General features: G+C 35.0%; 1 protein-coding gene and 1 long non-coding RNA gene across 4 annotated transcripts; one reads left to right on the top strand and one right to left on the bottom strand.

Annotated features, from left to right (window-relative positions):
* Window positions 1-12,088: 12,088 nt before the first annotated feature.
* LOC128245064 (uncharacterized) lies at window positions 12,089-25,043 on the bottom strand. 2 transcript variants are annotated; one of them, XR_008263047.1, is made up of 7 exons: window positions 24,734-25,043; window positions 20,085-20,171; window positions 19,227-19,339; window positions 17,370-17,480; window positions 16,277-16,354; window positions 15,261-15,363; window positions 12,089-14,365 (listed from the first exon to the last, which is right to left on the bottom strand). It is a non-coding gene; the product is annotated as an uncharacterized LOC128245064 (long non-coding RNA). The 2 variants fall into 2 exon arrangements; XR_008263046.1 differs by having other exon boundaries at window positions 12,090-14,365; window positions 24,498-25,043.
* A 5,019-nt stretch (window positions 25,044-30,062) lies between these two features.
* On the top strand, window positions 30,063-71,416 carry LOC128244639 (flavin-containing monooxygenase 3-like). Of its 2 annotated transcripts, none has more exons than XM_052962658.1 (4): window positions 30,063-30,436; window positions 66,936-67,100; window positions 68,374-69,061; window positions 69,520-71,416. In XM_052962658.1, exons 1-4 carry the CDS (start codon window positions 30,277-30,279, stop codon window positions 69,866-69,868), a joined length of 1,362 nt encoding a protein of 453 aa, XP_052818618.1. In that variant the 5' UTR covers window positions 30,063-30,276; the 3' UTR covers window positions 69,869-71,416. The 2 variants fall into 2 exon arrangements, with proteins under 2 accessions (XP_052818618.1, XP_052818617.1); XM_052962657.1 differs by lacking the exons at window positions 66,936-67,100; window positions 68,374-69,061; window positions 69,520-71,416 and adding exons at window positions 31,469-31,633; window positions 34,126-34,813; window positions 35,075-35,753.
* The last annotated feature ends 673 nt before the right edge of the window (window positions 71,417-72,089 follow it).

Raw genomic sequence — 72,089 nt, 5'->3', positions numbered from 1 at the left:
CGGCTATAATCGAAGGAGATGCAATGAATTTGTTTAAGACTGAGACCGCAGCCAGACGTGGTATTGACTGTAATGTTGATACAAATGATACTCGTCAGATAAAACTGAGATCGGAAAAATGGTTTTCTGCAAGAAAAGAGGCTAAAGTGACAGGAAGCTCGATTTATAGATCGATTGGGTAAGAAGGACTGAAGCAGGAGAAAGAATACTTTGATAACAAGGCGTGTGGACTCCCTGAAAAAGAACATTCAGAGAAAGTGAAACAATTCATGGAACATGGAACACAAAACAAGCCAAATGCAATGGATACTACTGTAGGAAAAATAGTACCATTGCATTATCCTAACGCAATTGTGAACATGACATGACACCAATTCTGATTGGTTCACCAGACGGTAGCGTGAGAAGAAAAGGGTCAGAAATAGAAAAACAGAAAATAATTGCAGTAATAGAATTAAAATGTCCAGTGCTTGATGTCCATCAGCAGCTACCAGCACGATATCTATAACAGTGTCTAGCAGAAATAGAAGTATTAGAAGTTGATCAACTGATCTATGTTAGCTGGAGATATGATATCAGCACTGTTTTTGTTGTTAAGGGAAACAAACAGTTATTTGAAAAGGCATATGGTATTGCAAAACAATTGTATTTGACAGAAACATCAAAGCGACCAACTAAAGTTCAAGAATGAAGTGAAAGCTCTACAAAATTAAATAAAACAAGCCTGTTTATCCGATAAAGTAGTTGAATTCAAACAATAGTCTGTTGAATGAAACACACTGACAATATAACCGATGAATCTATGACAACTATGGATGAGTTTTGCACTTTACGTCTAGAGCTAATGACAGAAGAGTTGGTTGGTGCGTATATGAAGTTCATCGATCTAACACGGCAACCAGCAACAGAAGCCGTAGTTTTTTCTATGCTGTGACTTGGCATGTTTCTGTAGCTTTTTGCATATATATTGGATCGTGAATGGGATTAACACAGCGTTAGAAGTGCTCCAATATGTTGGTTTCCTAAGGGATACTCGCTAGATACTGAAACAATGCGAAACATAATGGACGCAGTACTCGATTTTTGTAGAGAAAAGGGGCTTCACGTTCCTTCCATTTCATTTGAGGGGTAATGGCATCATATACATGTACGAAACTGTGTGGGAAATCCAATGACACTGTATCGACTGCAACGAGATGTGTGAAAGAAAGTGGAAGGCATGACAAAGACAAGCATTCTTCAAAGTATTAAAGCGCTTAATGCTCAGCCTAAAGTGGACATAGGTGCTGTTGAAGAAGTAAGTGAAATGAACAAGAAAGCTCCTCGAAGCGGGAAAGCCATAATCGCAGAATATGGAGTTCACTTACCATCATTTTCCCCACGGATCTTACAGCGGCGAGAATTAGATAGCCAAAAACAGACAGAGAAGGAAAAGGAAAAGTCGAATGAAGATGATGACATTGATAATGCACCAGAACCGAGGGAAGAAACAAACGCAGAAATAGTTGCCATTAATAAAATAGAGTTGTTAAATGAAATTGACGAAACAATTTCAGAACTCTATATAGAGACAAATGAACGTCTGAATAAAGGTACGGAAACGCTGATATCAATTTCTGACGATGACGCGTCGAAAATTCTTGAAATGTTGAAAGTTGATGACAAAAGTAATAATAAAGCGCGGTGGAACAGTAAAAGATCGACTAATGTATTAAGCCTCATAGCGACTACTGCATCAATAAAGACGTTGAGAGATGTTGAAATTCGAATCATTGTTCGTTATATCAATGGCACAAAGGTTACCCAAGTGATCAAAGAAAGTTCTTCAAAGCAGGCAAAGCTTTCCGTGCTTTATATATGTCTCGGTTTGAATGACAGAAATGCCCCAACGACCGAAAGTCGGAAAAAGAGACCATTGCAAGTCCTATGATTGTCGGAGTTGGCATTTAAACAAATGTCCGAATTGAGCTAAATATTGTTTATGCTGAATATATATGGCCAAATGAAGTGCAGCTTTGGAGACAGAACCTATCTAGATTCGAAGAAGAGCAAGGCAGTGACCAATATCTTCCTGTAGAGTTTTGGTTTTACTACCCTTGTGAACGTGCGAGCAGGAAACAGCTCGAAGTAAGCTGTATTGATTCGTCCCACCTGTAGCAGAAGTGATCTCGAACGATTATCAAACTCTGCCTGGAGAAAAGTTACAAAATCCGGTCGAACCTCTCTATCGTTAGGCATGGTTGATGCAGTTCTTGAGCCAATGTCAGTGTCTGTTACCGTCTCACACACGGAAGAGGTGGAATACGAAATGAGGCGGAATGGCGATGTGCAATCAGCAGATCTATGTCATGATATTAGGCATTGGCGGACAATCCGGGAATACCTACATATACTAGAATCACAATGAGAGCTGCGTTAAGAAACATATTACTCAATTATACCAATTTTGACCATTTCCCGCCACTGCTTATGTACATGAATGGGTTGCCGTCCCAGTTTTGGGAAGCGCTTCTGGCAAATTTTGATTCCAAAATGCTTCTGTATGCACTCAGTCACAGTAACACATACAACGTGAGATACTTTAGCAGTATGATGAGCGAAACATTCACTTAGCAGTTCCTTTTCTTCTCAATGTCTGATTACAATATTCACAGGGTGATTGAATGTACATCCACTGAAGTGTCTGAGGTTTTGACAGTACATTAGAGACACATTTTCTCTCAATGGAACTTCTTCATAACTTTATACGTTTTGCAGAGTGTTTTCAATCTCTTGTGATGCATGTATGTTTTGATTGGGGCATGTATCATTTCCGTTCCTGTCGTCTTTCCAAACTTAATGTGTGGTAATGATTCAATGAATGTAAATTTTTGTGTCCTGACAGTTGGGCTACTTCAGTTGGTTGGACCCCTTAGTCCAGCAAGTAAGAGATGAATGTTTTTCTTCCTGAATGGTTGGCATGTTTCCTCTCAAAGCCGGCCTTTTCACTCAGGTTTCTTGCGATAGGTCCTAAATAATCTTCACCCATTGGAGTGTTATTAAACCAAATGCCGGTTGAAGTTCAGTACCGTTGTAGGTAAAACCTGTTCTGTGGATCAACACTAGGCCTTAATTCTTTGTATATCTTGTACATGTTGATTGGACAGTTTGGGTCAAACATTATATAAGTGTACTGTAGGCGAGGGTTCAAAGGTAAAAGGTGCCAACATCAATTTTGGTCAAATATGACATTTTGTGTTTTTTCAAGCATACACGGTACCTTTTATATGTGGGTAAATTTTCTAGTTCAAGTTCATTCCTTATATGGGCAAAATTGATAGAATTATATTGAGCTAACTACTTTCAGGGAAAATTTGTTCAGGTAAAAGGTTCCAAGTAGAGTTGGTACCTTCATTCCAACAAAATGTAAACTATGTACAGTGGAAAAAGGTGCTAACTTTACTTGTCACCTTATACCAATAAAATTAGGCTGTATTTATTCGAGAACAGAGGTGCTACAATCTCCTTTTCCCAGGAACTTTTCTGGCTAATTGTTTGTCTTACCGGTCAAGCTAGGGTTAACTACTAGAAAATGAATGATAATTATCATTAAAATTGTCTTCATGTTTATGAATGTTGGGATGCTTGATTTGACTACTAAGATGAAAAAATATTTTTTCGTTATGGTATTAACTTAGTTAATATTCAAACGTCTATTTTATTTAACCTCTCTATATTACTAAAACAAATGTTGTAGTGGGCTCATATTTTATAATCATAGTCATTAATATCGCAACAGCATTTAAAAGATCATTTATCATTTATTAGATTTAAGGTATCGTTTATTATATAATACAAATGCAGAAAAAGGCTACTAATTACATTAAAAAAAATGAATAATGAAGTTGTAACACAGGGTTAAAATTGTTCTTTACATGCATCGATCGTTGATTATCTCAATTGTGTTGTTATCATTTTAATATTCAAAGGCAATAATAATCTATATAAAGTTATACCAGTACTTATGTGTTTATTGGCATACTCCTGATCTTTAAATATTTGATAAGAATTGTTTTATAATTATTTCGTGATTAGAAATGATATACTTATTGGTCTCAAAAAAAATGTGTTTTGTCTTAAAACTATGTTCTTAACAGTGCACGTCTCTAAACATTTTTCAAAACAAATCAAATATCTTTAAATTGTGTAGATGGAAGGAACGAGTGGTCTCACTGGTCAGTCAGAATTACTGAAGAATAAATTGACACTATGTCATAACTCATGGTTACATCAATGCCCTTTCATTCAATATGTTTTATGCAATAAACATAAACTTATTGAAATAATCGTTAAGTGTTTTATGCTGTAAACAAATAATCGTAATATGAAAAATATCACATCGATTCTGAAACGAGTACCAAAACTGACCAATATTGTAATAGTGCCTTCGAACGGGGTTTATATTTTATAACATTAAGAAATTGATTACGAGGTGTTCTATGCATATTCGATTGAAGGTGTTACAAAACCAATGTACAAGACGAAACGCCGACAGGGGTTTAAAGCCTCAAATTAACACCGATATGGACTAGGTTACAAGTCATAGTTTCGATGACCTTAATGATAAGCCATTAGTAGTAAGAATGGATCCATAAAATTGTGAGAGCAATGTATTAAAAGGTTTTTTTTTATTGAGGAACAGAATAGTTCTTAAACAATTGAGCTGTTTCATTGGTCAATGGAATGTAGGTGTGCAAATGTAAGTGAGTTTTGTGTCACATCAAATATTTCTGCAGAATTTCTTGTTGATCAAAGTACGAAAACCGGGTACAAGGATGGAAACGACGAGGAAAACATATTAAGAGATTATGAGCAGTAGATATGAAACGGACAAAAAAGGAGATGTGAACATTGCGAAACGGTGGAGAAAAAGCACATTCTTTCCAATGGAAATTGTTTATTGGGAAACAGCATATCTGTTCAATTGTGTACATCATTATTACTGTATGATATGCACTTTATCATTGTCTAACAAAAGATAAGAGGCACAGGTGATGTTTTGATTACCAATACATATCCAGTATTGATTACTATCTGATATTAAGTCATCAATTTTTCAATATTTAAGTTAATCTGCGTACAATGTAAAACTTCCAAGTTTTACAGACACTACAAAGAAAAATGTAAAAAACTTTACTGTTGAAATATACCTCATTTCTTATTTTTACAAAATGCATTAATCGTCTAAACAACGGGACCGCACGAATATATTGGTTGTTATTTGTATAATAATATTTATGATGAGCATTACAGTAATTTACCTGGTTTTCCTGAATTGTTTAAAAGATTTAACTGCATTTGGCCCCTTATGCTTCTAGAAATACTCAAATTGATGAAATATTATAGTGGCAAAAGGTGCTATCTGCACTTGGCACCGTTTACTTCTTGCAGAAATGAATTTGAACAGTGCCAACTACATTTAGCACCTTTTACCCCTACACATTTATATCTAATAGCATTTGTCTCTTCACAAAAATGCAAAAACAATGTGTTATACAGTATACCTTGTCTTCTAATGTTCACAACATGACAAGCAATAGTCATTTTAGTTAGACTAGGCAAAAAAAGACCATAGACTTGACGGAAAACGAAGGAATTTCAATATTTTCGTTTTTTTCGTTTTTCTCCAAATGTTAAATTGGAAGTTGGCACCTTTTACCTTTGAACCCTCGAATTATTATGCATGCTGAAATGAATTATTATCAGTTTTACCTTTCATTGTATTATTAATATGAAATTCATTATACAATTTACTTTAATACTGTATTTTTAAAACTAATAATATAATTTAAGATGCAATTTGGTTGGCTTTTGATATATTTCCAAAAAAGGCATACCCCTTGCTTCCCATATTCTGGGCTTGAAGGCTCTAGGATCATCGTTGAGACATTTTCTCGTCTTCGTTGCCCTCTCAGTTAATTCGAGGAAGAGCTTTACACTGGCACCATTAGACTTCCAAAACTCCAGATCTCCCCAAAGCTTGGCAACATGTTTTTGCCGACACCTCAAGCCAAGATGCATAGTGTTATTCAACCATGTTGTGCCTTTGGACTTTCTGAAAATGAATAATAAAATCGATAAGAACAATTAAAAAACAAATACTTATATGAAAAACTACAGAAACAAGCTCAGTAGCAAAACGTTTGAACATAAACCCGATTTAATGGCACTGGGTAAACGCCAAATACATAGAACGAAACAACAAAAAAATCACAAACAAGAAACATGAAAGAACAGCACAAAACTCCACAAACAGCACAGTGCATACATACTATACATATATATATCAAGGGTTGTTAGGTACCAAAGCCAAATAGTAAACATATTGTCTGGGGGAGGGAAGTCCAGACTAGTAAAACTATCTTGTGCTACCGGTTGCTTTATGGACGTTATAGAAAAATAAAAAACTTTTACACTTATCTCCCTTGGCTTTGTCACTAAGAAACCTAACGGTGTCAATGTAAACAAATAGCTGTCAAACCGTTTACTTATTTTAAACTGTGAAAACAAACTTTTCAACAGAATATTGTCTTTATTTTAATAAATAAATATGATGATATAGTTTTCTTGTTATTTACTGCATAATTTGATGTTTCTCAAGTTTATTATTAACCTTAGGTCGTACGGGGATACACAATGCAGTTTTTGACTTACCGGGTCCAAGAAGTTGCTGAGAATAGAGTTTCTGTATTTCCTCGTCCGTGAATCTGTCAGCCTTGTTGGTCTTATTTCCAAAACCCCTCTCTTTCAAATCTTTGGCCTTGGCCTTCAGCGTTTTCCGCGTGTGGCAGAACATTGATGAGGTTGTCAGATCTTCAGAACAACCCTTTTCCACTAAATGTCGTCGGATCAATGAAATTACTCGTTGTATGGTTGTAGGCTCCAGTTCTTCACCAGTTTTTGTATTTTTAAACCCAAAAGGAAACGGGACAATATAACATCAAGTTGCCGGGATGTTTAATATATTGTTTAATGTAGTAATTGCTTGTACTCAGAGAACGAACGAGCATTTTCTTCTCACACATGTTTTTTGTTTATCATACTCACCAAAACTGTTCAAATATAAACTTACTAGTAGATTCCTTCTCATCTTCATAATAATCATCTTGACATGCATAAACACGGTCAGTGCGTAAAGAGTACACTACAGGTAATGCATAAACAAATGCATATTTTAAACCTCTGATGGTTTTTAAATCTATTACTATTTTAAATCAATTAAATACTTTTCTGAAATCAAATGCAACACGTTATTCACCTATTTGCGTACGGATTTAAAACAACTTTTTGCGTATAATACAACGGAATTTAAAACAACAGGAAAACTAACTATAGGTAACAATGTCGGAGAGGAAGCGCGTGAAGGAAATATGGCACAACCGCTAGTACTGCTGTAACAAAGTCCAAGTTTCATAATTATTATTTTTTATTTTTAAGTGTGTTTGATGTAATGTAAGTGAGAAAACAAGCAAATCAGATTTGATGTTATGTACAGAGTTGTATTTCTTCGTAATTTTAAAATATAATTGCTGTGTGGTCATCTGTGACTATAATCCCTAAATTGACATTTTTGGTGGGAACACTGGATCATTCCGTTCTTTGTTTTCAAGGCGAACACATCATATTTTACTATATCTGTAATTGTTGGAATTGGCGGGAAAATATATTGAAGGTTAGTCTAATAGTTATACTTCTAGAACCTAGTATTTCTAGAATATTATTTAATAAGAAGTGTAATTGTTTTAATTAAATTTGAGCAGTTGTATCTAAGTATTTAGTAAGTTGGAAATATGATAGTTATAATATTTCTAAAAGGTCAAGATAGTGATTCAACCTTGCATGTTAATATTACAAGTAATATTAATAAGACCACTTATTTTAGATTTGCGGCACCAGTTGAATGTATGTGTCGGGGAGAATATAAAGGCAGTTTGGCCTACAGCTGGTGAGTTAGATTATATTTAATGTGATGTGAAATGTGTTTGTACCTGTTTTGTATATGATGTTTGTATTGTTAAATATGATTATATTATGTAATAGTATGGCCGCTAGAAAATATACTGAACTAATTGTTAACTCTTGTGTGATATGCTTAAGTTGATGTTTATATACTTTCAGAGCTGTGGATTTATAATACATGTAATAAAAGCCCCTAAAGACTTTCGACGTTTTAATCAACTACACTGAACCCTAACTGCTGAGTTAGACCGTTAATATAGTTGTGGCCATAAGAAACTACCCTATTACACTGCTAATCAGAACGACACAATCTCTGAAAAGCTTTCATGCACTCAGAATGCAGTTGTCTCTAAAACTCACGCTGAAATCTATACCAGAGAAATGTGCACATTTATTTTTTGTGCTGTTCAAATCTTACAACTTGTGCAGTGATATAATGATTTAATAGTGACAATCATTACTGTAACCTTAAAGCTGCACTCTCACAGATTTATCATTTTTACAACTTCTTTATTTTTTGTCTTGGAAAGAGCAAATTTTTGCGTAAATATCTGCAAACCAATGATAAAAGATTGCTGACAAAAGATGAGATCGCAGATGTTCATATTTCCGTTCGAAAACTATTGTTGTATGGCTTTAGCCGTTCCTAACGGTTTAAGAAAAATGCATTAAACATCAGTTTCGGAACTTGAATATAATAATCTACGATCTAAAAATTTTGTCAGTCTTATATAACTGGTTTCCATGGATTTTCGCAAAAATTGGCTCGTTCCAAGACAAAAAGCAAAATAGTTGTAAAAACGTTCAATCTGTAAGAGTGCAGCTTTAAGACAAATTCACATCAGTGCCGTAGCCAGCGGCATATTTTAACCGAGGCAGAAAATATTCTTGTGTGTGTGTGGGGGGGGAGTCCGAAAATGTGTTGGTTTCTAGATCATCTGTGGTGTGCTCATGGATGTTTTCTGTTTCAGTTTCAGTCAATTATTTTACCAAAATGTTCATTAAATTTTATGATTGACAGTGCCGTAGCAAGTCTTAATAGGTATGCTGAGTAGTGCGTCCTGGCACGGATTTATGGTATAATTGGTCCGTGGTCATGGGCGACACTTTCGGCCATAAAACAAATGATGTTATTGGCACTTATATATAAATAACGAACGAGCGAGAAAAAAACATATTTCGTATATATATATATATATATATATATATATATATATATATATATATATATCTACTTAGGGCATTAAGGTGACCGTATATTTTTTACGGCATTAAGGAGACAATTTGTATATTTTTTGTTTTATACTTTATTTTGCTTTTTTGTTGATAATTTAGTATTGAAATGATCATTTATTATGAGTACAAAATTTAGGCTTCTTAAATTAATTAACAAAAAATATACGTAATTTGCGGTCTCCTTAATAATTTGTAAGTATGTTGCAGGTTTTAAGGGGACAGGTATATATGTAGAAGGGTTTATGGAGACCAGTGTATATATAATATTATTTTTGAGGCATTAAGGGGACCATCCATATTTTATGGCATTAGGGGGACACATTATATATATTTAACTTTTGACAGTATAGGCTCCCGTAACCTTAAGAGACAACTTGGTAATAGTATTTTTTATAATTGTGTATAATAAATCCACAAACAATGACCAGTCGAAACGGGAGGACTGCAAATTTCATAGGATATTCATCGGAAATCTTTTACAGACCATCTCATTCATTAAATGCAAGTCAGATTCAGTCACTTGGTCTCTGTACCGTTTGATAAACAAAATATATAATGACCAGGGGCGGATCCAGGAATTCTCGTTAGAAGGGGGCGTTACTTAGGGGCGTTTGCAGGAGGATTGAGGGTTACTCAATCAAGTAATTTTTAACAATTTGTAGTCGGAAATGATGCATTATGTGTATATTTTATTATTTTCTTCTCATATATTGACACAAAAAGTAAACTTGGACGATTTTAGAGGGAGCGCACGCCAACTGCACCCCTTCTCAATCCGCTAGTGAATGGTGACATAATATTTGATATAGTATGGTTAAATAGAACTTTCAGTTGAATTATATAGAAACTGTAAATGCTAAATACAAGTTCTGTGCTTGTAAAAAACAATAAAAGTTTCGTCTGCACACGAATGTGTCTGTTAACGCTTGAACAGTTATATAGCTCATGATTAAAGAACATTGTTCATTGGGTTCATTGTGACCCATGGAAGTTTTTTTTTATTAAATTCCAACTTCCCCTTAAATTTTACTTGCCTAAAAGTTTAACCTAAGTCAATCAGGGGCCATAACTTGTATTAAGGATATGGAGTTATGTTACCTCATTGGCTTATGGTCCTGAACAATTGTGTGAAGTATTAAGTCAGTTTAATGAAGGGTATAGAACGCCTTAACCAATAGGCTACGGAGACGGTTTTAATGCATGTACTCAATTGCAGATTCAGGGGGTGTTGGGGGGGGGGGGGGGATCGGTCCCAGCGCGCGCGCCGCCCCCACCCCTTTAAATCGTCCGTTTATAATACGTTCTCAGTCAACATCGGGAAAAATACAATATTAAGATTAAATTTGCTCTATTTCGGACTATAAATGAGGGGAGTCTAACCCCCACCTGGGTCCAACATTTTAAGCCATTCAATTTCTGTTCTGAGGGAGGGGCGGATGTGGAAAGATTAAGCCCATGAGTTTCACGTACCCCTTCTTAAGTCAATTCCTGGATCTGCCACTGATATCTGTAATCGGATTTTTGTTTTATAATGTTATAGTTCCTTTAAACAGTTTAAACCTTTTATGGCATCAAAATAAACAGACGCATGTTCAGTAAAAACATACTCTGTATACAACGTTCTCGTATATTTTTCCTCGTAATGCATCTGAAAACACTTACATGTATATTTATTTTACTCCTTGGTACTGAAACTGCCGAAATAATAGTAACCAGGTTGATTTTCTTTTATACTTCAATTGCATTTTTAAAAAACCGATTAAAGTATTAAAAATTGATCTTGTTCAAGTTGGGAGCAAGCACATGGGGGTGCAGATAACACATAGAATCAAAAACGGATCGCTTATCCACTCGCCCACAGGGACTCATACTAAGGTGTTGAATATTTTAACCTTAATGGAAGTTATTGGTTTATCACGTGATTATGTCAATCAACTGATTGTGCAACAGCCTTTTGTTGAATCGGGTTAGTAACGCATTTCAAAATTTTGGACTTCAAAGACTATATTTTAGCACATATCAACATTTATTGAAGGGTTTCAGCCATCAATAGCTTGGCTTTAACACTTCGTTTGATTCGCCATACTATATTTCGTAATAACAATCTATAAAATCCAAGTAAAAGATGCATTTTCAAAACACTTAACGCTTCGCTTATATTCACTCAAAAACTCATGTTCGAAAGATTAAAAAAAAGTATGTCATAATCATATCCTCTTTGGCGGCTGAGTTTCTTAATATTTAAATCTCTTATAAATTTGCCAAATAAAATTCAACATGGGTAAACAATTATAACAAATAACGTATTTTATGTATTGCAACATATTTATAAAAAGATAAAGTCAATTGAATCAAATGAACATTTTCAATGTACTTTCTTTCTCGCGGAAAGTGGACATTTCATCTTACTCCAACAAGTGTGGGGTATGGTTGATTCTCTTCGTGACTGAAATCAACTTTTTTAAACACTTGGTGCATTTCAAATCTAGTCCATATAAACAGCCCCTTCAGATTCTTTGACGATTGCATTTCCATGGGAGATCACTGCGTATGATAAACATACAAGTGTTGTTTAGCCACACTGTGGTTTCAATTATGTCAGGGGTGTAGCTACCCCTCTATTCATGTGAATTCATAAATGTGCTGGGGGGTTCAGGGGCGTGCCCCCTCAGAAAATTTTGAAAACCATGGTGCAATCTAGTGCATTCTGGGCGTTCCGATGTGCATTATTTAGTACTGGAAAATAACCAGTTTTATATTCATGTAGTCAAGTTCGCATACTGCAACTTTGGTTGATTTTTTTTGTCAGAATCATGTGGATTCAGCCGCGTATTCACGTATAGGCGGCTACACGCCTGTATGATGTGCATATGAATGTATAATTTGGTTTAAATGATGCATCCTTAATGTAACACCTCCTTGCTGCTACACCAATAGAAACTTCATGTGATGTTAATAGTAAAAGAACTAGCACTGACGTTCCCATTTTTGTCTGAGTCATTTAAATAATAGATAACAAATTACAAGATAAACAAATTTGTTTTCACTTCTTTAATGAATTATATAAAAACATTGTACAAAGATATCATGACACTTTTAAACAATAAGTATGGTTGTCAATTAAACAGTATGCTAGCTTTAAAGATTTAGGCAAACCATTGGAATTTTACAGCGGTCTTAAAAGGTGTATTTAAAGCTGCAATCTCACCGATTGATCGTTTTGACTACTGGTACTCTTTTATTGTTTGTCTATAAATGGAGTATTTTTTGCAGAAATGTCTAGACCCAATTTGAAGTGATATAAGACTGCTGAAAAAAGATCATATTGCAGTTCATCATATTTATGTTAAAAAAATGATGTTTTATGACTAAAAGCATTACGAACAATGACTAAAAGCATTACGAACAATTTAATGTAAATGAACTTTTCGGCAGTTTTACCAAACATGTTTGATTGGTTCTATCGTGAATTATCTAATATGACTGAATTAAAGGAATGATAACCAAATCAGCCGATTTTGAGACAAGTTTGTGTCTAAACTGACAATCTGTAAGAGTGCAGCTTTAAGTGTTGATCTAAAGCTTCATATACACATTGTTATATTGTCAATAACTGTTTAAAAGGTCTCATGTACTAAATAAGATAATAATTTTAATAATATCTAAAATTGATTAAAATAAATAAAGTACCATTATACCTATTTCTTAATAGTGCCGTTTCTCATCTGACAATACCATTCAAAGCCATCATTTCAACTAAGAATTTATTTTTAACTTTCAACTTTTCTATAGCATATGCAACAAAATATACCAAAAATACAAGCCATGAACAATATGATTGTTCAACTTGCATTATCTTTGACCTTTTGATATGACCATTTTCCAGTTTTGTCTATTTGTAAGTTGTGCCCTGAAGAATAAAGTATGACTGTATGAATCAAAAACAAGCAATAAAAACACTAAAAATATGCCCCAATCCCTGTAATTTCTAATACAGTAGTAAAATCAAGCAATTAAACATTTAGAGCTGCACTCTCACAGATATACCGTTTCCACAACTTTTTTTGTCTTGGAATGAGCAAGTTTTGGTGTAATTATCTGCAAACCAATGATAAAAGATTGCTGACAAAAGATCAGATCGCAGATTTCATATTTCCGTTCGAAAATTAATATTTACTAACGGTTTAAGAAAAGTGCATAAAAAACATCAATGTTTTAACTTAAATAGAAAAATCTGGGATTTAATTTTTCGCAAAAATTGGATGGTTCCAATCCAAGACATAAAATGAAAAAGGTTGTCAAAACATCCAAAGTGTGAGAGTGCAGCTTTAACGTTTGAAAGTGTTTGCCTCGTGCCCCTAAACAGGGTTTAATTATATCATATGCCCAGTGGGCTTGTCCCTGTATATTTGATTGTATGATTGCAGTAATGGATACTGGTCTAATTATCTTCTGACAATTTTTCACCAATTTTAAAGAATGAGAAAACACATATTAAGCTCATATAACACTGTACAATTTAATCTCATTCATTAGGTTGAGAAAAATTCCCTAAAAATATTAATTGTGGAGACATATCTTATTTAAATACATACAGGAAATGGCGACATCATTTACCCTTTAGTATGAAAAAGGCAGTTTCCTGATATTTGAATAGCGGTTTTTTATTTAAGCATCTCAATTCATAGTATGTTTACGATTGTTTTCAAAATAGATTCACACTCTTGATAAACTTCTTTTCCTAGTTTCAACTTTTGAGACTTTTTGATGAGCCTGCACCTTCCCCCTCTTATGCAGTGGCTTCAAGCAATAAAGCTACCAGCTCAAGTTGCACAGCTGGTGAACAAGACTGCTGGTAGTCGGCAAACTGCACACTTGATGCCATGATAAATCATGTCCATCGACTTCCAGAATGAAGAAATGACAGCAGCACAGAATTGATTTCAACTGGACCTCTCTGTACTTTCATCACCTTGTTGTAGTCAAAGACTATGTCTTAGTGTGCAGTGCGGGATCTTGAGAAGCTTTCTGCTCGTCTGATGAAGTACGTTTGGCAGATTGTGACACTCCTATCTACTCATATGGCTAGACACCTGTGATCTATGTCTTCTTGTGTGTGCCCAACCATCACCTGAAGAGAATTTAGAGGAAGTTAGTGCTTGATTACAAGTCAATGTGACAAAACAAGGTCTTTCATTTATGCCACCAAGAACTAGTATTCCAAGTTTCATAACTCGTATGTTAACTCAAAGCAATTGAGCAGAAACTGTTTGGTAATTAATTTTAAGTCACTGCTTCCACTTATACTGCAAGTAATATTGAACGTGAACCGCCTGACCCAAATGCAATTCTAAATAATTTTTATGTGCAGAAACCTTAATCCTATTGACATAAAAGTAATCCAATTGTATGTCTTCACAAAACATTCTACAACAATATTTGTCAATTTAACTCAAAGATTGATTATTGTTTTTTAGTCAGACAAACACAGAGATGGCCCTATATCGCTCACTTGAATTGAGAAAGGATTCTAACTTAGTTATTGTTTGGACACTTACTGAACACTTTTGGTCTGACTTTATAATGCAGCTGGTGAAAATATTAAAAGTCCCTTAATAATGGGCTTACAAAAACATAAAAAAAATGTATTTGTTTAAAAATTACAAAGGGCCATAACTCTTACAATATTTAAGTTTGTATTGAGCAGAATAAAAGGCTTTGACTAAAATACAACCTTAAAGCTATATTTACAAGTAAAACAAAAAAATCTACAAATATGTTTTTAGTATCTGGTTTTTGAGAGTGAATGATCAGAAGAAAACATCACACATTCACAATCATATTAAATAATAATTTAGTTTTTTTAAAATTATATTATATTTCAAAAACACTGCAAAAGACAAGACACTTACGTTTCAATTTCTTGATTTAATACAGTGATGATTATCAATTCTTATGAAGGGAGATGGGTCTTTTTTACACTCTAACCAGTGCAACTTGCATGTTCTTAGTTGCTCAGTTATTACCTTTCTTTAAATTCTCCTCTTGATCTGAGCCACGCCAAAATGATGGGAGATGCTTTTGTTTTTCCATCAGAATGTATAGCACCTCTGTGTTTCTGTTTGTCTCCTGAAATAGTAAAAGTTTATTAATAATAATAACAATAATAATAATCAGTGACTTTTATTGAAATTATTTTCACCGATTGTGCCTTGCACATTGGGGAACAAAGTTGACTTCTGAGGAGAAGATTTTTCCATTTAGACATATAGCAAAAAAATAGCTCCGCACCCTGGAGCATTGTTTTTTATGAATCAATATCCAGTGAAGAAAATTCATACAGGGTATTGAAACATATTTTGCTTCAAATGAAGACTTTTACCAAAGTTTGATTGAGAGTTTAGTTTCACATCGACAAGTCTTTACAGGTCTATTAAAGCTGCACTCTCACAGATTGAACATTTTGAAAAAGGTTATATTTTTTATCTTGGAATGAACCAATGTATGCGAAAATGATGACAAAACAATGTCTTTGAATTCCCGTCAAACATGTCCGAACCAAATTCAAACTATGGATAATCACTGTCATTCACAATGAAATTCAGCACTTCTTGCCCAGTATATATACCCTTACTTTAAGCAGAAGGCAAATTAAAACAAACACACTTGTCCGATATTTAATCAAACTTTAAATGGTAGTAGGATTGTCATTTGTTCACGTAATTTTCAAGAATCAGGAAGTGGGGAACATTATAAAGCCATTTAACGATACAAACAAGACGATTTTCTATTGAATGTACAATAGTAGTACCGGGGTAATATGCAAATAGTTATTATCTCAAGAAAAGGACATCAAGACCTGTTCATTTACCAGTAGCATCTGACAGTCAATAATGGTTCTGAGTTTAAAGAGCATAATTTCCATTTTATTGTTTGTTTAATCATTATATATTTAACACCAGTTGTGAAGAAGGAGTTATCATTATATAAGATTATATTATCTGGCAGTGGTTGAAAATGTAAAGTGAGACCAGTTTTTTACCTGTTATTGAACAAACTGTTATGTTGGCAGGACTGTCCTCCTCAGCAATGCAAAGAACAGCAATGACTGGCTGGCACTCTGTAAAATGGCGATTAAAACATTTTGTCCAATTAAAACTGTCCCTTTCTAAACAATCCATCAGCAATATATATAAATGAGCTGCGCCATGTGGAAATGTATCTTGGGAAGTTTCCATTCCATGTAATGATGTCATAAAGATGAGCAGAAGACATTACTTACAATGCAGTAAAAGTTCTTACTTTAACAGTAAAGATATCTTTTTTTGAGAAAATTTATCAAAGTGAGCTCTTTTATGTCATGTTTCTAAGTCTTGTACACATCTATGTTACATATATAAATAATAAACAGGAATAAAATGAGGAGTTGTGTACACACTTATTCCTCTTTATGTACTGTGTAACTCAAGAATAACAATCCATAATACTAGTAAATCTCTAGAATTCCCTTACTTTTCTCGCTGTACAAAAATGAATGAGGAGTTGCAAACAAGCAGGGCCATAAAACTTTTGCAATTTAAACTGTACCGCAACAGCAATTTAAAGACAGTGATACTCATTGATGGAATAGGCACTTAGACAGCTACATTTTCTGAGAAATGGTGATCAGACTAAATTCTCCAGAGATAATTTATAGATTTATTTGAAATAAAGAACATGTTGCAGTGTTTGTGTTAAACTTGTTACTTATCCCTGATTTAACACAATCATTACCTTCAAAATGGTGATAAAATAAAAACAAATATACCTTATTAAACACTGTTTACTATCACATCTGTACCCCCCCCCCCCTTCTTACATACTTAAGCAGCTGTTACCAAGTAAAGAATGAAAGGTCAAGGCCAATTATAAACCATGAACCATGAGAATCCTGTTAACTAATTTGATTTTAAATCACCCAAAAGGCTTTCTACACATAATGGTTCCTTAATTTAAATCTAGTCTCCAAAGGTGTCACAGTTGTGATTTCATTGAAAGACTTGAGATACGTTATTTAAAAAAATGACGAAAGGAAAGCTTAAACGCAGAAGTCTGGCCGGGTATATGAGCCAGGAAATAAATACGCAAAAGCTCACCATGCTGCTAAGGAGTCTTATATAATTCCCGGCCCCAGTTCAGCTGGAGATGTTGATTCCACACGGCTGGAAAACCGGCCCAGTGCACCCAAGCTTCACCATCGGCAGTATCTGCAAAAGGAGGGTGTAAATCTGGGAAAACGCATTTATAATCAATTTGCGAAAGTTCTTATCCGTCATAAGTAGTGAACATGTATGTGGCTTATAGAACATCTGAAATTAAGTTTAATGAAGGAGACAAAGTTCGGTCTGGGATCTAAACCTGGATTTTGATGCTGAAATTGTAAGGGCCGAATTCAGAACATCCACTCTCACTCACACTCCAACCACATTCCCGTAAGGGACACTCAAATGATCACTTGAGTGGAATATGGGGAGTGACACTCAAGTGATCTGTTCGTATTCACACGCCTTGCTAACACTCCACTTCATCAAGTGAGCAATACAGTATATAATTATAATGTATGTTTACATGATCATATCGGATTATCTGTTTGACTATGGTGATGTTTACATTATACATTGTAAACATATGTTTATTTGAGATTTGAGTACCTTATTGTTAGTTATGGCAACAAACAAATGATAATAAGTGTTATTCTGAAACTGAAATTTACATTTTAAAACAATTGGTTAATAAAAATAAACGTTTCGGGTTGTAAATAACTGTTGCAAAATACGTTTAAATGCATGTTTTCTGTTGTCGTTGTTGTTGCTGTTTTAAATATGTAGCCGTTTTCCATTGTATCACGTAATTTAAATATGTATTCATATATAATCTTGCATTGTTTGCATAATCTACAATTATTTTAGCATTGTTTTAGAAGAAAACTCATATAAAAATGCTCTGAAGTAGAAAACAATTTAAGGCCGCTAATGTATGACTAAAAACATTGATTTATCAAACAATTGGTTAATAAAAATAAACGTTTCGGGTTGTAAATAACTGTTGCAAAATACGTTTAAATGCATGTTTTCTGTTGTCGTTGTTGTTGCTGTTTTAAATATGTAGCCGTTTTCCATTGTATCACGTAATTTAAATATGTATTCATATATAATCTTGCATTGTTTGCATAATCTACAATTATTTTAGCATTGTTTTAGAAGAAAACTCATATAAAAATGCTCTGAAGTAGAAAACAATTTAAGGCCGCTAATGTATGACTAAAAACATTGATTTATCATATTTCCCATTTAAACCATTGAACCTTGAAATAGATAACAAATTCAGGCCGCTAGTCTGCCAACCTCACGCCGCTAGGCCGCTAACTTGATGCCGCTAAGATGCTAACTTCACGTACCTTTAGCTGCCTGTCTTTGCAGCCATTGATGAATTGCAAACATCAACATTGCTGGGGGTTCAAGATCATTGCGAAACAAAACAAATATATGATAGGCGCATCCTTTTGAATTTGTTTTGTTTATAGATGGCCACGTTATTGAATGAACATGTACTTCAATGGATTATCCCACTCTCTTAAATATTGTCTGGGAACGAGCATGTCCCTTATTTGTTCCAAATATTTGATATATTTAATCTTTTCTACTTGCCATGTACTGTTTTCACATACACTCATTCAATTCCTATTCAAAACCAATCCTCGAGGGCGGTTCAAGTGGCCTAGCCGAGCACTCACAAATGTCCCACTCACGCAAAACACTTGAGTCTCACTCACACCTGTGAATACGGATATACCTTTCACTCGAAAATATCTCGACCGTTATGTGATTACAGAGGATTAACTCATTGAGTGTGAGTGAGAGTGATTGTTCTGAATTCGGCCCTATGTTTTATTCAAATGATGTATAAACTTACTCGAGTACAGAGATATCTTGAAGTCTAGATTTATCGCTTACCTGAAGTTCGTAGGGCTACAATTGAGAGCTTTTCTGTAAATTGCAGGAACTGTCCCCATTAGGTGATTGGTGGTACCACTCTGCATTTCTTATCCACACAAAACACAGTGTATCTGAAAATGACAGAGAATGGCCATGCACTTATGAAAGCTATGCTAGAAATAAGCCGTTATGAGTGTATCAGATGACATTTCCACACAGAAATTGTGAGGCATCCAATACAGCAGTACTGACATCAATGACGAAAACATATATATCTGTCATGGAGCTATGCTGGTTCTGTGGCGTCAAAACCACTGCAACTGGGCAATTCACTAGAAACATCTTTTCAGAAAAAAGAAACAACCAATACTGGGTAGCCTTTGTCACCCAGTGAACAGCCAGAGCATCTAGTTACTTTGAGCATCTATTTACTTAGAAGTAGCCACATTAAGATCTCAAATTAACAAAAAAGTGTATCCGTAAGCTTTCAAATACTGAACGAAGTGCAACTTTGAGGGGGGCTGCGAGCAAATATTGTCAAGGGCAGAAATCTCGCAGAAGTTTGAAAAAGATTATGCAAAGCTCTAGCTTGATGATTTTGGCCCAATTTCAAATTGTTACTCAGTAACACGCGGCATAAATTTAATCTAACATCAATATAGTTACACAGGAAAATAGGAAATAGCTTTAAACTCTAACATTCATGGCAGAGTGTCTGATGACGGTCCAGTATGCCAACCAGGACGGAGAATATGTGAAGCATGCACATACACACCTTTACAGCCCAACATTTGGTTATGGTTTCACAGTTATTCATTTACACAAACTCACAATCAATCAATCAATCAATCAATCAATCAATCAATGCACACCCACCTGGAAAGGTACAACATCCTTTGGAAGAGATGAATCTTGCAGTCTGGTAGACGGTTGCTGACTTAACTTTATTGTCCCAAGCAGCAACTGCAATTAGATAAACATGTTGATGTTCGCACTAAAACAAAGTTTAGTATTGAGTAAAATTAAACATGCAGCCTGTTGGCTGGGGTAACATATCTAAATCCCCAAATGGATGATCTGATCCCAACAGATCAGCAAAACACAAATTGTATTGTTGCGTGTCCGGGGGGGGGGGGGTTCTCAGTTTGCATGTTGTGTACTGAAAAGTTCCAGCTTTCCATGACACTCGCAATAAACCTATCCATGAATTAATACAAATTAACAAATAACTACCAGGTAATTATGGAAATATAAATGTCATTTTTTACTTGATTGATAAATACAACTTATATTGCAGTCAAACTGGATAAAATATCAGAAAAATGTGTCCTGTTCCAAAAAGTGTGTTTTGAAGTTGCAGACAATAGTCCAAAGACCAAGAATTTAGTGTTTAGACAGGAGCAGGCAAATCTTAAAAAAATGTCAAAATTTTAATAAAACTAAAATTGTACAAACCTAAAATAAATCATGTGTACACTTGAAAATACATACAAGGATACAATGTACACATAATCAAACGCTACCTGAGAGAATCATTTTTTTTCAAGAACTACTTGAAGGGGTACTGTGACCCGCAAGCATTTCGTTGTGGGCGGACACCTTTAAACCTCTTTCCCACACATTAATTAAACACATCTTATGTTTTGTCAGTCCCGGTTTTGATGACCAGTATAAATCTAAAAGCAGTTTTTCTGCCAATATTTACCCAAATGATTTGAATGAATGCTTAACAAGAAAGTGCAGTGTACACAATCAAATAAAGTATTTAGTGTTCCAGAAATAACGAGCAATCTGAAATCTGACCCCTTACATTCCTTAAATATTCACAAAGAGTTAAGTTCAAATTTAAGCAACAAATATCACATTCAAGCAGAATAATTTCAAGCAAAAATGAGCAAGAAAATAGAAACCAACTGAATTGTATTTTCAAATGTTCCATCCGTGTTTGTTTGTTATCTTTTTATGATTCAAATGGTAAAAAATGGTGCAAATGTGAGAAGCTCTGAAGAAGAAAACTGATATTTTAATAGAAATAGTGATGAAATCACTGACATTATGTTTACTTAGCATCTAAAGCAACAGACCAACCAGACCTACCAGTATGCTAATCTATATTTAACTGCTAAATTTTAAAAACCCTAAACATACAGATAAGATCTGTGGCGCTGTTGTTAACATTGTGTGATTAAAATGCATATATTTTTGTTGGTGATTTGTTTAAATCCAAGATTTGTTTTCAGAAGATCAGCAATAATGTTTTTTCTTTGTCTCAATGAAAAATGTAATGTTCATGTTCATAAGCGCTGTTTTATCTGAGAATTTCCCTTGGTGTGAACCGCTTACTGTGTCCAAGTTATCCAAGCTGGATCTAAGACATTACTACAATATGGGCAATTTGCTCTGCCATTTTTATAGATAATTGTGTATTCCAAAGGTATTCTTTTGGTACATTGAACTCACAACAATATTTGAACTCATGACGTCCAGCACCGCTGTCAGATTATCTAATCCAACCACTATGCCATTGCATGCTCTTTACTGAACGAAAGATAAATGAATACTCACAATTTTGAACAGTATTTCTTTGGTCACAGATAGCAACCTTTTAACCCCACTTAAACCTGTCTTCCCTATTTGGCAAACAGAGAATTTTTAGAAAATTTGTTATCTGATGATCCTGTAAATTTTGTGTGGATAGACTAAATACTATTCGAATTTAGTAAATCAAAACTAACATCTTGGGTTTATTCAGTGTAGACCCTAAAATATCAATTTTGATTTATAAGTATGTAGGTTTGTTCAAAAGCTCAGTACAGTTTACTTGTTAAGTTATCCGATTTCTGTAAATAAATGTTACTAAACTTGACTATAAAATACTGTAGGGGGGCGTGTCGTAAAGTTAAGAAAAAATCCAAATAATGCAACAGTCAATTGCAGCATGGGCCCCCAAGGTCCTGCTAATAGCGGGGACTTTGACTTTCGGTCCAGCCAATCCCAGGTAAAATTCCCGCTCTGCACAGACAAACGGCTGGTAAAAGCCTTGTCAAATGAATTATGGTCATTTCGTAACCACTCATTGTTGGTCATTTCGTAACCATTGTGTTAGTCAATTTGTAACCGTTAAGAAATCGAATGGTCATATCTTAACCGTTGACTCCTATAATTATGAGGAATTAATTTAATACCATTTGAATTTACAAAATAAGTTTACTGTAAGTATAAAACATAAAAATAACAACATAAAAAAAGTTAAATCTAGTAGTTGTATTCCTTCTTTATTCCTAATAGTTTAGTGCGATTTGCCAATAAACTCTTGAAACTATGACAAATAGAAACATTCACACTAGCTATTTTTTTATGTTGCGAAGGAAATATTATAAGTAGGCTGAATATTAAATGTAATAATTTTTTAATTCATAGATGTTCTACCATTGAGAGGAATTGTGACCTTAAGCCAATATTTTTTTAAATATATAGACCATATAACTTTAGAATTTCAATTTTTTTTAAATTGCATAGAAGTATTGTAAAATGTAGTGAGTTTGCCGAATGAGAGTATGCGCTTTTTATATGCTTATTGTATTAAAAATGTGCCGATGTGTTTAATTTTGTATCTTGTTATTGGAAATTAATACATTGGAAACTCACTAAACCGGAGTAAGTTTACTCAATATATTAACTGAGTTAACCTTTAAAGGCTTTTGTCCTCTAGGGACAGTTCAATTCTCCGACGTTTAGACGGAGGTTGAGACATGATTAAAGCACTTGCAAAAGTGATAAGCATAATTAAACATTTCTGCGTTTTTATAACCATCTTTTTTCCAAGTCTTGAAATAAAACAACTCTCGTAATTTAATGCTTGTTTAGTATGTTTGATAGTTTAATTAAAGCACCGCTCTAATTTGATTCAATCATAGAAGTCTTTAGATAAAACAACCCTTCAAAATGATCACTAAAAAACCGTTTCTAGTTCTTTATTTTCTGCAACAAACAAATAAATGTTTTAATCAATTTTCTTTTCACAAGTTTGATTATCGTTTGATTATCGCGCGACAGTCAATCCACAGCGCAATCATCATTATCGATTATCGTGTTAACACAACATCACAGGTGTAATATTTAACGACGTACCGGCTGTCAAAACAAAGTGACACACGATTCGCGAATTCCTAATACACAGAATTATTTTGACATGTTTGAACAAAACGTCCGGTTTCGTGAGGTAAAATTACGTTGACAACTAACAAATTTTCTCGATTTTTTTGTCCGGTATCCGGAATTCCGGGGTTCCGGTTTTGTGGAGATCCGGTTTAGTGAATTTCCACTGTACCATAACTAATAATTTTAGGCTGTTTTTTGTCGGTTTCGGATATAAAGTATGCAGAATATGGATCAATTGAGAAAAGAACAGAACAGAATTTTGTTCGTTTTAAACAATTCGAACAAATATTGTCAATGAAATAGGTCAAGAATGATCATTTATGTAAACGTAATTTTACTCAAAAATACATCACGATCAGTCTTAAATTATTGTTTATAAGTAAGCAAAATGTAAGAAAATAATTAACATATTTTGGTAGTATAACAAATCATTTCTAATTTAGCATTGGCTTGTTACTAGTGAGAATTTGAGTAATGTCTCCCAATAAGTGTCTCGGTTACTGTGCCATATACATCCACGTTCGAACAATACACTTAACGAGGTGCTAAGTGTACTATTTATCACCTTGTTAAATGGTGGTTACCATATGAGCAATTGATTTCTTGACGGTTACGAATTGACTAACAAAATGGTTACGAAATAACCAAGATTCAGCAGTTACGAAATGGTAAGGTTACAAATGACCAGATCCCCGTCAAATGCCCCTGGGGACATCCTAGGTTAGGCCCATTCCCAGTTTTCAGCGCAAAAACAATAACACCGCATTCACTCAGCACTGCTGGTCCACCTGGAACGTAAAAACATGGCCCATTTCCCCTGCTATCCCTGGTATAAACAAGACCTGCCTGGGGGCCATGGTTACAATTGACTGGTGCATAAATGTGGCAGAATAAGGGAAATATTTTATTGTTGCATTTATTATCAAATATGAGCATTTAAGACACATGCAAAAAGCCACAATACGAATTGGTGATAGTGTTCGTTCTGTTCTGCTATTCAAAGGTGATGAGAATGACTAATGACATGACATTGACAAACAAAATGTAAGGCATTTGTATCATTTCGTCTTTTATTTATTAAAATCTGAGATGTTAAGGGAGCAAATCCCTTTTTAGATTGGAACATACCAAACAATAATAAGCGACGATGTAGTGGTAAACCAAGTTTGCTAGAAATCAATCGGGTTTCTCCAAAATACCAGCAAAAATTACACCGGATGTTGATACTAGTGATTTAGTTTCGGATGAACAAAATCCGGATAAATCATTTGCTTTTCATCCAAAGGGTGGACGATTTATACTACTGTACAAAAGTCATAAAAATAAACGAAAAAAAACGTTGAATATGTATTTTAAACACTTACCAAGTTACCATTCTCTTTCCGTAAGAGATGAACGCCATACTGCATAATTGCACGGAGATGGTACCACGGAGATACCCGAAAATTTCCGTTATATTCCGGAAAGTTAAATTTCTGTATACTTGAAAATTTGGATGCTGATGGTACACGAAATATCGAATTTCCTTATTTCTGTTTTTTATGGAATGAAACTTCGGGATAATATACAATAGGCTTTAAATAAAGTAAAACAAATAAAAAATGCTTAGTATATAGCTATTTTTGACCAAAATTATGATTTTTTCCCTGGTCGCCTTAATAGCTATTTTTATGGATACACAAATATACACACACAAAAGTTTAAGAATATTTTTTTAGTATTAAAAGATAATAAGATTTAAAACAATGAAATTATCTCGTAAATAAACATTCAAGCTTATCAACTTACTGTCAATGGACATTTTTATTGACATTTGATACATCAAATCTGGACTGAAAATATTAAGGAGACCAATTTTTGTCGCCTTAATCCAGCGGTCCCCGTAATGCCTAGATTAATATATATATGGTCACCTTAATATCTGTAGTAGATATATATATATATATATTAGGATTCAGGGACAAGCTAACCGGAATACAGAGGTCTTACATTAGTTTTAAACGATTTCTTCTTATTGCAAAACATGAAGAAAACATATACAGTTTAAAATTACATCAGATATATTTCAGATATCTGGGACGAATATACATGTTAATTTACTACCAGCAGATATCAATTAAATTTGTTTTCTGAATCGAAAGCCAAAACAATTTTTCTATGTCCGGAAGAATCCCACAATCGCAACATATCCATGCGGTCAATTGGAATGCTTTTATGAATAAACATTTAAACTAAACCATCGAGTCGAGTGTCTATCATGGTTGATTGTGTCCATGATTTGAGTCTTCTTAAAGCACTGAAACTGCGTTCGAACAGGAACCCGCAGGTTAAATTAAAATAACTGAACAATTGCATTCATGTTGGGGAAATAGTTTTCGTCACACATTTAAATTCCTTCTTTAAGAGACACAAGTTTTTTTAATGTTTTCATTTGAGTGTTTCCATCTAATAACTTTGGTTGAAAATTTGCTTATCATAGGAAGATCGTTTGAAAATGTTTGTTTGTTTTTGTCTTTAATTCTACACGTAAGGTGGTCATGTTTTTCAGGTAACAAATATGTTCCCTCTTAAACGTCTTCCAATCGTTCAGGAAATCGAGAAGTAAGGTGTTGAATTTCGTGGTCTAAAAGTGGATAGAAGTGATAAAGCTTATAATGGTCCAACACTTATGTATTTTTACCAGCATTTTTCCTGTGGTTTCGTCTACCAACGATGCGTGGTTTCCCTGGAACAATATTTATTTGTACAGCTATTCTCACTGACCTGTCATCAATCTTTTTAAAATAGTCGGATTTTGCTCGTATACATCTGAGGATATCATCAAGGTTGTAAGCTTCAATGTGAGCCCGTAAAAAGTAACAAGTCGCAGTCGTTGGCTTGCAAGTTAACAGACAGTGGTCTTATAAATGCCAATATATATTGCGTCAAACATGCCACAACAATAAACTCGAAACTTTCCATTGACCTTAAATAACTTAACGCATCAGAAGCTGACTGGCCAGATGATTCCTCAACAATATCACTTATTGCGTCGTATGTATGCTTATAATGAACCAACAGGTTACTAATGGAATCTATTCTCGATAACCATCTCGTATCAGAGAGTGTAGGGAGAGTCTGTTTTTTTGAAGCACATTGAAAGATGACAGCCTCGTTTTCCTCCTCACACTCTGATACACAGGCTAAAACGGTCGGACACTGCACAGGTTACTAATGGAATCTATTCTCGATAACCATCTCGTATCAGAGAGTGTAGGGAGAGTCTGTCTTTTTGAAGCACATTGAAAGATGACAGCCTCGTTTTCCTCCTCACACTCTGATGCACAGGCTAAAACGGTCGGACACTGCACAGGTTACTAATGGAATCTATTCTCGATAACCATCTCGTATCAGAGAGTGTAGGGAGAGTCTGTCTTTTCGAAGCACATTGAAAGATGACAGCCTCGTTTTCCTACTCACACTCTGATGCACAGACTAAAACGGTCGGACACTGCGCTTTACCGGACATATGTCTGTTAAGAATGTGTTTGTTTTTTTTTCCTTTTTGCAGTGTAGTGAAAAAATAGAGTAAGATGTTGAAAGGTGCTCACAAATTGCGAATTGGTGGAGCCTGAGTGCATGATGAGATAACATCGGCTCTTACAATGCGTAAAATGCTTAGCATGTGGAAAACGTTGAGTTATCCGAGCTTGAATGTCACTAACTTTGCTACTCATTGTCAATGCACCATCAAACCCTTTCCATCGCCACTTCGTTAGATCTAAGTTCCATTTTAGTAGGCTTTCAAAAAGGTCGTTTGTAATGGTCTCTGTATTACTCAGTGGCATTTCTACAAAACCAATGATTGCCTTACCAACAATATACCGCACACAAACATGACACTTATAGCAGTCGTTTCATCAGCCATGATGCTTAAAAATGGGGATTTCGACATTACATACAATATTTTCACGTATATAGTCACCAATACATGTAATTATTTCATTTTGGAATTGCGGCGATGTATACTTCGCATTCTTTGGACTACTTTTCAGATGGTAGAAAATGTGTTTCATCATATGTGCTTATCCAGTCGATAAAGAAGTTAAAATTGCCATCTTCGCGGTTTCGATCTTTTGACCACATCATCCCTCTTAGTGGAATTCCTCGTCATGAAAGTTTTATAATAACTTCAATTATGGCCATAAGATCATGTCTGTTTCAGATTATGTTATCGGGATAAGCTGTGCTCAACGTCGCATTTATTGATTCCGTTTTTCCTGTACAAACTTTTTATAAACGTCACACTAGCGGTTATCGCATGAATATGTGTTTTAGAGCAGTTGTGACTTGATACCGCTTTTAGCCCCAACAGCATTTTTCCAATCTTTAAATAGTGTACAAGTAAATTCTGTGTGTCTAGCATCTGTATGTGCAAACACAAACAAGGTGTACAATAAGCACCATCTTCACTATCGGAATACCGTAGCCGGTTAAAGTCCGTCCCAAAGAAATGTTGAACTTTCTCTGTTTAATTGCAGGATATTTGGACAGTTTATTAACATTGCAGTTACGAATGTTGAATTTCTCTTCATCCGACAACTGTCTTCGACGTGAAACCAATGTTGCTAAATCCGGACAAACACTTTACGTATGGAATAAAACATTGGAGCATGCAAAGTAGTAACGACATGAAGTGATAAATACAGGTGGTGTCTGCTTTCGAATTTTAGATGTTTTTGCATCACAACGACTAGTTTTTAGTACAAAGATGTTTTATTTATAGGTCATACTAGTTAAATACAGTTCTTCACAATGAATCGTTGTCGGACCTTAGTGTTACTTTATGCAAGTCGTAATGTAATGATTTTGTAACACTTACGTACATTGACCGTAAATCTTCGCAATGAAGAGGAGCATACCACTCGAGATCATTCGGAACTCCTCGGCCATTTATATCGAAAACAACCTCGGAGGTATGCTGGTACATCATGCAGTTAGTAGTTCGTATTTTTTTTAATTATATTATTAATTAAATGTAGTGTTTAAGAGTTGTATTTATTGATCTAAGTTTAAATTGATTGCCAGTGAAGTGTATTATTGCAAACATAATTAAGATTCCCAAGAGTTAAATCATAAAGTTTAACTGCTAAATAAAATTACTACGCGATCTACTTGCAGCGGACATAACGTACCGCTTTTTGAGTATGTAAACCGTCCAAATACTTCCGAGGTTGTTTTCGATAAAATGGCCGAGGAGTTCCGAATGCACTCGAGATGTGTCCAGGTCCATCACAAACCCAGACGCGATCGAGGAAAAAACGATTCTTGCCCTGTATGTAGCGATGTCTACCATTGTAGGGTAAAATTCATGCGGAATCTTTTGAACAATAGCGCGCGAGCAAAACTCGCTGCCGTACGGTTTTATACATTGAAGAGAGTCCAACAGAGCTCAATAACAGCGAGGATGGTGCCTCAACTTGCCTCAGGGTCTGTTGCTACAGCACTTTGCATAATTAAGTGTACATAGTTCTGTTATATTGTAGTGATGTCTCGAATTCAGATGCAAATTTTATTATTTTTCATTGCGTTTTTATGTATTTTTTTTTGCTCTGCAAATTGTGCCTCAGTGTGGCTACGGCGCTGCACATCATATCATAATATAGTTATTTGGTTTTGAAGTTTTTTCATACCATTCAATCTTCAAGATATTTAAATATCATATGTGCTCGTATTATATTTAAATTTGTGTACATCGTGTTTTTCATATAATTGTTTTGGTGTACATCTATATATTGTATTCGACTGTTTTAATATGTTTACGTTTCAATCTCTCTAGAGTGGAAATAAAGCGTATATATGCACTACTTATCATTCATACGAGCACCGCTTGAATTATGTCGGGGTATAAAAAGGTATAAGGAATAAACCTTTTTAATTAATATCAGATACAACTTCATTACAAAGCAATATGGCAACCCACAATAAATGCCTTACAAACATGTACTTCGACTACAAGAACATTGAGTCAATAATAGTTTTAAATGAAGAAATCTGAGAAAAGGTGCGTGTTTCAGCATTTTTTAATTTATAAAGTAAAATGAGTTTTAGCAACTCGTACAACAATACTCACAACACGACTGGGACAATTAATTGCCATGCATTTAAGCGCAAAATATAGGTTGATGAAACGATTTTATTTAATGCATTCTCGTGCATTAACAAATTAGACTTTAATGATCAAACCAAATATGAATATGATTAAGGTACAGATTAAAAGTATAAGCGATATTTTTGCTCTTTTTTAACTGTGGAATATGCGGAAACCTAGCTATTTATTAAAAAGAACATCTATTAAGTCTTATATTTTTATCTCTATCTCTAAGTCCAATGAGTTAAACATGATGTTGTATTTAAGGCTTTTGCACAAATCCAGTTATGACGTCAGTGTTAACCCCTATTTAGTTTTCCTTTAAAAAAAACAAAAAACAATGGTGCTTATTACATCATTACTGGCGACTTAACCTTGTCCAAGGCCGATTTTCTCTTGTACTCAGGGAATGAGAGAGCATTTTCTTCTCACACACATTTTTTTTTAACATACTCACCAAAACCTGTTCAAATATAAACTTACTAGTAACTTGATCCTTGTCTTAATGATAATACTCTTAACATGCGACATGCATAAACACGGTAAGGGCGTAAAGGGTACACTAAATATCATGCATAGACGTATGCATACCCTATACAACTACTTTAAACCTCTGCTGTTTTTTTAAATATTTTGAATTCTATATTGAAATCAAATACAACACATTATTCACCTGATAGCGTACGGATTTAAAACAACTTTGATACAAAACATTCATTTCATTTGCTTTTTATAGAACGGAATTTAAAATAAAAGGATATCTTTCGTTAGTAAACAATGTCGGAGAGGAAGCGCGTGTGTATTATCGGCGCAGGACCGTGCGGCATGGCGGCACTCTGCCACTTCTCGCAAGCAGCCTCTGACGTCCGACCGGAAGTTGTCTGTTACGAGAAGCAGGCGACATGGGGCGGCCTCTGGAACTTCACGTGGCTCACTGGTGGGATATAATAAAGACAAGTTATATTACATTAAAATATCAAAACCAAAGTAACATTCGTATTCATACCTTAAGTTCGCTATATTATTTACATTTGAATGTACATTTTCTTATATGTATCGTAGTTACATAATAACGTTATTGCTTTTTTCATGTACAGAAAGACGCATGCTCAATTTAACATTCAAGTTTAACCAGTTTAACTCTTAACTCCTATTTGTTCAGAGTCAAGTATCCCTAAGGATTAGTTTTCTTTTTAAGCTTCGATGGGAAACTTGACTTAATCTTGGATATTGAACCTTCAAAAAACCCTGAATGTTTATATATGATAATAGGCTAAAAATCCGGGTTGTGCATGGAAATAAACTTCGTTTAATTTCTGTCTTTATTAAATAAAAAAAGATGCAATTAAAGTTGATTCAGGGCATTAAATCACCTTATGAGATTTATCAAAATTATACCACCTTATGATATTAAATGAAAATGATTACACTCGAGTAGTTTATCGACTAGACTAAAGCGACCTATTTTTTGTACGAGAGCATGGTAGATAGTGCATGTCAGTGTGCACGATACAATGTCGTGTAGTTTTAATGGGACTATATAACAAGGCAAAAACTCTCAATACCTTTCATTTGCTGAGGTAGCTTCCTTTAAATGACTGCATCGTTTTAACAGTTGTTGGTTTTATTCGTTCGTTTGCAGATGATGTCTATATCCAGTCGCTGAGTACTTAAAATTACCTTTTATATATATTATATGTTATATTCACTTCTCTATTGTTTTCAAGTTGATGATAGCCCCGATGCGGCTAATGATTGTTTGTTTTTCTTGATGAATTTCGGGATAAATGTGAGGTTATGTGCATATAGAAGACGCCGCTGACACCAAATTTGGACAAAACCTAAAAAATAAACAGACTAAAAAGTGAATTTGTATGTCAAATTCACTATACATTGCGTCCATTGCATCTGTCTTCTGGATATGCCATTCAGACACTGAATGAACGCTTATGATTCTGTCACATTCCAGGGACAGACGAGTTTGGTGAGCCGTGTCACGGGGGCCAATACAAGCATCTGTGGTCCAACGGCCCCAAGGAATGTCTCGAGTTCCCAGACTACACGTTTGATTACCACTTCCGGTGTCCCATACCCTCCTTTCCGCCTAGAGCCGTCCTTAGGGATTACCTAGAGGGTAAGTTTTGTTAAGCGAAAATCATTTCCGAGTCCTCGACGAGTATAGTTTTTAGTTAGGCCTAAAAAAATAAATTGTTTGGTTAGGGTTACATCCTTTTCAAAAATAGGTAGGGTAGGTAGGCTTTTTATTTTTTTTTTTTTTTTTTTATTAGGCTTTATATTAGAATGTTATTTTCATCATTGGAGAATGGTGTTAAAGTTATCTCCTGTATAAGCATTTAAGGTTTTAAACTACACATTGAAAAGCAATTAAAAAAAAAAGAAAAAATATTTGTTTTTATTATTTATTTTTTTAGTTTTTCATTTTTTTGTTTTCAAACTGACTAAAAAACGGTAGGGTCGGTTCTATTCCGTAGGTAGGGTCGGGTAACCCGAACCAAATGTATTTTTATTTTTTTAGGCCTTAGGTAAAAATGTTTTGTTTCTCAGACACGGCCACATTCATTTGTTAACTCAGCTTTTATATGTTTCACCGAATGAAGTTTCGTTGTATAATTTAGGAACAATTTCGATTCGAATTTTCTGTTTTGAACAGGTGTTGATTTTATGCCCCCAAAGGTGGGCATTTTAAAATCGCACCGTCCGTCAGTCCGTCCGTCCGTGTGTTCGGCACAATAACTCGTGTCCGGGCTGTAACGTTCTCTTGTATGGACATATTTTAAAATAACTTGCCACATGTGTTCGACATACCAAGACGACGTGTCGTGTGCAAGACCCGTGTCCCTACCTCGAAGGTCAAGGTCACACTTAGTGTTAATTCACAATGATATGCTGCAAATAAGTAGATAGAGTAATGTTGTCGTGTCCGGCCTGTACCTTTCCCTTGTATGGACAGATTTTAAAATAACTTGCCACATGTGTTCGACATACCAAGACGACGTATCGCCTGCAAGACCCTTGTCCCTACCTCTAAGGTCAAGGTCACACTTAGTGTTTATTCACAATGGAATGCTGCATATAAGTATATAGAGTATAGGTTCTCGTGTCCGGGCTGTAATTTTCCCTTGTATGGACATATTTTAAAATAACTTGCCACATGTGTTCGACATACCAAGACGACGTGTCGTGTGCAAGACCCGTGTCCCTACCTCTATGGTCAAGGTCACACTTAGTGTTTTATTCACAATGGAATGCTGCATATAAGGACATAGAGTATAGGTTGTCGTGTCCGGGCTGTAACTTTCCCTTGTATGGACAGATTTTAAAATAACTTGGCACATATGTTCGACGTACCAAGACGACGTGTCGTGTGCAAGACCCGTGTCCCTACCTTTAAGGTCAAGGTCACACTAAGTGTTTATTTACAATGGAATGCTGCATATAAGGACACAGAGTATAGGTTGTCGTGTCCGTGCTGTAACTTTCTCTTGTATGGACAGATTTTAAAATAACTTGCCACATGTGTTCGACATACCAAGACGACGTGTCGCGTGCAAGACCCGTGTCCCTCCCTCGACGGTCAATGTCACACTTAGTGTTATTCACAATGGAATGCTGCATTTAAGGACATAGAGTATAGGTTGTCGTGTCCGGCCTGTAACTTTCTCTTATATGAACATATTTTAAAATAACTTGCCACATGTGTTCGACATACCAAGACGACGTTTCGCGTGCAAGACCCGTGTTCCTCCCTCTAAGGTCAAGGTCACACTTAGGTGTTTATTCACAATGGAAACTGCATATAAGGGCATTGAGTTTAGATTGTCTAGTCCGGGCTGTAACTTTCTCTTGTATGGACATATTTTAATATAACTTGCCACATGTGTTCGACATATCAAGACGACGTGTCGTGTGCAAGACCCGTTTCCCTACCTCTAAGGTCAAGGTCACTCTTAGTGTTTATTGACAATGGAATGCTGCATATATCAGGACATAGGGTATAGGTTGTTGTGTCCGGGCTGTAACTTTCTCTTGTATGGACAGATTTTAAAATGACTTGCCAATGTGTTCGACATACCAAGATGACGTGTCGCGTGCAAGACCGATTTCCCTATCACTAAGGTCAAGGTCACACTTAGGTGTTTATTCACAATGGAATGCTGCATATAAGGACATAGAGTATAGGTTGTTGTGTCCGGGCTGTATCTTTCTCTTGTATGGACAGTTTTTAAAATGACTTGCCACATGTGTTTGACATACCAAGACGACGTGTCGCGTGCAAGACCCGTGTCCCAACCTTTAAGGTCAAGATCACACTTAGGTGTCTATTCACAATGGAATGCTGCATATAAGGACATAGAGAATAGATGTCATAACCGGGCTGTAATTGTGTCATGTATATGACAGATTTGCAACAAAAACTTGGCACATGAGATCCACATGCATCAAAGATCAGTGTTTGATCTTTAACTCTTCATGTACTGACAGTGTTCATAGGTAAATGTCACATTCGGGGGCATTCGTCACATACTGTGACAGCTCTTGTTTTATTGTGAACTCCTTTATCCATTTTTATTATTTACATATGCTTTATATTGACTCATCATACAGGCCGATGGACAAATGGAGACGAAGATCTTCGCAAATATATCAAATTCACTACTGTCGTCCGCAGCGTCGTTTATAATGATGCAAGTCAAAACTTTACTGTCGTCTCAACGGACCTTCAAGCCGGCGTGTCTAGCACGGAAGTGTTCACTCACGTTATTGTTGCAGTCGGCATTTTCAACGTTCCAAACAAGCCTAATTTTGATGGTATAGACAAGTTCGAAGGTCGAATCATGCATTCCCATGACTTTCGCGACGCTAAAGAGTTCAAAGGTCAGCGTCTGTTAGTCGTCGGCGCGAGTTATTCCGCGGAGGATTTGGCCTTGCAGTGCCTCAAGTTTGGCGCCAAAAGTGTCATTTGCACGTGGCGCACAAAACCAATGGGCTTCAAATGGCCAATAGGAATAGAAGAGCGCCCACTCTTGCAACATCTGGATAACAATACGGCGTACTTCAAGGATGGCTCATCAGCGGAAGTGGATGCCATTCTCTTGTGTACCGGATACCGGTACGCATTTCCCTTCCTGGAGGACAGGTTGCGGCTGCAGTCTAGGCTAACCATGTACCCGGACAACATGTACAAGGCGACCTTGTGGCTTGGAGGCGGTGGAGGCCGTCTGTTCTATCTGGGTGTCGAAGACCAGTACTTCACATTCACCATGTTTGAAACCGAGGCTCTTTGGTGCTGCAGGTACTTGGAATCATTACACAATGATTTAAGTTTCAATCTGGAATCAAAAAACAGTTCAAGTCGTTTATGATTTAGACCCTTAAGGTAATGCGTTGTTTCGAGTAACGTAGTGATGGCTAGTTGGCTACATGTACTGGAAACTATTTTACTTCAGTAAAATTTTAAACGAGGTTAGTGGTCACCATGTGTAAGTAAAGTATTTATATATGCACAACTTTGTTATCTGTCTTGTCACGTTTTGAATGTTTCACTTGTATTTAGATACATTATGGGCACCATATCAGGCGAACCGAAGAGCGAGGCTGAGATGCGTGGGGACGCGGACAAATGGGTGAGCAGAAGAAACGGGCTGAAATCGCCCAACGATGATATTGACTTCCAGGCGGACTTTATCGCAGACATGAGCAGCGCGGTTGGGTACAACCCTGAAGAGCAGAAAGTGGCAGACATGTTACACAAGTGGAAACGTGACAAGGTCGTGGATATTGTAAGCTATAGGGACAAGAGCTTCAGGTCTGTGTTCTCAGGAATTGAAGCTCCTCTCCTCAAGCACAGGTGGTGGAAAGTCTTCGACGACAGCAAAGATGCGTTTTTGAAGAACACTGAATAGAACGGTCCCTTTTTGCTTATCGTAGTTTCTGCAAGAAAATTAGTATTGTGATGCAGTCCATCAGACGTCTGACTTGGCATTTTAATTCGATGCTTATAATGTAACTAATGTTATCTTCTTTTTGTTTTTCCGAATACTTTTTCATATTTGTTGAATTTGACGTCATTGTTTTGGCAACCACATCATTTGATTTTTTGTTCATTTAGCCATTAGGTTTTATGATAATGTTTTTAATTGACAGCATAGGCAGTAGTTACTGTAATAACGGGCGAGTAGATAAACAGTTGTTATGCTTATAATACTCTTACATATATACACGTATTAATTGGATTGTTGTTTTGAGTTTCACTTGGTTATCACGTTATATGTTGTTGTTGTTTTAAAAATTCCTTTCAATAACCAGGAATTCCGCATGTAAAAGGAAGCCAATATCAATGCTTGTACGTTGTAAACGTCTATCAAAGAGTTAATTTAACAATTAATAAAGCAACGGTGTTGGGTCTTAATACACAAAGAACACTAGGAGTCCTGCAACTGGCAGCAGCAACAAGAACAACAACCAAAACAACAACAACACAATCATCACGACCACCAACAATCTTAAATACAAAAGCGATATAACATCACAACGGCGTGACATAGCACACAGTAACATAAGAATATGAGGGTATCAATTATAGTTATTACATGTAATATTGATGAAAACAGTGTGCTCGGTTTTCGGAGGACGTCGACATCGTGGTTTTGCAATATTTTCGAGATTTTTCTGTTCATTAATTTTGTATGTACACTTGATTCCCATTGGTTTATTGTGCCGTAAAGAGTGAAGAGAAACACGACTACAGTTAACCAAAGTAAATAAACGCTTTTGAAATGGTCTTACATAATGCTCGTCATTCAGTAAGTTCCCTCTTTGTATCCCCCGAGGGCGGCTCTGTGCACAAGGAGGGTATGAGACATCGGAAGTGGTTGTAAAACGTGTAGTGTGGGAACTCGAGGCACCCCTTGGGCCCCTTGGACAGCAAGTGCTTGTATTGGGCTCCGTGGCACGGCTCACCTTAGTGTCTATCCCTGGAATGTGACACAATCATAAGCGTCCACTAAGAGCTAGGAAAGGCACATGCTCACCTATGCTATTAGAGAACTACGTTATGATATAAAGAGTGAATACGATACAATTTTGCAGTTTTAACTATATTAACTATCTATTTTCCGCATAAATAAAACGCGGGGTATTGTCATAGCTTTTGTTTCGTCGGCGTCGTCAGCTTCGTTTATGAAATTGGTTAACGTTGGTCATTTGTTAAATGTATGGCATGTAACAACTATCTGGTAAGCATATTTGTTAAGTTGTTCTGCAAGGCAAAACAAAAAAAGAAATTGCAATACATGGCAGTTAACAAATGACTGAAAACTATCAATCGTCTGATTTACGTCTCAGTAACCAAATGTGCACATTTAAATGCTTAATTTATATTTTGTAAGGCCATTATTTCGCAAAATAAATAAAACTTAAATGCGATCATTTTGATAGATGCATTAAGTGGTAAACTTTAATGGTGCTGTTTATAAAATAACATTCACAAGGAAAACACACACTTATTTTTTATGTTTAGCCGGGAATATTTTTACCATAAAAGTAAGATACAAAATAATACCAAACCGTCCTTTTCCTTCGTTTATGAAAAAACCCATATCCATTCCAATTGCAACAATTACAGAGAGTAAGCAATAACAACAAAGTTATGCTAAGTGTTATGTTCAACGGTTCAACTATTTTGAGATGGATCTGAAGGGCGGATTTAAGAGAAAACATAATTATGCCTAATAAAATACAATGTTAAATATTTTGTCCATAAAGAAATTGATCAGCATATGGGGATTGTATTGGTTCATAGAAATAATTGTCGTTAGTGGGAGTTGGTTGTAGTTTCGAAAGAAAACTAAGAGAAATGTTCCAAATATGACGTTGGTCCTCAATAAACGAACTTGTCAACGACTCGTTACACTTACTACATGAGCCAGCATTTCGGCCACATGACAACTTGATAGAGGGATCACTACATAGAAACCTTGACATTTCTCCACCTTGGAAAAGTCAGTGTACAATGTGTAACGAGGCAAAAGTCCACGAAAGAACAACCAAGGATTCTATACTCGATCATTGAATATGCGCATTTCCCTCTCAAATATTCAATCAGGCAATTCGATGCTCCTTTGGGGTAAAAGTATGTTTGTATTGATATGTTCATAGATTCAGGTATAAAACTATACTCCAGACTGGTGCTTAAAGTTAGATATAACTTTACATTTTAATTAGCATGAATGAAGTTATATAAGACCTAAAGCACATTCTATTAGGCTCTTAATAATACTGACATTGCCTTCTATCAGGAAGACAAAATCCAAAATATTTGCATAATAGATTCTCTATCGGGATACTTTAATGCTCTTTTAAACAAGGTATAAACAATAGGTTATGTAGTACCATTATTTAAAAAGTGTAATCCAAAACTTGTCAGTCAGTTATTCAAAGTATGCACAAGGGAAACTATTGATAAATAACAGATTAAATTCTTTGACAGGAAACCACTTTATTCACACTGAATTTCATATGTATTAAATAAAGAAGACCTACATTTTTTTTTTTAAATTCTCAACATTATATGCATTTTTTTTAAAGTCTCTACATTATATGCATTTTTTTTTAAATTCTCTACATTATATGCATCGCCTGGTAAACCGCCCTGTCACTGTTGGCACATTTTACTCATTTTCAGGTAAATTACGGGTACCATTCCAATCGAACCGAAGAGCAAGGGAAATATGAATAAAGATACTTTATCGCTGACCTGAACGGTACTGTGGGTTACGGTCCGTGGCTCCGTTTCAATTCAGGTCGTATGGCTTTAAACTTCTAGGCGTAACTCCGTTTTGGGCGTAAGCTTCGTTTTCATAAAAAATAGGTCCAACACTCTGTGTTTGATAATCCACAACGTTTACCAAAAAACATAATTTTAGTTTTATAGGTAGTTAAATTAAGTCCCAATGTATTACAATACTCATATAATGTGTCTAAATGATGTTGTAATTATGTGGGTGTTTTACCTACAATGGCCATGTCACCTACCTGCGGAAAACAGTAGCATTAATACTATATCATACAATTGTGAACAACATTCAACTTTATTTGGCAGATACAACTCAAAGTCTTCAACAATTACAGAATAAATAGAGAGGACATTACCTCCCCTTGTCGTAAGTCAACAGCATATTTAAATACTCAGAATAATTAGAACACGAGTTGACACAAGATTTAACTTGTTGGTAAATATCGCGTATGATTCTAAGAAGTTTGCCTTGGATTCCACATGTAAACATTTTAAGCCACAACGCATTTCTATATCGAATCAAAACATTTCATTATATCGACAAATATAACATACAATCGTTCATTGACATCTTAATATTTTTGTACTTATGACATAAGTATAAATATTGCATCAACCGTAGACCTGCTTTTGCGAAATCCTAAGTGTGCATATGATATTTTGACATGTTCATTACAAAAAAAAATCGTTACAGTATTCACAGAAGTTTTTTTTTCTTTTTGGAATCACTAAGAGGTGATCCTTTTATTCATAAAATCATATACAAATCATAAATATGACAAATAATGAACAAGAAAATCACGATATACAACTATTTCATCTTAAAACATTGCATTTTTACTAAACTAATATAACTTTTTTGTTAACAGAATATTCTTAGTTGCTTTTAAATTTCATAATGAACCTATTGAGAAAAGGATAATGAATTCCTTTATTCTTATATAATGTTTGAATAATCAAAAGGTCGGCATTTAATAATGCACATAAGTTAACAAATTTCTGCCTTCTTTCAGATAAAAAGTACGATTTGTAAATACAGTGACCTATTTGAGATTGAATAGTATTGATAATATTATATTCTTTGTATTCAATTTTATATTCAATTATAAGTATTTTGAGGCTTTTCATCTGTTTATGTATATTACAATGTTTAAAGGTGTCATTTATCTTCGACCAAAAATGAGAAAGATACGGGCAATTAATAAGAAAGTGGTCATAGTCTTCGACTTGGTTGCAGTGATTACAAAGAGGACTTGCTGAGATATTCCAGCGGAATAGGTTTAGATTTGTAGTCATGATGTTATGTAGTAGTTTGAACTTGAACTGTTTAACTTTATTTTCTGGAATTATCCAATGTTAAATAAAATACCATGATCGCCAGTTGATTGGTTTGTTGAAAGTTTCTTGCCAGTATTTATGTATGAAGGGTTTTTTAAATACAGCGTTACAAAAAATATGATAAATATCTTTATTGGTGAGAACGTCTAACTGCTTTTGACCGTATTTAAGATTTAAACACGTTTTAACCTTTGTGTTTACAGATTGAGTCGATTTAATTACAATTTTCCAGTCGTTTGGGATAGCTTTTATTACTGTGTTCACCTCTGAAATCCAGTTACATTTCACATTTAAGGTTTGCACAATTCTTCTCACGTCTATCTCACCAGATAATGAAATTATATCGTTTAGAAACATAAATCCAGAGTCAATCCAGTGTTTGAATAGTAGAAATTTATTATTGAATTTAATATATTTATTTCCCCATAAAACTTGAGTTCTAATTGAATAAAAGTCATTCTTGATATTGTTTGACCTTGAAATTGATTTAATTTCTAACCACGTGTTGATCAAGTCTCGGTAGAAAACATAAGTTTAAGTTTTGTCCAGATAGGGATTTAAGTGAGTCTAAATTCATATTGAAGACAAGATAATTTGGTCCGAATTGATCAAGAAAATATGATGCGATTTTTTCCAATTTGCATTTGATTTTGATTTTAAGAAATTTACCCATTTAAGTTTAATACTTTTAGAATAGTATTTTAAGTCAGGAACTTCCTGACCACCTTCGAGTTTATTTCCTATTAAGGTTGTACGCTTAATTTTATCTCTTTTGTCATTCCAAATGAAATTAAGTATTAAAGAGTTAACCGTTTTAATTACATGATTGGGAGTTAAAATATTTTGCACTAGGTTTGTTTAGGCAGCATCAATGATTTTATAACAGTTATTTTGCCAAAAAAGGTTAACTTTTGTTTCTTCCAATTGCTTATTAGCTTTTGACATTGTTCAATTTTTTGGCGCCCAGTTTAAATTAATGCATTCAGTTTTGTTGTTTCCAAAATAAATACCTAAGGATTTTATATATTTTGACGTAAAATTGATATTGTACATTTTATCCATGCCATTGTATTTTGAAGTACCTATCCATAGACCTTGTGTTTTAAGTATGTTGAGGTTCAGCCCGGAAAAATTGCCGAATGTATGATTAATCTCCAGTGCTACTGGGATTTCAGTTTCATTTTTAAAACATAGGGTTGTGTCGTCTGCGAGGTGTGTGATTTTTAAATAAGTGTTTTTTTACATTCACAACTTTAATCGCTTCACATGTTCTTATATAAGTGCAAGGACTTCTACAATTGTTATAAATAAAAGAGCGAACAGGGGACATCCTTGACGAACTCTTCGCATTATGCTTAGCAAGAATGTCGAACATAAAAGGCCATTCAATGGTATCAAACGCCTTTTTAAAATCTAAAAACAAAATGGCTCCTTGCATTTGATATAAATCAGCGAAATCGATGTACCCCTGTTAGTCATTATTAATTATTGTCGGTAAAACAGATTGTAAACGTTTTGCAAGTATTTTCGCGGCAATTTTATAGTCTAAATTAAGTAAGGAGATTGGTCTCCAATTTTCTAGATTATCGGGATCTCCCTTTTTATACAGTAAAGAAAAAACACCTTGTTTTTGAGTTAAGAAAGTCCACCTTTTTCATATCCTTCATTTAGAAAATCAATTACAAGATTGCCAATTAAATACCAAAACCGTTTATAGAACTAGGCTGTAAGACCATCTAACCCGGGGCTTTTATTTAGTTGCATTTCTAGAAGTGCGTTTTTGTCTTCATCATATGTAAACCGAACTTCACAGGTATTTGCCATTTTGTCATCTATTGTTTTTTTCTAAATCAATTTTGTTAACACAATTTAAATAGTTCGCGTTAATCTCTAAGTGTGACGTATAAAGGTCTTTAAAGAATGCCTTTTCTGCTTTTAGAATTTCGTGTATATCGGTAACTCTTGTATTACCAACTCTCAGCGAATTTATAACTTTTCTAGTTTGCCTCGACTTTTCTAATCCTAGGAAATATTTGGTATTGTTTTCACCTTGGAACGAATTCGTGCTCCAATGGTTTTAATTTGATATATATCATTTATCTCTGTTTCCATGTTTTGAATAGGTATCAATAGACTTTCGTCTTGATTTTCATCAAAGGTTTTTTGAAGATGTTTAAGGGGTTTTTCTAATTGATTCAACCGATTATTTCGTTCTCTCCCTATTTTTCTTGAAAATCTATAGTAGTATTTCTTATTTCAATCTTACATAGTTCCCATTTTGTTTGACTTGTTATATTTGATTGAATGATTTTCCTTAAATCATTTTCAATATGTGTTATATATTTTGCATTTTCAAGAAGATAATTGTTAAATTTCCAGTGACCTTGTCCTTAGACGGCGCTTTAAGTTTAAGAGAAATGGCCATGTGGTCTGTAAATTGAATTATTGCTGGCCTTATATCTGTGGTACTAAGTTTTTTTCTATCAACCAAAAATCTATTCTACTTTTATCCGTTTGATTTTTTCGTATCCAAGTAAATTGTGTTTTTTGTTCATTATAGAGCTTCCAAATATCACATGTCATTTTTTGTAGTTCTTATTTGAGATACCGTTTAACACCTATCTGATGGGAAAAAAGTATATATACAATGCAAGCTCGTAATATATAAATCTGCTTACTCGTAATCGAAAAGCAAGTTAGACATATATGTGTACATAAAAGCGCTTTACCTTGCATATAGAACATTTCTAGTACAATTACGGTTAGACTTTTAGTAAAAAAGTACATGTTGTTATGTATAGAAAATGTAACAATACCAAAAATATTTATATAAACATTGAAGCCAGACTTCACACTGTACTAAATAAAATATGTTATGCATGATTACCTTTCCGGTACTGATAAAGGACAAACATATTTTGAAACAGACTATAGCCGTCCCCGCGGCGAACAATGACCGTAATGTTCACGGATAATAACAGTATGCTCATGTAGATTGATAATTTAAAAGCCGTACGATATTTCCTAATACACATGGCAATGCAATATTGTTTAAACACTAACAATGCAATATTTTCTAATACTACAATCTTTTAAAATGTGCAGTGCAATATTGTCTCATTTCTTTTGAAATGAACTATTTTGTAATATCACATAAAACGATGAAATATGTTTAAACACAGTGCAATATTTTTTTCTATTTTTACCAACGTTTAAATTGTGCAATATACAACCATCATTTACGTCTTTGGAAAAGCAATAAAACCGTGCAATATTTCTTAATCTCACATGATAATGTAATATGTTTGACACTGTGCAATATTTTCTAAACAGTACTTATTCTTATATTATATATTTTTCTTTATGATATTATTAATTTATATGTCTTATAATTAGTATCAGCATCAACTATGGTTCTGATATAACCATCACTAATAAGAGTCAGGTTTAGCGTTTCTGCTTCGATTTTTTCTTCGCTGTTGATCGTTCATGCAAGACTTCAACAGGTGTGGGAGGTGACCTGTCTTGTGACGTAATCTTGTCTAATTTTGATGGGGTCACCGCGTTCTCCTGTTAAATAATCCGCTCCATTGACGGTTGTCGGCTATCTACACTCGAGAAAATATGAACTAAGTTATTTCACCAATGGGACCATAAGCAATGCGTAAACATGATGATGTACAAAGCTCTAATAACTTAATACCATGACTATCTTCGCAGTCAGTCATTTTATATTAGGCAGTAAATTTTGGCATGTTTCTCATTGTTCAGGTGTCTCATTGCATAATTACGTTAAAACTATTTACAAGCGCATTTAGTAAAACAAAATGTTTCTTTTATACATTTTCATTGAATGAATAAGTTTGTCTATGTCGAACACTGTTTGGTTTGGCAACAATAATATTCATTTACAACAATGTCACTTTTTTTCGTATGATAATTTCTTATGTATTTCACATACATGTATACAGTTGTGTTACAATACTTTAGAACCAAGGTTTGAAAAGTTTGGTCATTACTGTTTTACTTTTCTGTTTCAATATGATTGATGTTAAACCTGATCTCGCTCAAGTTTATTGAAATATATTTTGAATGGAAATTTCCTATTGTAAATGCAGCCCGCATGTTTTTATCAAAAATATTTTTAAAGTTGACAAATGAACTGTATGTTTTTCAAAATAAAATTTTCACTTTAACTTTACCAGTGAAAAAGTATTTCAATGTTAGTTGCGAGGTTTAAATAAACATATTTATCCACCAACCCACCCATTAATAGCGGGGACTTTTACTTTCGGTTCAGCCAACCCAAGCTAAAATCCCCGCCCTGCAGGGATGATCTGATGGCAAAGTCCCCACCAAATCCCCCCAGCACCCAAGGGACATTAGGTTAAGCCACATCCGCACTGTATTTTCCACGAAGACCCGATACTGCGGGGCCACCTGAAAGGTAAAAACACGGCCCATTTCCCCAGTTTACCCCCGGACGTGGAGGCCCTGGTTACAATTGACTGGTGCATACTGATCCATAGTAATCCAATCTCATGCCAAGACGATTCCTGGTCTGACATCGCCAGGTAAGTTATTCTTAAGCATAAAAAAGCCTGGACAGCATTTGAGAAAGACTGTTGTGAGGTTAAATCTACATTACTTCACTATGCCACAACATTGGGTGATTACTGATTTTCATTCTTGGCTAGGAAACAAAAAGTGAGCACAAAGCGTCTTCAGAAAAAGAACTTTTTGCACCAGTCAAATGTAACCACGCCCGCTCCCACCCTCCTCCTCTAGGTCTGGGGAATACTTGGACTTTCAGTCCAACCAATCCCCTATAAAATCCCTGCCCTACCCTGCGGGAGCGAACTGGTGGTAAAATCCCTGCCAAATAACCTCGCACCCCAAGGATCTTAGGTAAGGGTAATTCCCCGCTATATTTTGCGGGAAGAAAAAACCACCGCAATCATCAGGCACTGCGAGGACACCTGAAAGGTGATAACACTACCCTTGTCCCTAGTATACCCCGAGGGGGGTGGTAACAATTGACTGGTGCATGATAAGAGTAGAAATCAAAAGTGAGCAGGCAAATGCCGATGGTTTATCACACAATGTCATTGAACAAGATGTACTTACACTGAGAATGGCTCCAGGACATTTCTATGCACAAAGGTAAACACTCATCATATTCATAAGCCAGATGCTGTGCGCATATTCATACATTTGGCTTCATATAGAATGAAACTCCATAAATAAGTATGCGCATATTTGATATTTCTTTATCTCCATTTTACAAAATTGAAATCACATGATTTTATCAAACGAACTTGTATTGCTTGAAATTCAACGTGTCAAATTAAACATGCTATCCACGGTAAGATGACAAAAAATCCGTTTGATGGTGGTAATCATTCAATGGCGACTTTATTGATAAATTTCTTCAATATAGCACGTATAAAATTCACATCATCAGCATCCGGAAGTAGTGATAACATGTACATGTGTGAATCATTCGGCCGCTCTGATCAGAGTAAATGAGTCAATACAGTAGACTGGTACCAGAATTTACTTTTCCTCAAAAACACAAGTTATAACGTTATACAGATACGCGGCATATGGTTTTTATTTTACATTAATAGTATTTAAACAGTCAATACCAAAAATCATGCTGTATTTAAAAAGTGCTGAGTGCCATGCAATGATTAGTTAAATAATAAACTTTTTATTTAAAAAGAAAATGTCACGGAAACATGCAAATTATGTCGAAAAAAAGAACAGCCCTGTTAATAAATTACTACCAACATTCTATACAAAGGATAACACTACTTTTTAAAAACAACGACAACAAATATCCTGGTTGTTTACTACTTAGACCGCATGCTTGATTCGGTTTACGGACCCACAAGACATTTCGAATGCGCGACGGGCACCGTGGTTAACTGATACTGGTCGCTTTTCGGATAAAAAAGAAAGCGGCTACCAGTCTATCAATAAAGAGCTTTGAACGGAAAATGTCGATGCGTACTTTTCCAATATGTTCATATTCTTATTGCATTTAATCTGACCGTATGCAAGAACATTCATGTAGTTAACCCGATTAACTCACTCGCTACGTACCCATTTCTTGTGCTTCATTAAAAGAATATACAATTAGCTTGTCTTGTTAGGAGAACTATTGTTATTGGATGTTTTCATTGTAATCAGTTCTGGTACTCCTTTGATTATTCAAATTCGCTAACGGCAATCCAATCAAAATACAGCGTATGATTACATTACGTCAGTGAACCCCCAGATGCGGCTTGAAAATGCAGACATCGCGGTTACGGCTATGAACTAGGCCACAAGTGCCCTAGTCCAAAAACACAGCCCTTTTCCCCGGTTTACCACTGGACCTGGAGGGTCCAAGGTTACAACTGACTGGTGCATTAATGCAATAAATGTGCAGAAAAGTTCATTAATTCCAAAAAAATATATAACAAAAAATATTAAATATATAGTCTTTTGGATGATTTGCAATAACTTTTTTAACAACTCAAAGGTTAATCTTTACTAATCGAGTACTCAGATGCATTTTGAAAGCCTTTAAACTAGACTTTCTAAGAAATCTTTCTTACTTGCACACAATATTCCTTTCTAAAAAATCCTTGCCAAGAACGGGTATGGAATTCCATCACTAGACCATGTTTTGATCAGCATTGGTTCTTGTCCTTGAAAATACCTCTGTGGCTTCAGCAACCAGTGTTTTAATTAGTGTTTTAATTTATTAAAGCTGCACTCTCACAGATTGAATGTTTTGATCAAATTTTATGAAACAATTGTACCGAGATTCGCTACAGAAAATAATATTTTTGGTGCCAATCTGGTGTACCTTTAAGGCATTTTGAGTGTATTTAGGTTTTTTCTTTAATGCATAAAGGGAAAATGTACTTATCTCAATCCCCCTGCTCACTTTTTATTGCTTTTACCATCAGAGTTGAGATGCAATTTTTTTCAATGTATTTATTTCAAGTAAATGAATACATTCATGAATGATTGACAGTATGAATGAATGAAAAGTAGCAATATTTCTTTAGATAGGAATCTCATTGTGTTGCTGTGATTGTTTAAGTAGATGTTTTTCATGATCATAAGCTAAAAATCATATGCACACTAAATGAAACATAATTCTGCATCATGTGTAGTAAGATGTGATACTTGTTTGCAATTAATGCAATGTTTGCTTAAAAGAGCAAACAAAATGTGCGAATAGATGCACAATACAGTCCAAAGACCAATGAAGGTCAGCAGTTTTATTAGAAAATGATATTATCTCAAAGCCGCAACAAAAACGGCATGAAAGAAATTCAATTCGGAAAGAAACACTTCATCAATGAGCTATTGAAATAAACACTGATCATGATGTCATAACAAGCGAATGTTAATATCAAAGAGCAAGAAACATACTGGCAATTTATTTCAGGGAAACCTTGACAAAAGACGGGTTTATTTCCAAACTTATTGCCATACCATGGCAATACCTGCATTGCTGAAAATCTGTCCACAGCAGTAATGTCAAAAACCACGTGGCATGGATGCATTCTGAAATACAAAAAAAGTCTGTAATTTGTGCTAATCTTACATATCCCATTAACAAGTGATTTACACTGTAATCTAAACTATAGTAACACAACTTCTTTATGACCAAACATATTGCTATTGAGCATTAGTACACTGTACGTACATGACTTTTTTATTTTGTATGTCATGTTTCTTTGTCCCAATTTATGGAAATATTTTATAACAGGTTCAAGCTTTTTAAGTCCGTTACGCTCAAGATTTATCGAGAAGCTGGGGTCTTATGCACTAGTCATTGTAACCACGCCCCCCAGGTCCGGGGTATACAGGGGATAGAGGGGGAAATGGGCCGTGTGTTTACCTTTCAGGTGGCCCTCAGTGCCGGGTGAATGCGGTGGTTTTGTCTTCGCTTTAAATATAACGGGTAATGGGCCTTACCTAGGGTCCCTGGGGTGCAGGGGCATTTGGCAGGGATCTTACCATCTGTTAGTCCCCACAGGGCGGGGATTTTAGCCAGGGTTGGCTGGACCAAATGTCAAAGTCCCCACTATTCCTCAGACCTGGGGGGGGGGGGGGGGTTACAATTGTCTGGTGCATTATCGCATGCAGATTTGAGTGAATCGCAGAGAGTGTTTACAGTATTTACTGTCAACAACACAAACTTCTTTAGGCATCTCATTTAGACTTTTTTACTTATTAACAAGCAGAAATTTTGACACAATGGCAATTTTATAACAAACTTGACCATGAAATTGAGTGTTAGCAAGCCAGTACAGTTTGACTTACCATTTGGGTGAAAATTTACTAAACGGCGATGTAAATTGAAAAAAATGGAGTTGCACCTAATTTTTTAAGGTGCAGGTCTAAGAAAAGGCATGACGCTCTAAATATAGAGGTGCAGTTGTATATTAAAGATGTGCACCTCCATCTTAAATATAGAGGTGCAGTTGTATTTATGTAAGAGGTGCACCTCCATTTTAAAGTTTTAATATATATATAGAACATAACGTATGAATAAAGAATTGCACAGCTTGATAACATACAGGTGCACCTGTAAAGTAAGTGTATTTTAGTAACATTGATGATTCTCTCACAAAGCCATGTTGTTTCATTGTAAGGGTATGGCAACTCTCACTCAGTCATGGAGGTTGTTTGGCAAGATGGTTCGCCTTCTCCACACCCTGGACTGACTATTTAGTTATTTCACACGATCTGTGGCCCACAGCAAAACCATCAACCCGCATTTGCCGATTTGTCTTTCAATCACAATCTTGCACTCTTATGGTATCAGCCTTGCTCTCAACATATTCAGTCACAATCTCTAATCTCCCATAGTTTTGCTTGGCACGAGGGGTCACTTTGTACTATTTATTTGCAATCTTTTACACAATCTGTGGATCAAAGCAAAACCATTCATCTATACAGTCACAATAGCTCACAAAGCCATGGTGTTGAACCGCAACCGTCCATTTATCTTTTCAGTCATAATCTTGCGCTCCGCCATGGGGTTTTTTTGGCAGGAGGGGAACCCCTCCCGCACCCTCCCCTTCCAACTTCTTAATTTAATAACATCTGTCATAAAAAAGTGGTGTTGCATTTCAGTTACCTGGTATTTGGACTGCAGTTGTGGCCAGTCGAGCTATCTGATTGGGGCGATTCGGTCCCTTGGGTGATCTCTTGGTCTGAGAATTATAAAAAATGTGTTTGTCACTGTGTACTCTATGATACATATAATTAACAATTAATCCACTTTTGGTCGTATATTTTTACATATTAAATATTTTAATGTTATATACAATCTTTATCATTCACATGGTGTCGGACCGCAACCGTCCATGGATCTTTTCAGTCATAATCTTGCGCTTCGCCATGGTTTCACTTGGCAGGAGGGGATAACCCTCCCGCACCCTCCCCGCCCAACTTCTAAATTTACAAAAAATGGTGTTGCATGGCACAAGAGTTCACCTGTCACACAATTCCTGTATATCTTTTTAGTTTCAATCTCTCAACCAGCGTGTTGGTAATTGAAAGGTGTTCCCATCCTTTGATCTCAGTCAAAACATCTCACTCATCCATTGTTGAGGTTTACAGACGGTACACCCCATCCATCTTTTCAGCGACAATATCTCGTTCAGCCATAGCGATTTCTGAACTGGTCAACCGCATGTCATAAGTTTATGAAATTGGTATCTTCATTGTATGATTTACTGAAAAGTGATTTTACATTTTTACAAAATAATCATACTACTGTACCTGGCTGACGTGACAAGCTCTGCTATGTGTACCGGTATAATCCATGGTCGTAATTAAATCGGTAATCCAACAGGAATTAATTCTTCGCAATTTCTATCCGATCAACAACTGTCAATCATCTAAATAGTATTGATATTGTAAAGCCTAAAATGACAACTACTAACTGTCAAGTGCGACCTTCGTATAGAATGGTAAACAATGCGTATGATTATCTTTAATAAACAAGTGAAAACAAATTATATATCTCAGACAATCTATAGAAATATGTTTTATTTGTGTTTTTGAGTTTACCAAAAGTATTCATAGTAATTGCTTATAAGCATATTTTGAATTATTTTAATAACTAGAAGGGCGCTATTTCGCCGCGTCTCATAGTTTAAATTTCATTCTTCCGTATCGTCACGCTCTGATGACGTTGGTGTCCGGCATGCACGCGCTCATTATAGTTTATGAATAGAAAAAATACTGGTTCCATCACCTTTACGTCTTTTTTTAGGCTGATAGTATGTGCAGCTTTTGAACGAAAGTAGTGCTATGTGTGACCGTAATAGGGCTCTGCCGAGCTTCGCTGGTTGTTTGGCATTGAGGCCAGTCAAAGTTTTAATGAATATCTTTAGGCGTGGGGAGCTGCAATCCAACTGCTAATAAGAAAGTCACACTTCGGGGGCGAATCCAGGATCTGACTTAAGAGGGGGCATAACTTATGGGCGCAATTTTTTTGACATGCGCCCTTCCCTCAGAACCATTTTATTTTGGTTTAAGGTGTTTGCAGGGGTGTTTGCCCCAAGATGATTTTAACAATTTCTAGTCCGAAATGGTGCATTTTTGGTGCATTTTATTACTTTTTTGTCACCGATATTGAAATAAAAAGTTAACTTGGACGATTTATGGGGGGGGGGGGGGTCAACCCCCCCCCCCCTCCGGATTCACTAGTGATGCTGATAACAGATTTCTAGTATACATGCTTTGGCTGTCCTGAAGCCAGTGAAGGCAAATAAATTGAAAATTTTAATGAATGAAACACATGCATAGATTTCTATACATGACAGCCAGGCGTACATATTTTCTTGCGAAGGATAGCACTATACTCATACTTGGATTTTGTTTGATGGCCTCAGAAAATTCAAAACATGCATGTTATCCATCGAAAATTGGTCAAAATCTCACCGCCTAGGAGACAACACATTTCAAAGTCAGGCCGAAACGCAGATTAGAATTTCGATATGTGTCTAACTCAGTACCAAATGAAAACATCCAGGAAAAAAATAATCAGCAGAAAATAGCATCTAGCAGTATTAAATTTTAAGGGTCAGATAATGTCATACATTACCTCTTCTTGATATAATTTTGACAGCTCCTGCACGAAAACTGTTGACTGCTGCCGTAGCAAAAGTCGCGAGAGTGCTCTCCCGTGGTTTAAAAGGGTACCAGCCTTTGGTTTCCATTCCCATTTATTGTTGCTGTCGCAGGATACCAATATTTACTGGTTCCCTTCTAATTCTATTCGTTTAGTTGTGTTCGTCTAGATGCATTCGTCTATCGTCTATATGCTTATTGAAAAATGCATACTGCTATTGATGAATATTAATTTAGCTTTCAATGGTCTTATTACAGTTTATAAATATTATCAGTTATTTAGTATTTATAGATAAGTTGTAGTTTTGTACACAATTTAGTTATTAAGTTATTTAAATGTAAGAACTTGACACATGTCATGTGTCGTTTAGACGTAAACACTAAGCAATAAAGTGAAGGCAACTTAAAGTTGTAAACATAGACAAACGCGTTTGTCAATAACAAATAGGCACAAAGCAATTGCACGAAGGCACCTGCCATTTAGACGAATGCACTTGCAATTTAAAATGAGAAATGCCATTAAGCAGCATGCATTAACTGGCGGATAATCCCTTCCATAGTTTCCATCTTGTTACATTGGTTTCAAATGTGCTTATCATTGGAGGTTCGTTTGAAAATGTTTGTTTGACGGATTTTGTATTCAATGCTTAACGGAAGATGGTCACCCCCAGTAAATTTACATTTTACTGACCGTTCCAAAGCGGTACCTAACAATCCTTGATAAACTGGCATACCTAGTTTTTTATATAGTTTATGTGCACTGTGTTGTTTGTGGGGTTTTATGCTGTTGTTTTTTGTTTCTTGTTTGTGTTGTTTTTTGTTTTTGATTTCTTTGTCTTTGGCGTTTACCCTGTGTCATTAAACGGGGTTTATGTTTAAACCTTTGGCTACTAAGCTTGTTTTTGTAGTTTTTTTCATATAAATAATGATTTCCAGGTAACAAATATGTTCCCTCTTTAGCGTCTTCTAATTGTTCAGGTGAACAAGTAAAGTAAGTAAAGTGCTGTATTAAGTGGTCTAAAATGAATAGAAGTGATTAATATTATTATGGTCCATCACTGATGTATTAACACTGTCATTATCCCTTTGATTTTGTCTGGCATTCCTGACAATATATTTATTTGTATAGCTTTCATAACTGACCTGTCATACATCTCTTTAAAAGAGTCTTATAAATGCAATTATATACCGCTTTCATCAAGTTCATTTAAAGTACCTGTAATGCGATAAATGCATGTTCAAAATGGACAGGGTGCTAATGGAAACTATTCTTGATAACCATATTGTAACCGAGAGAATAAGGAGAGTTTGTCCTTTTGAAGTCCACTAACATATGACATATTCGTTTCCTCCTCATTCTCTGGCGAGTCGCTTCAAATGTCAGACACTGAGCTTTTACATGGCATGTGTATTTTGCGGAGTTGTGAAAAAAAGAAAGAAAGTTGTTAAAATGTGTTCATAAAATTGCAAATCGATGGAAGCTTAGTGCATGATGAATATACTACTTGATTTAAACAATGCATACAATATTTAGCATGTAGATCAGGGTCAGTAATCCTAGGCTAAACGCCAATTACTTGGTCTCTCATTGTCGATGCACTCACTATCAAACACTTTTCCTTGACAATTGTTAGGTCTATGTCCCATTGTTATTGGCTGCAGCGATGTAAACTGCGTGATATTTGGTTTGGAACGTATTTTATCATATTTACTTATCCAGTGCATAAAGAAGTAATTATTTTCCGTTCTTGCGGTTTTAGACTTTTAACCATCTCTCTCTCTGAGAGGAATTCCTTCTGCTGAAGGTTTTATAATAACTTTAATTATATCCCGGTGTTTGCTTATTTTATAACGCGCGTTACAAGCGTGTACAACATGCGTGCTCTACATTTAGCAACTGAAGCTTCTCATTTCAGCTTATATATATATATATTTATTTCCTACATGTAGCCGAGATTTAAGCATCATGTATAAAATGAAACATGTTATAACTCGTTTATAAAATTTGTTTATATTGTCCATGCTATTATAAACATAACATATTTGAAATTCATGCGGAATCAATTGAATAATACGGAGTTCCATTCTATACATAGAGCGTGCCCTCAATTCGCGAGCAAAAAGGCATTACTGTAGGGTTCGATACATTGTACAGAGTTCCGACAGTGCTAAATGACAGCAAAGAAGGTGCCTCGGTTTGCCTCAGTGTTTGTTACTATGGCATTTTTTTCATAATTAAATGTAACATTGTAGTCGTTTCACGAATTCAGAAGTCGATTGTATTAGTTTTCATTACAATAGTTATTTTTATTTATTTGCTCGGCAAATTTTAACCGAGGCGACTGCCTCGGTGTGCCTCAGTGTGGCTACGGCGCTGAATAGAGACAACAAGCTTGTGCCCTACTTAGGTTTGACATATCAAATATACACATGCAGCTGCATTGATGTCGATGATTTTGTATATTTGCTGACGTGCTGCAGAATTGCATCCAACCAATGAGAATACACCACGTCTTTCACGCAGTTGACTATGGCATGTAAAACAACTGTGACACCGAACATATCACTTAGGCCAAAAAAAAAATAGGTCTGTTTCCGGTCGCCCGACCGACCCTCTTATTTCCGCGCCGACCCTATACTTTTTATTGGTGTAAAAGTTAACTGCGCGCATATTTAGTACTTTTCGGTACTTTCTTTCCGTTAATTTTCTTATCTTTGGTGGTCAGCAGTGCTCCAGCTAAGCATAATTAGCGTGGCGGGGCGCCCCGCTGCCCTTTTATGGCGCCCTGCTGCCTTTTCAAACGCCCCGCTGTGCCCTTTTCATTGACAGAGCCGCCTTTGATGATAAATAAAACAAATTTAATCGCCCATTTGTGTCATCAAAGCGACATTGACCTCGCCGAAATTTTAACACATTGTAAATCTGTCAATCAGCGAGTATTTGGCCACTGTCCCATTAGTCAAAACATCGCAATTAGCCATAGGGTAATCCCCTAATCCGATAATTCGGCCGTGTCATCCAATTACCAAAACATCGCCGGTAGGCGGAGCTATTGAAAGTTAACCAATCAGAATGTACATTGAGAAGAACCTGATAATATGATATACGTTCATTAAAATGAGATAGAAAAGGCGACATAATTATGAAAAATCGTGTCAAGCATTGATGAAGTTAAAAAGTAATTGTTATATGTATTGAACAAACAATGCCAGACATTTTAAACATTGATGTTTTTGAAGCAGACGGTCATAGCCATCTCGGGCCATCGGCAAGGTGGCGCTAAGAAAATCAAAAACATGACGTATCACCAAATATTTAATTGGTTTTCGTGAAATGTTCATGATAAAAAATTGATTTGTAAACACAAAAACATATTATTTTTTTTGCTTTATGTAGAGTTTTAATACTACAGTATTTTTCTCCTGTTTACGATGTCAAAAATATCGGCGAGATCGCCATTTTGTCAGAACAATTTTCCGAGTTAATTTCTCAACCTCCCATTATGTATTGGTAAAGTTTTCATCAAGGACAGTGATTTAAAAAATGTCATTTGGTTCTTAAATGTCAGCATATTATTTAGCCAGAGACAAGTAAATAACAGCATAGCTGAATGTGACATTCGTACCCTATCCCGAACGTACCAAAATAAGATTCGTCCCCCTACTATATTGACAGGTCATTTATTAGTCATTTTGATTGTTTCAAATCCTTAGCTGTCTTGGTTTTTGTTTCATTTTTAGATGCTATTTGGAGATAAACTATGTGACATTGACACATACACTTTTGCTGAGCCAAAAATGATACATTTTTTATGAACATTTTATATAGTTATAGCAATCAGTTTGAATGTGAATATAAACTGAGGTGTGTGTTATGGCATAGTTTTTGTATCAGGTGTTACGAAAGTATCACTTCTCCTTAAAGTCTCCCCATTTCTCCCTAAATTGACTGAAGGGAGAAGTCACTTCTCCCAAAGTTTTCAGGAGAGTTTTAGAATTTTAATATTCTATCAAATATAAGAATAGCATTATAGCACAAATGTGAAATTGGTAAATATGAAAAATTGACAAATCTGAGGCACTCTTTTTCGACATCTGTCATACAGACAAACATGTTCAACAATACATGCATTTATATTCTAGAAAATGTATATCTATACATTATAATTAATACACATTATACAGTTCTTAATAAATGAATGGACTTGTATTTACATTTTATGCTTTAGTACCTTTTAAAATTGTCTCATACGCAGTTAATATGGTTGTTTTTGAATAAAAGTCAGCCGCATTCTATTCTAGATCACTTCCCCCCCCCCCCCCCACAAAAAAAAAATAAAAAAAAAAAAAAAAAAAATGCCTACCTACCTACCCTCTTTTTTTTGGGAAGGAGACCGGAAACGAACCTATTTTTTTTTTTGGCCTAAGCATTACATCTTTGATGTACTAGTAGTTTAAAAATCTCATTGACAAGTTTAACTCTCTAAACTAGGCATTTGAGTTATGCTTAAAGATTGAAAACATCAAGTACAGATATTTCTTTCATGCTTTTCGATGAAATATGGGGTTAAACCAGTGAAATAACAACAGTGAAAATATCAATTTGATATTTTCACTGCAAAATAAGGAGTGAAAATATCAACTTTCAGAACTACTTTAAATTCCTTTGTTGTTACATGTACTTGCCTACTGGACTTCAATAAATTATGTCAAAAATGTTAAAAAAATATAAAAGAAATGTTTTATAAATTTAGATAAATATATAATTGGAAATTAACAACTTACCGTTTATTACCGGTTATCCCGTTTATCAAACATTTTACTGATCTTTGAAGCTGAATGTTCGAACATTTGCTTTCATACCAAACAAATTACAGACAAAAACAACTGTTCGAACATAAATAAAATTTTATATCATCGTTCAAATGTATTTTGAACTGTAAACAATTGGTGTACGTGAATTGAGCTTCCTGGAGAATTCACACAACAATTTACAGATAGATCCGATATGTTTTACCCCACCCACACCTCAAAAGGTGTCAACAAACTAGCGTGGCATTTACTCTTTATCTGGAAAACAAACATTTTAAAGCGAAACAGACTGGTCTCTAACAGTAAGATGACTGCCTATTAACTTACTATAAAAACACGCGTACATGCAGTCTTAAACTAAGAAAAATGGTTAAAATCCAATGAGTATCCACATTTGTTTTGCTAACACATTTGACCTTCCAAATTTTCATTCTTTAAATAGCGGCGTAGTAATTTGGTTATGTTTTCATGTCCATCTTGAAATAAAAAAGTGTTTTCATTATTTTTGGATATTTAATAATACTTCATTGTTTACTGTTCATAAAGCTTTGCAATAAAAAACGAGCGAATATTTAGCTATAAGAATGAATAGCAGAGAACTATTTCTCAGCAAACCGAAAGTAGAAAAGTTGACAGCTATAATTATGCATGAGGGGCGCCCCACGGGTAGCGGCGTAAAGCCCACCCCTTTCAAAAAAGAGGGTAATTCAGAAATAAATAAAAAACAAATAAAACTCCGAAAATAAGCATAAAAGAAACAGAAAATTTGTTTATTTCAGTGTAAGATCGTATTTAATTTCACTCGTGATCATAAAAAAACTACATTTTCACTCGTGGCTTCGCCGCTCGTGAAAATATGTTTTTTTATGACACTCGTGAAATAAAATACGATCTTAAATAAACAAATATCCTCTATATCTTTTTATATTTCTTAACTCCGCAACATCTAAATGTATTGAAATAGCGCCTTTAGCTTAGATTGTGTCGATTAATTTATCAAATTCATAACTGTATTGTTGTATAAGAGGCTATTAGGATTTGGCCGGTGTAAGGATGTATTTAAACCCTAATAGAATTACGACCCAGTCATTATTCTTTAGAAAAACATGATTACACGAGAATTTGACTTTAGATTCTCGGTCAATTAGAGGTTAATGTGTAGCTGAAGTTGACTCTCGTGTAGAAATGAAAAACGGAAAAATTGGCTGGTATTTCTTGGCATGTATGCGAACTACAGAAACAAGCTCGGTAGCAAAAAGTTTAAACATAAACCCGGTTTAATGGCACTGGGTAAATGCCAAAAACATAGAACATAAAAACAAAAAAATCACAAACAAGAAACTTGGCAGAGCAGCACAAAACTCCACAAACAGCACAGTGCATACATACTATATATAATCAAAGCACTGAAAGTGCTGATGGACGGTGACATTGTTCGGTCTGCTGCAAGTATAGAACTAAGTGCTTTCTCTTATAAACACTGAAAATCATCGGGACCTAATCTTGAATATAGGAGCATAATTTGAACACTCTTAGGTGAGGACAATTAGACAATGCTTCAAACCAAATATCTAAGCTTGATATTATTTTCCAAACATATTCATTTAATTTCATTTTAATGCTGTAGCTTTGAAAAGTTGATGAAAAGGTCACCTGGCAATATTATCGTTCATGTTTGTTTGCAGAACTACATCATGGTCAAAATTTCATTCCAGTTGCATAACAAATACGCCAAAAGGACACAATCAATATAACCGAACATTAACAGATGTTTTCAAAACAGTAAACATGGTCCAAAGTTCAATGTTGTTCTCAAAATTAAAAACGTAGGCCTTAGTTGAAGCAACTGTGCACAAGATGATCAATTTGCAAGAAAAAGAATTGTCGAAAACTGACATAAACTTGGTATGAATGTGTACAATGCATTGAATCTTACTAACTGAAGTACCACATAGTTTACAATTTATTTTAGCTAAGCAGTTATTTCGTATTTTTCCATTAAAAATATTACTGGGTATGTCTAGGTATATACCTTAAATATACCACCCATTTGGAGAAAGCCTTCGTAGCACAGTGGATACAACACTGGACAGCTATTTTTTTACATTTTGGTTCTTTCTCTATAATTATGAATCAAAGCTTAACACATTCTATTAAATAATTGTCCTGAGTTGCGTTACAGGAAACAAAATTTTGGTGACAATCTGGTGTACAGTCCCTTTAACGTAACCCGAGAACAACAATGATGAATTGTTTTCCAAACATAGCAACATTTTATTGCAGTGGCCACAAAAATAAAAATAAAAATAAGTGAAAATGTCACAATCATGGTTAGCCAAACACAACATTTATAATTATTTTTAAAGCAGTACATTTTGACCAATCTGAAAACAAATGAAAGAGGGTCAAAAGGTCACAGTAAAGGAGATCTGAGGACAACATTGATAATTGTTTTGCAAAACTTACTGAATTCGTTGCAGTACCTTAGAATAGAAAAGATGGTTAAACGGTAATTATCAAGGTTATTCAAGTACAATATTAATATTTGTTTTAAAAGTTATACACATGGTCTAAATTTCTTTGCTGTTGCTTTAAAAACAGAATGTATGTCAAAAAATCATATTCTATGTCATCAAAGCATAACATTGCTTTTTGTTTTGAAAACTGTACTAAAATACTTTCATTGAAGTAGCTTAAAAATAGGAAAGTATGTCGAAAGGACAACGTTATCCAAGCACAATTTTGATTTTTGTTTTCGAATAAATGGTCTTAATTTCATGGCTGAAGCTTCACATTTAAATATGTTTCAAAAAGCCACAATCTAGGTCATCAAAACACAACATTAAATATTGTTTTCAAAACTGTCTTAAATGCTATAGCTCTAAAAAATAATTAGGTCAAAAAGGTCCCAGTCAGAGTCATCCGAGAACGACATATATAAATATATGTTTGTTTTCAAAACAGTACAGATGTCAAATTTTCATTGATTTAGCTTTAAAAAACGTATTCAACAACTTCAGGAAATGTGTAAATAAGTTAGCCTTTGTCGAGCTTACAAACATTTTTCCTTGACGAGTTGTATAATACAGTCTTTTATATGATGACGAGTCTTAGTATCTTTTTATCAAAATATTCTTGAAGTAAAGACAGCAAAAACAACCAACCTGTTTTACTTCTCTAGTAAAAAGCAGGATACCATAAAAGCGATGCTATTCTCTGCACTACATGCATGCATTGCAAAAATGTTGTATTATTAAATTTATTAAATTTCAAACCAGAGAATCATGGGACCATTCTCATACTGTTTGTAAGAAGAATACATATAAATGTGATATCAAGTACAGCAGAAGGAATAACAACAAAAAACTAAACTCTTTCTTTTTAATTGTGACATCATAATGGTCACCGGTAAGATGAAGTCATAGATTACTATGTCTTCATGACGTCATTTCCTATTTAAACCAATATAGTACCCCATTCAGTACCCAACCTGATTGAAAGTTTTTATCAGGAGATAAGATAAATATCACATTTTCCTCTTAAGAATTGGTTGGAAATTTAATTTTACCTTTTTTCATCACAATGAATACAAAATGACAAATTGTCATTTAAAAAAAAATATTCTTGCCAATGAATTTGTTTAAAACATGTGGAAGGATACTATAAGTTCCATGGTCAGTAGGTAACCTGATATGGGATATTCAATGTAAAGGAAACCATATTGCGGTGGAGTGAAGCTCGAACCTTAATATGGATTCTTGCCCCCCCCCCCCCATATATCCAATACTATGTCACCTACTATCCCTGCAATGTAAGTATAACGTTGACAACCTGTTACCCTGTTTAAATGTTTTATTTATTCATTGAAATATTCATCAAATCCGAATAAAGACGCCATTTTGGTGTGATATAAATTTGGAAAATGGAAAAATGTGGTGTCACCGCGTGACCTGTCCTTGACCAACAGCGGTGTTTCATAAATATTGGGGTCGTGATATTTTTTTCTGACCAATAGAAATAGACAAATGTTATATTCATATCCCAATGTGTATTTAGGAGAGAACAAATATGTGATGGCTGTATTTAACTGGATATAAAGAATACAAGAAAATAAAAAAACACAAACAAATTCTTTATGACAAAACATTATTAAGAATGGGTGGAGTGATTGCTGATAATGAGCCCTTCTTAATCATTAAGCTAGTTACTTTAGGTCATTTAACTGACTTAGAATACAACCTCATTGTCTAATTCATTGTCGACGTCAAATCTTATGCAGGGATTGTGCATCAGCTGAGTGACAGAAGGCTGAGGAAAAACCAAACTTGAAGAATGAAATTGTTAATGATTAAGGATAGCACTTCATTTATGCCTATCTGAAATTTCATTTGCTTAAAGGGACTGTCTCACAGATGAATAAATAGCGAAAAAAATAAAATTGTCGAAAAATGACATAAACTTGGCATCGATGTGTACAATGCATTGAAACTTAATTATTGAAGTACCACATAGTTGACAATTTATTTAAGTTTAGCGGTTATTTCGTATTTTTCCATTAAAAAAAAGTTACTAGGTTAGTCTACCGGGGAAATTCATTCCTTATGCGTGATTGCCTAGTCGGCGTTATCACGTGATATTACCGAGGTAGGTTTATAGCTTAATTATGTCACCCTTATTGTGTAAGCCTTGATAGCTCAGTAGGGAATACACCAGTTTACAATTTTGGCGACGCGGGTTCGAACCCGGGCTCCGACACATTTTTTTTTAACATTTTGGTATTCTTTTTTTTACAATTTTGACATCAAAGCGTAACACATTCTATTAGATAATTGTCCTGAGATTCTTTACAAAAAAAACAACTTTTTTTGGTGCCAATCTGTGAGACAGTCCCTTTAATTGTAGGTTTATTCTATTTTTGTTGTTAAAGCTGCACTCTCACAGATTGAAAGTATTGACAACTTCTTTATTTTTTGTCTTGGAACGAGCCATTTTTTGCGAAAATCCATGGAAACCAGTAATATAAGACTGCTGACAAAAAATCAGATCATAGATTCTTATGCTTAAGTTCAAAAATTGATGTTTTATGCATTTTTCTTTAACCGTTAGTATCAGTTTAAGCCATTAAACATCAATTTTTTAATGTAAATATGAAAATCTAAGATCTGTTATTTTGTCAGATATTTTATAGCATTGGTTTGCACACGCAAAAATTCGCTATTTCCAAAACAAAAAAAATAAAAGAAGCTGTTAAAAAAGTCAATCTGTGAGAGTGCAGCTTTAAGGGCTCATTATTTCTTAGTCTTAACAAATTGATGTTAAAATTTAGATTCTTCTTATCCATAAACATCTATTAAAACAAGTTTTTTTTAAAAAAATAGGGTGTTTTGAAAATATCAAAATTGAATTAAGGAAACGAATTTCATATTTGTCAGGTTTGAACTGACATTTCCAAATGCTGTATCCTTTTGAACAGGCCACAAGTCCAAGATATACGCATTACCACAAAATTGACCAAGCACAATTTTGATCACAATTCACACACTGTGCAAGCATGTCAAAACATGGCCATGTTAAAATTGCAAAATTTCCTTCTGATTGAAAAAAAAATCACAGGCTGTCAGACTGAATTACTGACACTCCTTTTCTATAATAGTTCATGCTGTCTTCAGAATTAAATTGAAATAACGAATACGGGCAGTGTAACATTCTGCCAAAGGGGGTAGTGCATTCATAGTATGTGGATGTCCTGGATTAAATATGCAAAATTAACATACCAGGTCTCTGTTTGGAGGGAGAACATATTTATATAAAAGGGTTATGCATGATTTTCTCTGAACAGTTCAGTAATATGGCTTGTTTTTATTGATCTTGTTTAGACATACATGTTTGATGCTTGATAGGCATACCAATGAGAATAATTTGCCCAAATTTGCAACAGAACAATTTTTATTTAATTAATTGCCAAAAAATGTCAAAATCCTGTCTATATTCTAGTATTTTGATAAAAAAAAATTCATTGAATAAGACCTTTTTGGGCTATTTAAACACTGTAAATATCCGTAAAGCTATATACATGTATACAATATTGATATCCCCAGCATGCACAATTAAGTTATGCATTATCTTTTACCATTGTTAATTTTAACATACAAGAAAAATGTGTAGTCAATGATAGAGAATAATAAGTGGCAGATTTCAAATCAAGGCATTTAAGGCTCACCAGGGGCTTAGCACCGTCTAGATAATACAGCCGGGCTAGCTCCGTGTCCTTATGCCAGGATCATTTATAGGAACTTTATCTTGTTGAAAAGTTTAATATTTGACTAGTCCAAATAAACAGCAACTTCAGAGTCTTTGACAAGTTATGTTTTGGCGATTTTTTATGTCCACATTCAACTTTTTCTCCTAGCCAAGAATGACATTTCAAGCACTAAGTTTATTTAGTTCAAATAATTGTACATTGAATGATTTTTTACCATTTTTGATATGGCACGTCACGTAGTGAACACGTCTATAATTTTCGACTTGATGTATATTGAGCTTCAAGATGACGCGCATCAGCTAGATAGTTCCAAAATGGCAATGCTATGTTGACAGAAGCTGATCGGAATTTAAGTGTTTAATGAAACACTTGTGTAATTATACACACTTGTGTGATTAAACAATGATATTGGCTCAAGATAAATTATGTGAAACTTTTGTGTTTCTATTTTGCAATGCAGTGTTTAATATTGAAGTGTTACAGTTGAAGAAAATATTTTACTATGGTATGAATCAGATCAACATGGCATAAAGGGAACCAAATTATGCACTGGTCAGTCAATTGTAACCAGGCCCCCCCCCCCCAGATCTGGGGAATAGTGGGGACTTTGACTTTCAGTACAGCCAACACTGGCTAAATTCCATGCCATAGGGGGACAAACAGTTGGTAAAATCCCCGCCAAGGTCCCTGCACCCCGGGGACCCTAGGTAAGGCCAATTACCCGCTATATTTAAAGCAGACAAAACCACCGCCTTCACCCGGCAATGCGGGGCCACCTGAAAAGCAAAAACACGACCAATTTCACTGGCTATTCCCCGGTATATCCCCGGACCTGGGGTGGCCGTGGTTACAATTGACTTGTGCATTATTTTCACAATTTTAAAGAAATACTAATATATTTTTAATGCAGAAAGATGACAACTGTGACTCAGAATGCAAGTTGTTTCGAGTTATTATCATTATTTTTCACATCAATATTTGCAACAATTATTAACATCTACTATTAGCACGAAGCAAAACGACGTTATTGTTTTTTGGATTTTCACTGAGTTCGTATTTCCATGTTTTACTGCAACTTACTTTTAGCACAGTGATTTGGTGGGAATGAGCTGAATTTTGACCTTTAGAAAATTTAGTGAAATTTAACCTAAAATAACCTAATTTATTTTTTTTCTAAAGGATTTTTATGAATTACTGCACTTTCACAAAGTCAGAAAATCTCGAATTGTCTAAATTTAGACAATTCCGAGATCTTCTGACTTTGAAAAAGTGCAGTAATTCATAGTTATTTTATGCTAGATCGTTGGTAGGAGTGACCCCTTTGATGAATATGAAGAAAAAAAATATGTATTTTAGGTTATTTTAGGTTAAATGTCACTAAATTTTGTAAAGGTCAAAATTCAGCTCATTCCCACCAAATCACTGTGACTTTTAGTAGTGGGTGACCTTTCACCAGATGTATTTCAGTCATTAATTGTATTGCGTTAAATTCAGCCAATATGACCACAAGGTGATGATGTTATTCAATTACTTATTTTTACTTCTCCTTTTTAGCACTAACAATCCATTGTAAAACTCTAGTTTGATGCCTTAAATCCCATTTGACATCGGAAATTCCACGGATATGTGTTGATTCGTCCGCCATCTTGGATAAACCGGGGCATTTTGGGTCATGTCATTAACGCATCATATTTTGATGATTCTACTTAAAGAATCTACAGTATGATATATATTTTAAAATATTTCGATAGTTTAAAGTATTGAATTAATCTGTTTAGCAACAATGTACTTCAGTATTCAGTTCGAAACATTTACGGATTTGTTTTTCATGTCAGCTGATCATTTGGAGCTCCTCGGCCATTTTTTCGATAAAATGGCCGAGGAGTTCCGAATGCAGTTTGGTATTATAGGTATGACGTCACCATTGCGTCATATGTACTTCCGTTGTGTGGAAAATTCTCAATAAAAAATAATGTTTTTATGACTGATAGACATGTTTTCACATGTTCAATACACTGTAAATCAAAAATATCATTATTCCTGAAACTTTTATACCTTGAGTATCTATTATTGCTTGATTTATCATTTAGAATAGAGATTTAAGCATAAACTGCTGCCCTATAGTTGAAAGGTCATTTTGGAAGAACTGTCATGGCGGAGTGTGCAAATTTTAGAGTTTGTTTTTTCAAGTGGAGAGATTTTTCTTAGGAATAACTTGACCCCCCCCCCCTTTTTTATTGGCTTAAAAGGTAATTTAAAGCTTGTACTTTAAGAACATATATGTTTATCATAGCTGCATTCGCTCGAAATGCCTTTAAATGTTGTCTAAAAATAATCATTACACATTGAATGATAGAGGAAATGACAATGGTGGTGTGTAACCTTAAGGTGGAACTATTTCCATGTACAGGTCGATATTGGCGAAATGATTTATCAATATAAATATTTGATTTCAGTATCAATTGTCAATAAGTTATACATGACCTACTTCTCTCACTATTCGCCCAGATATTTAAAAAAAAAACAACTATGTAACAGCCAATTAAAATCAGCTGTGTATTCAAAACAATGATACGAACTATTTAGTGCCATTTGTACGCGCTGATTTTGGCGTGCTTTGGCTGGTAGTTGGGATCGGCTGATGTGCCTACTTAGGACGGGCCCTGAGGGGCACCGTCCAAAAAACTAGGTATGATTATCAAGGCTTGTTAGGTATCGCCTTGGAACGGTCAGTAAAATGTAAATTTACCGTGGGGTTTAAACCAGTTTAAGTGCACAAACCTCACGCTTATCCCAACAATCCTAAATAAATAAAAACGCAAAAGGTAAATCTTATCAAAGTATTCATTAACTTGAGTCATAAAAGTAAATGATGCCACAACGAGAGTTATTGAAATTATACACGAGCGCCTCATCGCGGGTGCATCATTTCAATCACGAGGATAGTAAGGGGCGTAACTGTTTGTACCATGTTATCAAGGACACATTCAAATACTAGCGTGCGGTAAACGTGAAATGCGTTGTAATTTATCTGCACGTTTGTTATTAAACGGTTCAGCTGTTTTCTGTTGACTGGCCCGATATGGGTGGTTTTTTTTTAAACAAAACAAAGGAATCACTCTAAAACATGGTACAGCAAGGCTTCAATAACTAGCAAATTGTTGTCATAAAAGCTTGACTATCGAATTGTTCATTGATACAGTGTCGAGTGATTGTAATAAGGCGAAAAAAATGTTTCATATTTTGTTATTGCCTTGATTGCCTAGAGAAGAGAGGTTTTCCATGCAAGTTCTTTTTCGCTTAATTGTTTACTTGAAATGGACATTTGCATATAATCTGTACCGGCGGTACCATTCATTATTGATGTCTTCGCTCATGCCTCTGTCACTGGGATCTCAGGCCGGATTCCGATTTAACCAATTAGAAAAGCTTTAACGATAACAAATTTCAATTAGGTCCTTCATCGTTTGTTTTAAGTGATTTATTTCGCCATTCACGCAAGCGCGTTTGCTTGAATAAAATCAATCGCTCTGACACCAAGTAAAAAATTATATTATTTTTTGGCATCATATTTTGTATATAAGTACTGTGTTTTTTTGTGAGTTTTGTGCTATTGCTTCATGTTTCTAGTTTTTGATTGTTTGTTTTTGTGTTCTATGTCTTTGGCGTTGACCCCGTGCCATTTTACGGGGTTTATGTTTAAACTTTTGGCTACTCTGCTTGTTGCTGTAGTTTTTCATATTGTGAAGATTCAGCTGTACTGCTTACATATCACTAAAAAATTAATTTGGCAGCCCGGCGCAGCCTGGATAATACTGAATTAGTGGTAAAGAAAACCAAATATATACTTTACTAAGGGTATGATAGCAAAATTTATGTTACCAATTACCTTAAGTGTTAATATTACTGTATGTGTTAGTCCTTAGACAATTCAAAAGTGGCTCACTAGACATCAAATTTGATTACAATTATAACTGGCTGTACCAGTCAGAGATAGTGAGAAAGAGATAGTGAGAAAGATATATATATATATCTTATCAACAGCAATATCTCAATACAGAGTATAACTATACAGTTACAGTTATTTCGTGTTACTTGTTTTGTCGAATTTAAATCAAACGCAAACACTCTTTTTGAATAAGTAAATTAGTCTACTTAAAGCTCAAATACAATCGTGCGAAGATAAAAATGTATTGTTTGATCGCAGATTCCCGAAATAAACAATGTAAATACAGGATTAAATAATTAAATCACATAACGCTGAAATCAAAGTAATCAAACCTACAACGAAAATGTCAGGGACAAGCCATGTTTAGAGGCACAAGATAAAGGCCACCGAGTCTTGCATATTGTACGAAACAATGGCCTTGTGAATGATAAAGTGTGCACATGTGCCATGAAAGTAAGACAATGAGACATGCATCAAAAGTTGATTTATTTACTGCCATATTCTGCAATTTCTTCTTTCAAATGTTCAATCTAAGAATACGATCAATATGATGTAACGCAGAATATTGCAATATTGCATATTTTCCTCGTCCACCATGCGATATGATAGTTATGTGACTTGCTATACGTAAGCCTTATTTCATATAGAACGTGTTTTCTAAGATTCATGCCAATACATTTTATGTCTTTTGAATTCTTTGTCAATACCCCATGTGTTTTCTTTGGAAACACATGACAAAGATAAAGAGTGCCGCGGAGTCAATACAATCACTCGTCTGTTTTTTTATCCTTGGAAAAGGGCATAAATCAACAATTATTAAAAGTAATGGGTTTTGTTGTAGATGTTCGTACTGTCTATGGCAACACAACATCTCATATAAATATTTTGATTGAACTGTGAGCTATCGTCAAGGGTAACGTTTGTGAAAACGGACCCCGAGCACGCCGACTAAGCCGACGACACAACACCTATGACGCTTATCGCACTGTATCTTTGTATGGTATTCAAACTACATATTATATCGCTCATTGTCGTCTTATACATATATTGCATAATTCTAATGTCAATGTGTGCACTTCTAGCACTATGATTGTGTCACATTCCAGGGACAGACGAGTTCGGTGAGCCGTGTCACGGGGGCCAATACAAGCATATGTGGTCCAACGGCCCCAAGGAGTGCCATGAGATCCCAGACTATACTTTTGACGACCACTTTAGATGCCCCGTACCCTCCTTTCTGCCCAGAGCCGCCCTCAGGGAATACCTAGAAGGTACGTGTTGTATGACGAAAAGCGTTTCAGATATTTAAACTTAACTACGTAGGGCCAAAATCAGACATCGCCGCATTCATCATTTCTTACCTGGCTTTATTTTGTATATCGCGGTTTCAAATCACTAAACCGCGCCATCTTCTGTTCTCACATAAATAAACCGGAACTAGTTTTTAATACACACGTTCCCATTTACTCCACACCATCAAACAGTCAATCCAATTAAACATAAAAGAACGTAATGGAGCACAACGTAACGCAATTGTACGTAACGGGACGGTTATATGAAATAACCCAAACAAAATAATCAAGAAACATACATCATATACACAATAACAATCAAAATAATACAATTAACATAACAAATAGAAGTTCGCAAAGTATTTTAATGACGTTCAAAAATACTTAAGGTTACAAAAAAGTTGTCTTACCATAAAAAATTGCCTAAACGAACCTATCATAATTAAATGTAAATTAACTTCATTTATAAAAAGGAAAAATGTAACAAAAATAACTTACTAAACATTGGTACGTTTTCCGATTTATTTAGCAAAAACTAAACATTCAGTCATGTCCTTTCACTTGCACCTTACACTGTCCAAATATACTTTCGCCCGGAGATCGCGCAGCTGCCAGTATGTTTCAAAATAATTGGTCCGATTAATTTCTGCTATCAATCTTACAATGAATCATACTCGCTAGCGACATACAAAGCTTATCAGTTTAATAAACGTATTCCTAGCTGCAGCACCAGAACGAAATTTTAATCATTTTTTAAGGAAAATTTGGATACTTTTTGGGAGAAACGTGTTTTATAAAACAAATTCTTTATATCAATGAACAATATTTTGTTCAGCGCCTTTCAAGCTTAAATGTATGTTTTCACATATTTGAGTGCATGGCTTCAGTTTTGAATTATTGCCTAAGAAACTAAAGACTATTTGTTCGTGGACAAACAAGCGCAGGTTGTTTTTTTTCTATCAAATGTGTGTACTTTGTTAAACTCATAATGCTATGTAAGGAATGAATGTATAACTACAGGTTCAATCCATAGTAATTTGGGTTCATCGCCAAAAACAAATAAATTAAAATTAATGAAAACCTTATAGTTGATAAAATAGTGTTCCTATTATAATAAAATAAATATTGCCCGACCTCGACTAAAAATATCACGTTTTCATTAATCAGAATGATAAACTGTGCGCTAACGGGACCTTTCTTAAACCATTGTATCACTATCGTTATGCTTTTATATTATTTAATATTTATACAGGCCGATGGACGAAGGGCGAAGAAGACCTTCGCAAATATATCAAATTCAACACCGTCGTCCGTAACGTTGTTTATAATGATGCAAGTCAAAACTTCACCGTCGTCTCAACGGACATGAAAGCCGGCGTGTCTTCTACTGAAGTGTTCAGTCACGTAATCGTCGCAGTCGGCATTTTCAACGCTCCAAACAAGCCACCCTTTGATGGTATAGAGAAATTCGAAGGTCGGATCATGCATTCCCATGATTTCCGCGACGCTAAAGAGTTCAAAGGTCAGCGTGTTTTGGCTGTCGGTGCGGGCTATTCCGCGGAGGATATAGCCTTGCAGTGCATCAAGTTCGGCGCAAAAAGTGTCATTTGCACGTGGCGCACGAAACCAATGGGCTTCAAATGGCCGAAAGGGATCGAAGAGCGGCCACTCTTGCAGCGACTTGACTGCGAGACAGCGTATTTCAAGGACGGTTCCAGTGCGAAGGTTGATGCAATTATCTTGTGTACCGGATACCTGTACGCGTTCCCGTTCCTGGAAGACCGGCTGCGGCTGCAATCTAGGCTAACCTACTACCCGGACAATCTGTACAAGGCGACCTTATGGCTTGGTGGCGGAGGCCGCCGATTGTTCTACCTGGGTGTCCAGAATCAGTACTTCTCATACTCTATGTTTGAAAACGAGGCTTTGTGGGCATGCAGGTACTTGGAACATTACACAATGATTAATACTTAAAACCGTAAACACTTTTCAAGTCGTTGATAAAAGCCGTTTATGCACATGGTAGAATGTCGGGTTCAAACTGGCTAGAATTACTTGAATTACTAGTCTAAGAGTTGTAACGAGGTGAGTGATTCCCGTATGTAAAGAATTTTCTTGATTATTTGCGGATTATAACAGCATTCTTTTACTTTTTCTTACATTTTAGCCTGTTTCACTCACGTCTATGAGTTTCCAAATAACTGTCACATTTAAATAATAAAGAGTTAAATGGATTTTTTTAGATTCAGTGTAATATTGCAATGTATCTTTTACTCGTTCAATATATGTTTTAGTGTACATGCGGAAAATTATGTTGTTATATTATACTGAAACATACATATAGTTTATATACAAGTATGCATAGCCTATTAAACTACCTTGTGTCGCTCTATTTTAGGTACATTATGGGCACCATACCAGGCGAGCCGAAGAGCGAGGCGGAGATGCGCATGGACGCGGACAAGTGGGTGAAAAGGAGGCAGGGGCTGAAAGGATACCACGATGAAGTCGACTTCCAGGCGGACTTTGTCGCGGACCTGAGTGGCGCGGTAGGGTACAAAATGGAAGCGAAGAAGATTGCAGACATGTTCCACAAGTGGCTAAACGATAAGGATGCGGATGTTGCAAGCTACAGGGACCAGAGCTTCCAGTCACCGTTCACGGGGACGGTATCGCGACCCCTCAAGTCCGGCTGGTGGAGGACTTTTGATGACAGCACAGAGTCTGTTGTGAAAAACTATGACTAGATGGGCGCAGAATTGCTTACATGGCTTACCTTACTTTCTGTATCATATTCAGACTTGTGGATTAAATTCAAGGAAACAAAAACTATGTTTTATATTTGTTTGGTTGAAATTGCTTTTTATCATTATAAGTGCAGTGCGTCAGGATTTTGCTTTTTATGTAGTTCCGCTTACACGTTTATGAATATGTTTATTGCTGGCAGTCATGAAGTCGGGTCATGTGTTTTTCATTCTCTAATTAACATAATCAGGTCAAAGTTGTTCGTAGCCGCAATCAATACGAACAGTTTTTACTTCATACATTTTCATTAAATTAATAATATTCCTATTTTGTTTTACTATGCAATAACAATAATTACTATTGTGCCATTTGTTAATATGGTAACATTCCTTATATGACTACATCCTATACAACAGTTTAATCATCAATGGTGTGTGTTTTTTTCGTTTTTCTCAAAATATTCTGAACGACGATATGGATTTATATCTTTTTATATGTACTGGAACGTTCTTTGAATGTAAATCGAGCTTCCAATTTCGAAAAGAAGTAATGAAAAATCTTAAAACAGGTTCCACCAAATGCTTTTTTAGGATCTTTGTTAAGACAATTGGGAATAATTATAGCAAGAGTTTTAAGGCCTTGCCACACAAAGTAATGTTTATAACACTGTGAGTATAGTCTCTGATAGCAATAGACATAATTATGTACTAAGTTAATTGTGATTTTTCCTAACGTTTTCTTTCGCTATTTTGGCCAAGGTTTAAGTTCTAAATACTGTTGATGACACCATAAATCTAACAATACTATAAATGCATTAAAAAAGTCAAAGCAATAATAACCATTCAAAGGTATCATTCAGGATTCCAGCTATAATTGATAATTAGACATTAGCATTTTCTTCCCAAATTTATGAAGGTCACTAAACATTACACACCCTAGAAACGTAATTGACAACAATTTTGAAAAAGAGTAATCTGACTACAAAGCTAGACTAGATAGTGGAATATTGCCACTTGCTTGGTGAGGTATGTGTGGTGCGTACTGTTTCAACTCTGGGATATCTTTTACACAGTCTTGGTGGGTCAGCTGTCTCTTGGACTAGATCGCATCAATCGCCTCAAACACTGAAATAGTACACACATGAGCAACGAGAAAACAGTGGATTTCAAATTAGATTAAAAGAAAAGAACCCGAAATCGGGCATTTCTAAGCCGCCTTCAGACTTATTTCCAATAATTGCCGTGCGCTTTATTTTGTCTCTTTTCCGTTCAAAATATTTGTCATCCGATTTATTATCGTAACTATTTAGTCGGGTGTTACAAATTTTGGGGCTAGGTGTACAAGTTTTGAGAAAAGTATGGTTTTGATAACAGTTATCCTACCAAAAAATGTAAGCTTTCGCTTTTTCCATGCGTTTATTAGCTGTTTGCACAAATTTGTCAGTCCAAATAAGATTCACACATTCATCTTTATCATAGCCAAAATAGTCAGCATGAAATATAACGTATTTAGTTGCAGATTGTATATTATTTATCATATCAATATCTTTGATTTTCGATAAACTTATCCAAAGCACATTTGTTGTTGCCTTGCAAAGTTTGAGACCTGAATGTTCTCCAATATATCAATTAGGTTTTGAACAACTATTTTTTTGAAATGGAGTATTGTCGTCTGTAAGCTGGATAGCCTTTAGACATTGTTAGTGTACTTTTATACCTTCAAATTTATCATATGCTATTAAAATGGATTGCTTACCTTTCAAATACAGTTAATCAAAAGCTACCGCACTCATATGTTAGCTTATACTTTGGGACTTTAACATACATATACTTGATTCATATTTGCTTAAATAACGAACAATAAGTCAGCCAATAAGGTTGTATTCAAAGTCAGTTAGATACCCTGAAGTAAAATCAGAATGATAAAAAAGCATTCACATATTTTATAGGTTATCAAATCATTCAATCAGAAAAGCAAAAATCACTAGTGCTTAAAAAATAATAACAATTTCGATTGTTTTAAACTATATGTTCCATCTTAGAAAAGTCCGAGAAAAAAAATATTTTGTATAGCACTGTTTTTCTTGTCGTAAAAGAATTAGCGTTTCTGCTCGATTACAAAGTTCTCATAGTTCACTGCATTCATAACCATATCTGCTTTGCTTGAAGCAATTGTTTTTGCTCAAAGAATTGTAGAATTTGCAGTAACTTTGATACACAATAA

This window comes from Mya arenaria, chromosome 8 (assembly GCF_026914265.1).
Source record: "Mya arenaria isolate MELC-2E11 chromosome 8, ASM2691426v1".
In the NCBI taxonomy this organism is placed as follows: domain Eukaryota; kingdom Metazoa; phylum Mollusca; class Bivalvia; order Myida; family Myidae; genus Mya; species Mya arenaria.
This window is presented reverse-complemented; position numbering and strand designations above follow the sequence as displayed.

Coding starts and splice junctions, on each gene's coding strand:
- LOC128244639 (XM_052962658.1), top strand. CDS start 30,277: ATGTCGGAGAGGAAGCGCGTGTGTATTATCGGCGCAGGACCGTGCGGC. Junction 30,437..66,935: donor GAACTTCACGTGGCTCACTG/GTGGGATATAAT, acceptor GTCACATTCCAG/GGACAGACGAGTTCGGTGAG. Junction 67,101..68,373: donor CCTCAGGGAATACCTAGAAG/GTACGTGTTGTA, acceptor ATATTTATACAG/GCCGATGGACGAAGGGCGAA.